The sequence below is a fragment of the Bos javanicus genome, chromosome 1 (assembly GCF_032452875.1).
Source record: "Bos javanicus breed banteng chromosome 1, ARS-OSU_banteng_1.0, whole genome shotgun sequence".
Classification (NCBI taxonomy): Eukaryota; Metazoa; Chordata; class Mammalia; order Artiodactyla; family Bovidae; genus Bos; species Bos javanicus.
The window spans coordinates 21,875,553-21,947,641 of record NC_083868.1 but is presented as its reverse complement, the minus strand read 5'-3'; positions in this window follow the sequence as shown (position 1 = coordinate 21,947,641).

Below are 72,089 nucleotides of genomic sequence, written 5' to 3'. Positions count from 1 at the left end.
CAAAAGTCCTCAATGAAATACTAGCAAGCAGAATCCAACAATACATTAAGAGGATCATGCTGCTGCTGCTGCTAAGTTGCTTCAGTCATGTCTGACTCTGTGCGACCCCAGAGACAGCAGCCCACCAGGCTCCTCCGTCCATGGGATTTGCCAGGCAAGAGTACTGGAGTGGGTTGCCATTGCCTTCTCTGACCATTCTTAGCTAATACCGTGAAAAAAATTCTCATTTTGAATAACAAATGCAATCAATGGTAATTCCATTCCAGCATTTCCAACCATGTATAAAACTTTCCCTCTTTTGCATTTAGTCTTCCCTCCTGCATGATCAAATGGGATTTATCCCCAAAATGCAAGGATTCTTCAATAAATGCAAATCAATGTGATATACCATATCAACAAATTAAAGAATAAAAACTATATGATAATCTCAATAGATGCAGGAAAAAGCTTTTGATGAATTCAACACCCACTTGCAATAAAAACTCTCCAGAAATTTGGGCATAGAGGGAACCTACCTCAACATAATAAAGACCATGTGCAACAAACCCACAGCAAACATCATTCTCAGGGGTGAAAAACTCAAAACATTTCCTCTAAGATCAGGAACAAGGCAAGGATGTTTACTCTCACCACATAGTTTTGGAAGTCCTAAACATAGCAGAGAAGAAAAAGAAATAAAAGAAATCCAAATTGGAAAAGAAGTAAAGTTGTCATGGTTTGCAGGTGACATACTATACATAGAAAATCCTAAAGATGATACCAGAAAACTACTAGAGCTCATCAACGTTGGTAAAGTAGCAGAATTTAAAATTAACACACAGAAATTGGATCCCTATACATTAACAACAAAAGATCAGAAGAAGAAATTAAGGAAACAATCCTATTTCCTAATGCAACAAAAAGAATAAAGTACCTAGGATTAAACCTACCTAAGGAGGCAAAAGACCTGTACTCAGAAAAACATAAGATACTAATTAAGAAAATCTTGGAGGGCTCAAACAGAACCTTGTACCCACCAGGGATGCAGGAGAAAGGAGCAGTGACTACACAATAGACTGACCCAGCCTTGCCTGTGAGTGTTCAGGAGTCTCTGGTGGAGGTGTGGGTCAGTGGTAGCCTGCTGCAGGGTCGAGGGCACTGAGTGTGGCAGTGCATGAAGGAGGTCCCATTGTCTTCATCACCTCCACTATAGTTTGGCCCCAGGTAAATAACAGGAAGGGAACACAGCCCCACCCATCAACAAAAAATTGGATTAAAGATTTACTAAGTATGGCCACACCCATCAGAACAAGACCCAATTTCCCCCTCAGTCAGTCTCTCCCATCAGGAAGCTTCTGTAAGCCTCTTATCCTTCTCCATCAGAGGGCAGACTGACAAAACCACAATCACAGAAAAATAACCAGTCTGATCACATGGACCACAACCTTGTCTAACTCAATGAAACTATGAGCCATGATGCCATGTAGGGCCACCCAAGACAGACGGGTCATGATGGAGAGTTCTAACAAAATATGGTCCATTGGAAAAGGGAATGGCAAACCACTTCAGAATTCTTGCCTTGAGAACACCATGAACAGTATGAAAAAGCAAAAAGACAGGACACTGAAAGATGAACCACAGATCTGTAGGTGCCCAATATGCTACTGGAGATAAGTGGAGAAATAACTCCAGAAAGAATGAAGAGACAGAGTCAAAGCAAAACAACATCCAGTTATGGATGTGACTGGTGATGGAAGTAAAGTCCGATGCTGTAGAGCAATAAAGCATAGGAACCTGGAATGTTAGGTCCGTGAATTAAGGCAAATTGGAAGTGGTCAAACAGGAAAAAGCAAGAGTGAACATTGACATTTTAGAAATCAGTGAATTAAAATGTACTGAAATGGGTGAATTTAACTCAGATGACCATTACATCTACTATTGTGGGCAAGAATCCCTTAGAAGAAATAGAGTATTCATCATAGTCAACAAGAGTCTGAAATGCAATACTTGGATGCAATCTCAAAAATGACAGAATGATCTCTGTTCCTTTCTAAGGCAAATCATTCAATATCACAGTAATACAAGTCTATGCCTCGACCAGTAACGCTGAAGAAGCTGAAGTTGAATGGTTCTATGAAGACCTACAAGATCTTCTAAAACTAACACCCAAAAAAGAAGTTGTTTTCATTAGAGGGGACTGGAATGCAAAAGTAGGAAGTCAAGAAATACCTGGAGTAACAGACAATTTGGCCTTGGAGTAAAGAATCAGTTCAGTTTAGTTCAGTTGCTCAGTCGTGTCCGACTCTTTGTGACCCCATGAATCACAGCACACCAGGCCTCCCTGTCCATCACCAACTCCCGGAGTTCACTCAGACTCATGTCCATCAAGTCAGTGATGCCATCCAGCCATCTCATCCTCTGTCATCCCCTTCTCCTCCTGCCCCCAATCCCTCCCAGCATCAGAGTCTTTTCCAATGAGTCAACTCTTCACATGAGGTGGCCAAAGTACTGGAGTTTTAGCTTTAGCATCATTCCTTCCAAAGAAATCCCAGGGCCAATCTCCTTCAGAATGGACTCGTTGGATCTCTTTGCAGTCCAAGGGACTCTCAAGAGTCTTCTCCAACACCACAGGTCAAAAGCTTCAATTCTTCGGCACTCAGCTTTCTTCACTGTCCAACTCTCACATCCATACATGACCACTGGAAAAATCATAGCCTTGACTAGACAGGTCTTTTGTTGGCAAAGTAATGTCTCTGCTTTTCAATATGCTATCTAGGTTGGTCATAACTTTCCTTCCAAGGAGTAAGCGTCTTTTAATTTCATGGCTACAGTCACCATCTGCAGTGATTTTGGATCCCCCCAAAATAAAGTCTGACACTGTTTCCCCATCTATTTCCCATGAAGTGATGGGACCAGATGCCATGATCTTCGTTTTCTGAATGTTGAGCTTTAAGCCAATTTTTTCACTCTCCTCTTTCACTTTCATCAAGAGGCTTTTTAGTTCCTCTTCACTTTCTGCCATAAGGGTGGTGTCATCTGCATATCTGAGGTTATTGATATTTCTTGCGGCAATCTTGATTCCAGCTTGTGCTTCTTCCAGCCCAGAGTTTCTCATGATGTACTCTGCATATAAGTTAAATAAGCAGGGTGACAATATACAGCTTTGACGTACTCATTTTCCTATTTGGAACCAGTCTGTTGTTCCATGTCCAGTTCTAACTGTTGCTTCCTGACCTGCATATAGAAAATTAGAGATACCAAGGGAACATTTCATGCAAAGTTGGGCTCAATAAAGGACAGAAATGGTATAGACCTAACAGAAGCAGATGATATTAAGAAGAGGTGGCAAGAATATACAGAAGAACTGTACAAAGAAGATCTTCATGACCCAGATAATCACAATGGTGTGATCACTTACCTAGAGCCAGACATCTTGGAATGTGAAGTCAAGTGGGCCTCAGAAAGCATCACTACGAGCAAAGCTAGTGGAGGTGATGGAATTCCAGTTGAGCTATTTCAAATCCTAGAAGATGATGCTGTGAAAGTGCTACACTCAATATGCCAGCAAATTTGGAAAACTCAGCAGTGGCCACAGGACTGGAAAAGGGCAGTTTTCATTCCAATCCCAAAGAAAGGTAATGCCAAAAAATGCTCAAACTACCACACAATTGTACTCATCTCACACACTAGTAAAGTAATGCTCAAAATTCTCCAAGCCAGGCTTCGACAGTATGTGAACCGTGAACTTCCAGAGGTTCAAGCTGGATTTAGAAAAGGCAGAGGAACCAGAGATCAAATTGGAACATCTGCTGGATCATCCAAAAAGCAGAGAGTTATGTAAAAACATCTACTTCTGTTTCATTGACTATGCCAAAGCCTTTGACTGTGTTGATCAGAACAAACTGTGGAAAATTCTGAAAGAAATGAGAATACCAGACCACCTTACCTGTTTCCTTAGAAATCTGTATGTGGGTCAAGAGGCAGTAGTTAGAACTGGACATGGAACAACAGACTGGTTCCAAATTGGCAAAGGAGTACTCAAGGCTGTATATTGTCACCCTGCTTATTTAACTTATACGCAGAGTAAGAGTACATCATGCAAAACGCCAGGCTGGATGAAGCATAAGCTGGAATCAAGATTGCCAGAAGTATCAATAACCTCAGATACGCAGATGACACCATCCTTAGAGCAGAAAGTGAAGAAGAACTAAAGAGCTTCTTGACAAAAGTAAAAGAGGAGAGTGAAAAAGTTGGCTGAAACCAACATTCAGAAAACTAAGATCATGGCATCTGGTCTTATCACTTCATGCCATATAGAGGGGAACAATGGAATCAGTGAAAGATTTTAGTTTTTTGGGCTCCAAAATCACTGTAGATGGTGACTGCAACCATGAATTGAAAGACACTTGCTCTTGGAAGAAAAGCAACCTACACAGCATATTAAAAAGCAGAGACATTACTTTGCCAACAAAGGTCTGTCTAGTCAAGGCTATGGTTTTTCCAGTAGTCATGTATGGATGTGAGAGCTGGACTATAAAGAAAGCTGAACACCAAAGAATTTATGCATTTGAACTGTGGTGTTGGGGAAGTCTCTTGAGAGTCCCTTGGACAGCAAGGAGATCCAACCAGTCCATCCTAAAGGAAATCAGTCTTGAATATTCATTGGAAGGACTGAAGCTGAAGCTGAAATTCCAATACTTTGGCCACCTTATTTGGAGAACTGACTCACTAGAAAAGACCCTGATGCTGGGAAAGATTGAAGGCAGGAAGAAAAGGGGACAACAGAGGATTAGATGGTTGGATGGCATCTCCCACTCAATGGACATGAGTTTGAGCAGGCTCCGGGAGTTGGTGATGAACAGGGAAGCCTGGCATGCTTCAGTCCATGGGGTCCCAGTCAGACACCACAGAGCAACTGAACTGAACTGAACTGATATCAAATACTGGGTTGGTCAAAAAGTTTTTTTTGGTTTTCTGTAAGCTGTTATGGGAAAACCCAAACAAATTTTTTGACCAATCCAATAGCTAGAAGACACACACACACAGACACACACACACACACACACACACACACACACACATCCATCTCTTTAAAAAATATGCAACCATAAAAATGAATCTCTAAATTATAGGGACGGGAAAGGAAGGAGATACAGGTTTTGCGTAACCCATCCAACCTCAAGAAAATGTTGAAAAATGAAGTTAAATTCAATAATTTTTTTTATGTAGATACTTTCCTTTTTCATAATTCATGTTTCATCATGAAATTCTGCTCTTTGGAGTCTTTTCCTGAAAAAAATCACATTAGTACAGAATTGTATGAAAACTACTAGTCTAAAATAAAGTAGTTACTAACACTTCTAACAGATATAAGTCTACATGAAAGGTTGACAAGATTAAGTTTTTGCTGGGATTCTAGTTTTTAAAAAATGAGAATAATCTTACATATCTTCAACTCCGATGAAGTCTCACCTTGAAAAACTAAGGAGCGAAGAAAATGATTGAGCAGACAGGCTTCCACAAGTGGGAGGCTTTCCGAGCCAAATTTCAGTGACAGCCAAAAAGTCTAGGCCATTTCCAAAAAACTAACTCACAAATTAATGGTGATTTATTACTCGGGGACCTGACATTAATTAAAGCAAATTTAGCAGTATCCTTAACACTTCAAGTTGATGTTATTGCACTTGGCTGGAAAGAGAATACAAATTACTCAAGCAAGGGCTGCCAATCATGTCCTTCTAAAATGCCTTTCTACTCCCGTCGAGAGGTTTCTGGAACCCCCAAATTAAATTATGTTGGAAGGACCCTAGCTTAGCAGTCCTCTTCATCTTGGCCATCTGTACTCCTCCTAAAAGCATGAAAATGCATGACTTAGCTATATAAAATATTCCACAAAAAAAATGCATCATGAAGAGAAGTGGCCAGAAAAAGGATTTGAGGGTAGAAGTATATTTGGATTGTATAGCTCAACTTATAAGAATACCATAGACTTGAATTGAACACTTACTGAATAGTAATTATAGATACAAGCTTTTAACAGGGAATATTTCAATTAAGTTATTAGAGGAAAATGATGATCTGATAAATACAGTAGATTTATTTCATTTGTTTTTGTGACAAACATCCATCCGAATTCACAGTTCTTGGATGCCTAAAGAATCCACAGGGCAAAACTAGCAATAGGAAAAATATTAAGTTCCTTTTATACATTTTCTAATTATCATCCATATTGACCTTCACCTTCTGCCTACCTTCAAAATGGGATGCCTACAGCTTAAGAACTTAGTGCATCTGTCACATTGTACAATTATGCTTTACAGAGTTTGGTGCTGAAAAGGACCAAAATCTTCAGCTTTGCAGCATATTCTTTTCTTTTTTTCTAAACTTTCTAAATTATTTGTTCAGAGAATAGCATCTTCAACTAGTAGTCACATCAGATGCCATCACTAAAAACACTCAGTCTCAGCTTGGGAAACCCCGCTACCACACCCACTGGCAGTACGTGCCACTTTAATTCAACATAGTCCCCAGGCCCATGTTAGTGAGAGTTAAGATGCACTGAACACTCACTATGTGGTCCTGCTGGGGATCAATTCATTGTATTGGTGTTCACAATAACCTTGTAAGGTAGGTACTACTATTATCCCAAAATTTACAAGTAACTAAATCAAGGCACAGAAAACTTCCATAACCAATCACACTAGTACAAAGGAGTGAAGCGGAGATGTAAGCCCAGGTGGACTAATTGTCTATTGCTGCATAAGAAATTATCCTAAAGCACAGCAACTTCAAACACTGATCTCACAGTTTCCATGAGGCATGCCTCCCTGTGGCTTAGAGTCCTTTGGCTCTGGGATTCTCACACAGAGGAAATTATAGGAAATGCTCAACATTTTACTGAAGGTAGATCACTTGTTGTTGGTAGCATTCTATTCCTCACTTGGGGCCTGGTCTGAAAGCCTCAGTGCCTTGCAGGCTGTGGCCAGGACGCTGCCCTGTGGGCTTTTCCAGAGGGTGACTCAGAATAGCAGCTAGCCTCCAGGATGACCAAGCAAGGGAGCCCCAGAAAGAATTTGAGCAAAACGGAAGTCAGTGTCTTTCACAACCTAATCTTGGAAGTGACAAAAGGATACAGATGAAAATCAACAGAGGGAAGAGTCCCATAAGGCAGGGCTGGGGGGCACCAAGGTGCAGAGCTTCTGGGTGTCCCCTCCATGGGGAGTGGTGGTCACAGTGTCTATTTCTCTTAGTGATGAGGTGTGACAAGGTGCATGAAGTACTGCCATCTACGGAGGTTCACCCAAGCGTTCATGTCCTGAGTTTTATTGTGAGTTTAACACAGTGATATGATTGACCTTCCATATGGCTAACCTTAGCCTCCCGCCCCCTCCAGAGTCTGAAGAGATGCCATACTACCTAAGGCCCTCCCTTCACCATAAATCACATTGTTAACCGAAATTATCTGGCGTGGCCCAAGGCCTTCAGGTAAGCAAACATACTCATATGAAACAGACATTCCAAGGGCTTGGAGCTTACTTCCCAGAAATGAGGACAAAGGTCAAGCCTCCATTTGGGTAAGGTTAACCCTTTACTCTGGAGAAAGCAATGGCACCCCACTCCAGTACTCTTGCCTGGAAAACCCCACGGACGGAGGAGCCTGGTGGGCTGCAGTCCATGGGGTCGCTACGAGTTGGACACAACTGAGCAACTTCACTTTCACTTTTCACTTTGAAGCATTGGAGAAGGAAATGGCAACCCACTCCAGTGTTCTTGCCTGGAGAATCCCAGGGACGGGGAGCTTGGTGGGCTGCCGTCTATGGGGTCGCACAGAGTCGGACACGACTGAAGCGACTTAGCAGCAGCAGCAGCAACCCGTTACTATGCGTCAGCCAGGATTGTTTTTGTTCCAGGGATGTACTTGGAAAACTTCAAATACTCCATCAGTGTCTCCAATTCACCACTGATGCCTTTCCTCCTGTTGGCATCTGTGTTAGAGAATCTAGGGCCTGACCTGTCTTTCATTCCAACACAGCGTGCAGACTTGGCTCAGTTTTGTGCTTGCTTCTGCTTTGCATGGTGTTGCACTAGTTACACTCTTGATTAAAAACCCCCAGCTCTTCCCGACATCACCCATTTTTAATTCGCTCCCTTGTTTCATGAACTATAAGATGCCCCCTTGAAACTTAGATGCACTGCTCTCTCCTGAGCATGTTTTTGGTCAGTATATTATTATCACTATTTATTTTATTTTATTTGGCCATACTGCGAGGCATGCAGGACTCTTTGTTCCCTGACCAGGAACTGAACCTGGGCCCTCTGCAGTGGAAGCTCAGAGTCTTAACCACTGGACTGCCAAGGAAGTCCCTGGCAAACACTTTAAGTTGTAGAGGTCAGACCAGTAGTTCTATGTTAGAAGCAGTACCTGATCACACTTTGATTGAATGGGTTTATTTAATGGGAAAGGCAAGTATTGAGCGCCTACTATGCACCAGGAACAATGATAGGTGCTTTGCATACAATATGTCTTTCCTTTGCCATTCATAGTAACGGAGCGTCACCATCTCATTCCTGATCTCAGAGAATAGTATGTGTAACATCCTGCAAAAAAATAATTTCCAGTGATTTTATTAATCAGAAAAGAGATCCTCACAAAACATCTAAAGGTGATAAAATCTAGCAAATTTCATTCATGTCTCTTGCTGGTTTGATCAGATCTGTTTAATTTCTTTGGGAGACCAGAGTAAGACAGCACTTATTTTTGAAGTTTGAATATTAGGGCTAAACTTCACTTATTTATTATTCACATACCTTGAAATAATTTTTAATTGCAAGTTTAAATGAATTGTAGAGTGTTTAAGAGGCAGTTAAAATAAATAGCAGTATTTAATGGCAGTTTGGGCCATATCTTCTACTACTTGTTTTCATTGCATATATTCTAATTGGTTTATTCTTATTTTCCATTAACTTTTATTAGCAAGGGATAGTCCAATGAGCATAATATAGCATGTCTACCTTTAGTGCTTTCTGTCTCCAAAATATCTATTTCATCCACTCCAGCATCCATATGTCCATGCAAAATTGTTAATGTTTTTCAGAGCTGTTCCAGACACTCTTCAAAGCAAACGTATTTAGTATATTATTTCATATTCCTTGAACAGACAGCAACATAGTTTTTGACAGCTTATTTTCAACAGCTAAGCATGAAGTCATTGTAAGACAGTCTAAAGGCATTTAGTCTGGTGTTAATGATCTGTTTTGACTCTTTCTTGTCTACATGTCTGATATTTCTATTTCAACTTCTGCTGCTGAAGATAAGATGACATTTGATAGTTGGGTTCATCCCATGAAAAGTTTAATTTGATTACAGAAAGGCCTGATTTGCTAGATTAAAAGGTCAAGTATTATAAAATTCATTTGGGGGCAGAGATTTGAGCAGTACAGTACAAAGTTCAGACAGTCAGATGGGAGCAAGGCATGGTATAAACAGGCAAAGTTAAAAACCAGTGACTATTCTCACTGGAGAAGGAGAGATCCATTCAGATATAAACAAAGTGCTAAACCTAATACTTATAATTCTTTATTGTGAGGAAGGTTTTTTGGCTTTTTGAGAGTTTTGCATCAGGATTATTTGCAAAATGTAAACGGTGGATTTAAAGAGCTAGGTTAAACTGGTTTTGTTTTTAAAATAGCACAAGATTCTGAGAACTATTAAAATGATAGTACGCCTAAGACAGCATAGGCAAGAACTCCACAACTCTGCCCCTGCCCACCAACACACAAAATCCGCTCGATTTTTATTGAGACTAAAAATCTTAAGACCTGGAACAATGGCAGTGAATTCCAGAAAGCTGCGTTTGCCCCCAGCCAAGATGCACAAGATGACCCACACAGGACCCGAGGCTTCTAAACAACTTTAGAAAGACAAAGCTCCTGAATAATGAGGCTTTGCCAACGGCACAGGGGTCGAATTGACCATCTGATTTGAAAACAACTTGCATCAGCCAAGTGACCGCCTCAGACCAAGGAACAAAGAACTGCAGAGGTGCCGCTGGTTAAAAAGTTTAGGGCTGCGGAAGCGTTAATAACAGTGCGGGAGGGAGAGAGCGATCCGGAGCCAGGCAGAGGGAGTCTGATGCGCTCTCAGAATTTGGCTTCCTTCCAAGGATCAAATGTTGATCAAAGGATAAAAGGGGATCAAACATGACTCAAAGATTCCTGGCTGGAGCTGCTGAAAAAGGGGCCGCTTCATTAGACAATATGGTGCAAGGAATGTGAGGAGCAGCTGGCATTTCAGTTCCATTTTTTAAACAATCCTCTACTTTATCATCCGTATTAAGCTCGCGCCGGCGTCAATACCTGCACACATGAATTTTCACTAGGCAATGAGACAGCGTCGGAGATCATGCTTCAGAAACTCGATCTTCTCCCCACCCCAACTTAAATGAAAAAATCTAATTACAAAAACTCATTGGGTGAAGGGAACATACAATATGCCTGGTCCTCCGGAATCCATTGGCTGCCGTGCCTTGCAAACTCTGACTTGAAAAATTAATACAAATTGATTTGGACAGAAGTGCTGTTGCATGGATTGAAAACTGGCTCAGATACTGTAAACAAAGGATAATGACAAATGGGAGGGCAATCAAGGAGCAGCAGCTGAGTTTTCTATAAGAGAGTGTCCAGGGGGCCTCTGTGAGTTAGGATTTGAGTTCATTTTTGGTCACTATGGGTATTATCCACAAAGGAATGAAAAGCATATGAACGAAATCACATCAGACTTGGATAGGAAGGAGGGTAAACATTAATAAAAGGGGAATTGCATCAGGTCAAAGGAATAGGGGAAAGATAGAAGGAGCAAATCGACTAAACATTATTAGAAAGATGAGAAAATGACATCCCTCCCAAACTCAAAAGATTTGGAGTACACATGGAGATAAATTAAAATGATTCAGTTTACCTGATATTTTATCATCTCCTAAGTTTTATGATGATACTCTAATATTTATTTGAACAGAATAATGATAAATTTCAGGGTAGTAAATATTCTTAAATTTGAAGAGCTTCAGAAAAATCGCCAGCCCTCATGCTTTCAGGACTCACATCTTTGGGTCCAGGTTAATTTGCGTGCTGATTTATCATATTAAAACTCAGAGAGAGTGAAAGCTTAGAACCACATGCATCAGGCCTGCCAATACTGGAGACTTGGGTTCAATCCCTGGGTTGGGAAGATCCCCTGGACAAAGGAAATGGCAACCCTTTCCAGTATTCTTGCCTGGAAAATCCCAATCCATGGGGTCACAGAAGAGTCAGATACAACTGGCAACTAAATAACAAACCATAAATATAAAAAATATATAATGCAAATATGGTTTGTATTATTTGCACCTGAAGCTTACTTATAACAAATCTTTACCTTTTAATATGAAGAATAAAAAATACCTGCCAGTATGAAATGAGTCAATTGATTACATATTAATCGTATATCTACTGGGTGTTTAAGTTCTTTACTAAACAGTTGCTTTTTATTCCAAAGCAAAATTGGAAGAACAAGAGGCACATTTCTTTATCTCAACAAGTTTTGCTCACAAGTAGATTTTTAGAATTTCAATGCTATGAAGGACCTCAGGGCTTGTTGATACTGACTCACTTCATTTCGGACGATCACTGGACCTCAGGGAAATAAGACTCCCTCACCCATGGTGATGTGGCCTTGCAGAGGACATGTGGGAGTGGCTGCCCAGATATCTCCACGTAACTGTGCAGCCATGAGACCCCGTGGAATCTTTCACTTTCCATGTGCTCCCATCATACCTGAGATCTCACTTCACTACCATCCTTCCAGCCAGGCTCAACAGAAGCACAGAGCACTTTTCCGAGGCATCCATTTTGGCACCCTGACCACGCCTGCTGACTGCGCCGGAGGGCTGACAGTAGCATCGGTCATGACTCTTTGTGCCAGGCTGAACACCCCTCTAAGCCAGAGCCTTTCAGAACCTTGGGGCCACTTAATCCCACAAAGCTTTTCATTCCTGCCATCCTTGGCATCCACCCAAAATGCATGCTCCAGCGGCCCTCTGCCCTCTCACATCCTAATCCTCACCCTTCGCTTTGTTCCTCTCCCATGAGTCATCTTCCCATTCCCACTCAGTTGTCCTGTCAAACTCCTCCCCCGCACTCATATCGCGCCCTGTGCCTGTCCTGACTTTCCTTACAGCTTTCATCGGGTAAATACCCACTCTTTCAAGACTCATCTCAATCATTATTCCCTTCTTGGCAGAGGAGAATCCCCACCTGCCTCCTCTGAGCTGCCTTGCCCCACAGAATTGACAAATCCCTCCATGTTTGCTTCCTAAGGGGAGCGTAACAGAAGCCAAGATAGAGGAACTTGTCAATTCTGGGGGGTAAGGCAGCTATTATGGCTCTGTAAATGGTTAAAGAATTTCTTTCTTTGCATGTCTGCCTCTCCTGGAATACAGTCTCTCTGAGGGCTTAGACCTTGTTTTGTAGCCCCTACTGTATCCTCAGGACCTGGAACAGTGTCTCTAAGCACATTGTTGGCTCTTATTAATTATTTGTTGACTAGATGAGTATCTTAACTGGACCATTAGTTTCTTGCAGGCAGAAATAGTCTTCTTTCCTCATCACCCCATAGTTCCTAGCAGATATGGCTGGAGAATCAAATTAAGTTCTTCCTGTAGTGCCATATGAAACCCATTTTTTACTATAAATAAATTTCCCTTCTCATTCACTTTACCCAGCTATCTCTCAATCTACCTAATGTGTCTTAACCCTTAAGATGAGACTTCTATTTTTTGTCCTCATCCACATAGCCCCTATTACCTAAAACCAATCAGCATACTTCTGGGTTCCCATTTCAGCTATATCTTTCCTCACACACAAAAGTATTGAGAGTAGTTAATATCCCTGATAGTAATCAACCTACAGTCCCCGTCTCCACTGAAATGTCTCTTAATGGTGTCAAATGTACTGGACAATTCTTAAGCTTATTTCCACTATTTCCAATTCTTAGCTCATGTGGTTCTCAACTTTTCTGTAATATCTGACATTTGGAACATGAAGCATTTTCCTCCCTCACCTGCTTCTTTTGTATCTACTTCTCTACTCTAACGACTTCCCTGGTGGTTCAGACGGTAAAGCGTCTGCCTACAATGCAGGAGACCTGGGTTCAGTCTCTGGGTCGGGAAGATCCCCTGGAGAAGGAAACGGCAACCCACTCCAGTATTCTTGCCTGGAAAATCCCATGGACGGAGAAGCCTGGTAGGCTGTAGTCCATGGGGTCACAAAGAGTCGGACACGACTGAGCAACTTCACTTTCCTCCTTTCCTCTGCTGTAAACTTTTGGAAACTCTGTCTTCTATCTTAGTCTTTATCTTGCGTTTACCCCCAGGCCTCTGAGTGTATTCTCTGGTTGGAGAATGATGAATTCCAAGTCCATTTTTCTTCTAAGGTACAATCTCAATCTCATTTCTCGATCTGTCTCTGGAGAGCTCCTTTTAGGTAACCTAAGCCATTTAAAAATAAACCTTCACAAAGTTGAACTCATTATGTATCCTCTAACTCTTCTGTGACATTCTCTGGCTTAGTCTAAAGTACCCTGCAATGATCCCATGTCCAAAAGAAACATGGAGAGTATTTCTAGACAAGCTCCACTTGCCCCCACCCAAGTATCTTATTTCTGTCATTCCACACCCAGTTTCCCTCATTTTGCTTCCAATATTACTTTAACATCCATCCCTCTTGTCTATCCCTATGACCACTATCAGATTATATTCTCTAATCACATTTCTCCTATTTAAAAAAGATAAAAGTGATTCATGTATGAGTATTTGCAATATGTCTTCCTCTTCTTTGCAAGAATTACTTAAGAACCATCTGCTATACCTTTACTGATAATGGGTCAAAATAGTTGAGAGATGGAAATAACCAGAAACAGAACTAGGGGAGAGAAAAGGTAATGGGAAGAGAGAATACATCCAGGAAGGTAAGAAGAGGAGTGAAAAAAAATCCTGGAGTCCATACCTGAATTGAGGATGGAAGAAAGCTTTGGGTATAGTTCTAGGGTTTGAGGGATATATAAAGATGAATGAGAAAAAAAAAAAAGAGATTTTTGCAACACTATTATTGAACTTTTAATAAAATCTTATGTTGCATGTGACTATTCTTGCCTCCAAAAATTGTGTTTATTTGACTATGACATCACAAAGAGACTAGGCTGTATGAAGACCAAGGTTATGGTCTATACATGGATTATTGCAATAGCCATCTACATAATGTCCTAGATACCCCATTCAAACCTCCACCTAGACATCAGAGTGACATTTTAAAGATTGAAATTTGATTATGACAATACCTTGTTTAAAATTTTTCAGTGATTTATCCAAATTATAACAAAAAATTCAATGTCCTAATTTAGGCATGATTGTCCTTGATATTATGACTTTTGCACAAACATTCAACCAAAGCTTTAGGTATTCCCCAGAATTTAAACCATCCTGAATAGCATTTCCCTGAAGACATATCACCTTGATTATTTTTTTTTCTTCTAGCTCAAAACTTCCGCTTTTCTTCTTCATATCACCAGTTTCCATGTGTCTTCAAATTCTGTACAAGTACCTGCTCCTAAAATGCTCTCCCCAGCACACAAGTCTGAATAAGACAATTGTCCTCATCATCCCCATAACCATGACTCTTCCATTTCATGACCATTACCCCCTCCTCTTCCTTGGGAAAGCCAACATTATCAGTTTAATATTTACCTGCAAGATTTTTTTCAGAACACATATAAACACTGTATGCAATGTGAACATAAAATATGTATGTATATACCTCGCCAGACTCCTCTGTCCATGGAATTCTCCAGGCAAAAATACTGGAGTTGGTAGCCATTCCCTTCTTCAGAGGATCTTCCTGAACCAGGGATCGAACCCAAGTCTACAGAATTTCAGGCAGATTCCTTACCATCTGAGCCACCAGGGAAGCCCCACAAAATTGAACTAGGTATATTATAAGTTGATCAGCAAGAATATAAGTAGGACAATAACCAGGATTTTTTTTTAGCAAAACAATTAATGAAGAAAACCTATATAACAGTTAGTAAAATACAGTATCTTAAAATATAAACTCAGTATTGTTGACATAATAAGGTTTCCGACAGACCAGTGGATCTGTGTACAGTCCATGAATTGTACAGGGAATTAGAAATACTCTGAAGTCAGTACTTAAAATTGTTGAACAAGAATGAGGTATTAAATAAAGGGATCAGACAAGCTAGCAAATTCTTGAGAAAGAAAACTAAAAATAAAATAAATCTCAAATGGAGTAAACTCTAGAAAGTAAAATGTTAAAATCATAAGCACACTTAAGGGGCTTCCCAGGTGGCACTAGTGGTAAAGAACTCACCTTCCAATGCAGGAGACATAAAGGATGCAGGTTTGATCCCTGAGTCAGGAAGATCCCCTAGAGGAGGAAATGGCAACCCATTCCAGAATTCTTCTTGGAGAATCCCATGGAAGAGAAGCCTGGTGAGCTATGTTCCATAGGGTCCCAGAGAGTTGGACAACTGAAGCAACTTAGCACAGCACAAACACACTTAGGATTATAGAAAATTATTTTTATTATTGGAGAGTTAAAAAAAAATTTCTTTTCTTTGTATAACCTTAAGATTAGATAATCTAAAGGAAAAGACTAAAGAGTTCGCTTATAAAACAGTATTTTTTCATGGTAGCTGTTTCTTTTAAATGTTGTGGAATATAGCTTTTTTGCTTTGCTTCTGATCTTTTCTCAGTAAAACAACATGAGAGCTGTTGCTTCAATCATACAATTGAAGGAAATTTTATAGGCCATCAACATTGTCCCCTGATTTTAAGCTTATGTATCTACTGAACATCCCAAGATATTGGGATTTATCTTGTTCATAGAATTTTTTCACCTCGAAAATTTGTGATTGTTGGCCACTTTTTTCACACTGTTTTATCCAAGTCCTCATGTATATCAAGTTTGTTCAAATCCATCTCTCTGGGATTTTATGAAATGACTGATTCTCTTTCTCCATATGGCACATCATTGTTGAATTTCAGAATTTAACACCCTTAATTTTATGTTTGCTCTTTCTCCTTAAGATTAAGTAATTCTGGTTCCTATGATTTTCCTCTAATGATCTGTTGAATATACTAAAATGCCCTCTAGGTCCTTTATTACTCACTGTCTCTTGTGTGGTCAGGGAACAGAACAGGAGGGGCAGTCTGAGATGGGAATCTAAAAATCAGAAGTTGAAATAGTCATTGAAGTTTAAGGCTTGAGAGTGAAAACCAAGAGCCAGAATCTCAGCACCCAGCCATGGAGGTCAAAGTAACTCAAAGAACCACAGAAGGCACCCACACCCAACCAGCAGACAAGTGCACCCAATCACCATCTAAAGAGGGAAGATCAATTTAGGAGAGAAGGTAAAGTCAAAGGTCATGACAGAAGGATCAACATCTCTGTTGATGGTAAGAACTCAAAGAAGACTTACGTCTCAGGCACTTAGTGAGGAGAACTTACTAGTGAAAAGAGGAATAATATGAGGATATGTGTGTGGCCAGCCTGAGCAGCCAATGGAGCCAATATTCTGTCTTTCCCTGGTCATTTATACTAACAACTCACAGCCAGAAAGCTCTGAAATTTTTCCAAGTTCTCCCTCCCTCTTAAATGATAGACGAGAACATGAGGTTAACTTCAGTGTAATGAATTATAAAGAACTGCCCCAATATTTTATTTGTCTAGAACAGGGGGTCAGCATTTTTTTTTTCTATAAAGGGCCAGAAAGTATATATTTTAGGTTTGCAGGCCCTATAATCCCTGTCATAGCTATTAAACTCAGCTGTTGTAGCACAAAAGCAGTTAACAGATAACAAACAAAAAAATGAACACACATATGCTCCCCAAATTTTTATTTACAAAAAGAGGCAACAAATTTTGCTACCTTTTGGTCTAGAATCTCGTTGTATTAGATATTGCTATTTAAAGTTATTAGATCACAAACTACAGTTTGGAAATATTTTTTTATACACAACTTTTTATTATAAAGATATTTTAGAAAAGGTTTGATCTAGGATGTTTCAATAGGGCTTACCTAATATTAAGTACAAGAGAATTTGATTTTGTGCTTTATAAACTACTTTGCCATTTAAAAATTAGAGACTTATGTGTCTTTTCTTCTTTTTTTTCATTATCATCATGGCTTATGCTACTATAACTTATTATGAGATCTCCAAAGGCCAACCTGTATAGGTTCAATACTTAGAATTTTGTTTAATGAAAAATATGATGAAAAGCAATATGTAGATGGGAAATATTTCAACATAAGATGGTACTTAAGTACAATTTTCATTATAATGTGAAATCTAACTACACTGTTAGGAATTCCAAGATGAAGCACAAAAAGCACAGAGGTTAAAAAAAAAGACATATTTAGCAGTGAATTTGCTTATTGTAGTAATCATTTCACATTATATACACATATGTATAATCATTATATTGTACACTTAAAACTAACATAGTGTTATACATAAATTATAGCTCAATAATTTAAAAAATCTACTAATGTGCCTTTCAACTTCAAATCTGTGATTTGATGCTAATGCTGATATGAATATCAACAGGAAGGGTGAGTTCATGAGCATCTTTCCCCGCTGAGACAAGGAAGATCAGTAAAATACATTTTTAAAAAGTGATATTGGAAAGTGTCTTTTGCTGGTCATCTGTTTCATCTTGCACTGTGGCCAAAATAAGAAGCATTACACCCCTATTTCTTTTGCATGGTTTCCAGTAAGAAATCACTCTCCAATTCCATAATGTCATTCAGGATGCTAAGTAAACCTGTAGAGACACGTTCTGCAGAGGAGTTCAAGAGGCCAAGTGATCAATTATTTGCCAAAGGAGCAGAATATTGCTTACTTGCCTGTAGTCCTTTAAAGAAAACAAGAAAAATTAACAGGGGAAGAACAGTGAAGAAATTGAAGAGGTCCCAGGGTGTATCAAGGATCTACAAAACAATTTAATTTTCTCAGTCAAGATGCTACAAATGGTAATGAATAAATCATGTGTCCATTTCTTAATATGCCCTATCAGTTTCTTGTTTTGAGGGAAAACAAGGACTCTGAAGCTAGAGTGTTTTTCTTTATCCAGTAGTAAAACTGTTCAGCATTTTTACTTATTATTAATCCTTTGTTAATCTCATCCATATTTTGAGAGTTCAAATGGCAAATCAATTCAAATTGTTCACAATTTAGTGCAATGAATATTTGCTGAGCACCTACTGTGTGCCTGGTAATGGTCTAGGTGATTGAGATACAACAGTGAACAAATCAAAGGTCTCATGGATCTCATGGAGCTTATAGTCTAATGGTGAAAGATAAACCATAAAAGTAACAAATAATAAGGCCATATTTAGGAGATAAGAAGATAAGTGATGGTGAAGTCTAAAGGCTGGGGCAAGATATAGGGAATTAAAATATTTGGTAAAGGTCAGAGTAGGTCTCTTTGAAAAGGTGAAATAGTGAATAATGACTTGAAAGGGGTAATAAGCTGGTCAAGAGCAAAGTTCTGGGCAAAGCTCAGGCAAAGTTCAAAGTCTGTTATAACTATAGCAAAAGCTCTAAAGTGGAAGTATCAGGGTGAGGCTGAAAGAAGGTCAGGCCCAGCCCTTTGGTAGGAGTTCAAGGATTATAGGATTAAAAGATTGGAGCTAGGGCACAATTTGTCACTGTTGTTTAATTGATAAGTAGTGTCCAACTCTTTTGAGACTCCATGGACTATTGCCTGACAGGCTCCTCTGTCCATGAGATTTTCCAGGAAAGAATACTGGTGTGGGTTTCCATTTCCTTCTCCAGGGAACCTTCCTGACCCAGGGATTGAACCCATGTCTGGCAGGTGAATTCTTTATCACTGAGCCACCTGGGAAGCCCTGGGGGACAATTTAGGGTACTCTAATATCTTTTAGTGGAATGAAGAGTCATTGAAGGTTTTGAACAGAAAAAAGACATGGTCTGATATATGTTTTAACAGGATCAGTCACTCTGGCTTTTAAGAAGAGACTGAAGGAAAATAAGGGTAGAAGGATGAAGACCAATTAGGAGCCTATTAGCATAATCCTGGCAAGTAATAACAGTTCTTCTGAATGAGGAGAAATAGATTATCAATGGAAACAAAAGAATTCACTGTTGCCCATTGGTGTATTTGAGAGCCCAATTATAAGATCGATGTCCTTATTAACTGCACCTCCTAGCTCATTAAAATATAATGGGTTTTTTTGTGTGTTTGTTTGTTTCCTGATATTCTTAAAGAATTGAAGGCAGACTGGAAAAGTACATGTTCTGATTCAGATTGAGAAAAGAAAAAAAAAAAGAGAGATTTTTAAGAATCTTGAAAATATAATAAGCAAGGTAAGAATAGTATGCCAGTAAGGTCTGGCTGAACATGTATGATCCAAACATCAGAAGTTAGATCATCTTAATAGTATAGGATTTGGGACAAGGGAGAAGGACAGAAACTATGACAAAGATGTATGAAAATTTAGCTTTATCTAAAAATGTATGAAAACCACAATCAAAACATAAGCATACAGTGTATCATCTTAGTCAGCTCAGGCTCCTCTAACAAGATACCATAACCAGATGTAACTTACAGACAGACACTTATTTTCATAGTTCTGGAAGCTGGGAAAAGTCACACTCAAGTGCTGGTAGATCTGGTGTTTGGTATCCTCCTGTGGTAGAGAGAAGTGATCCTCACCTTATGTTGTTGTTCAGTCACCCAGTCATGTCCAACTCTTTGCAACCCCATGGACTGCAGCATTCCAGGCCTCTATGTCCCTCATCATCTCCCAGGTTTGCCAGAGTTCATGTCCACTGCATCGGTGATGCCATCCAGACATCTCAACTTCTGATGCCCTCTTCTCCTTCAGCCCTCAATATCTCCCAGCATCAGGAACTTTTCCAATGAGTCAGTTTTTCGCATCCTTGTCTTATAAGGGCATTAGTCTCAGGGGGACCCTGGTCTCATAGTATCATCTAAACCCCATTAGCTCCAAAGGCCCCACCTCCTACTACCATCATTCTGAAGATTAGTTCTTCAACATATGAATTCAGGAGGGACACAAACATTCAGTCCATAGCAAGTACCCTAGGAAAAAAGGTGATACAATCATGAGTATAGGTACAGGAGTTGATCTTAAGCAGGAAAATAACTTCTCTGGAACAGCTGTCTGTAAATTTGGTCATGTGTATGTGTGTGTGTTAATCACTCAGTCGTGTCTGATTCTTTGGGATCCCATGGGCAGTAGCCCACCAGGCCCTTCTGTCCATGGAATTCCCCAGGCAAGAATACTGGAGTGGGTTGCTGTTCCCTTCTCCAGGGAATCTTCCCAAACCAGGGATTGAACCAGGGTCTCGTGCATTCCAGGCAGATTCTTTACCATCTGAGCCGCCAGAGAAGCTCAGATTTGGTGGTAGGAAGTTGCAGTTATAATTTCTCTCTGAACAAATTGGCAAGATTATCAGCCAGTCATGAACACAGCAGAACAAAAGACTTGAGGAGAGAGTGGAAAAAGCTCACTAGGGAAATATAGGAGGTATTGAAGGCCTCATTGAGTTTGGGCATCAACATGTGTGGTTGTAAGATCATCTTTAATGATACTCAACTGTCTGGGTTAGATGTAGGGAAATAGAACCCTTGGACTGAGTATTTGCCAAAAGAATGAATAGAAAGGCAAGGGGAGTATGGTGTAAAAAAAAAAATCAGTGAAAGAATGGTTGAAATGAAGTCTAAATATGAAAGCAAGATAGAAAAAGTAAAAGAAAAGAAGATGGAAACAATAGAGAAAGGTCGAAGAACCACAGGCTGCCAGCTTCACATAGTCAGAGAGGGATGGTAAGAATAACTGAGTGAGAAAGTTCATGGGAGGAGGCTTGTGGTCAGCGTAGGGCATTCAGATTTAAGGTTTTAGAAGTGGTCCAGGTCCAGCCAGTGGTCCAGATGACAACATTAGGTGTATTGGATTCTGAGAGGTGTAGATTCTGAGAGGTGTAGATTGGATTCTGAGAGATGAAGTAATCAAGGAATAAAGCAGTTAATAGTGCCAGGTAGACAGTATAAAAAATGAGTTAGATGCTAAATCAGCAAAGGCATTGAGGGTGAGTGCCCAGAAGATGAGTCTATGACAGTAATCATTGAAGTTGGAAGATGGTATTACCTGATGGAATAATCTCAAAGTAGTGGGAATTTTCACATAAGGCTAGTGCAATGATGTTCTGGAAGCAGCTTGGGGATAGAGGAAGAAGCTTGACATCAATGGGATGGGGTGGGGGGGAAATTAGCCCCAACCTGAAAATCCATGTTCTTATGGAGGAGTTGGGTGTCTGTCAAATCAAAGAGGTTAATCAAGAATTTGAAGAGGAAAAGAGGGATTTTTCTTTACCCTAGGCACTGTGAAAGAGAGTTTATACATTTATATTTTAGAATAGGGAAAAAAAGTAAGCCAGAAATAGGAAAAACAGGAATGGGAAGAGAAGCAATGAAAGGATGAAAGAGATGGTATACAGGATGAAAGGTTTTCAAAAACACATCTTAGTTCCTGGTAGTCTGCTACCCGGTCTCTTGAGACCGAGAATGGCTGGGGTAGAGGTCCTGAGGCTTGGCAGCTAATCTGTAGGTACTAAAGGTTTCTCACATTTCTTATTAAAATGTACCATTCCTTCAGCCCCTGGTCTATGACTACAAATTATCAAAATGCTCCATTGGCTCAAATGCCCATATTTCTGACTTCAACTTGGTGAAAACACTTTTGTTCCCAATTATTTGCAGCTTTGTTTGTTATTCTTGGCATGATATTCACTCCGAAGACAGTATGCTGAGCTTTATCCGGACATACTCCATTGATATTTGTCTGTGAGCTAATCTATGACCAAGAAGTTTACTGAAGTAGAATAAATGGCCTCCATTCTTCTACTACCATCTCTATCAACAATAACCTATAAATGTTTATTATCACTGAAGTAAAATGCCCCCTATGGAGTTGATTTCAATTCTGGATATCATAAGACTAAATTTTTAAAAATTCTTTCAAAATGTGTGAAGTCATTCCAGACATGAAATATATTTATTTTTTAAAGTAGCAGAGAAAACATAAATTAACAGAAGGTTTTTTTTTTTTTTTCCAGAGGTTCTGACTTTTCCCTTAGCTTTATTGAGATATAATTGACATAACATTGTGTGAGGAATGTATATAACATGCTGACTTGATACACTTGAATCATATATTACCCTCTTCCCAGGTGGCGGTAGTGGTAAAGAACTCCCCTGCCAATGCAGGAGACATAAGAGACCAGGGTTCAATCACAGGGTTGGGAAGATCCCCTGGAGGAGGGCGTGGCAACTGCAGTATTCTTGCCTGGAGAATCCCAGGGACAGAGGAGCCTGGCAGTTTACAGTCCATAGGGTCGCACAGAGTTGGACATGACTGAAGTGAGTTCGCATGCATGCATCATATATTACAAAATGATTACCACCATGGAATTATCTAACACCTCCATTACCTCATAGAATTGCAATATCTTTTTTTGTGGTGAGAATATGATTTACTTTCTCAGCAACTTTCAAGTATACAATACAGTGTTGTTAACTATAGTTATTATGCATTAGAGCCCCAGAATTTATTCCTTTTCCAACTACAAGTTTTCACCCTTTAACCAACACCTCTTCATTCCCCCACCACCCAGGCCCTTGTAACCACCATTCTACTTACTGGGGGGGGAAAAAAAAAAAAACACATTTATAATACTCAAAGCCGTTAACATTTAGGAATATCCAGAAGTTTGAAGATACATATAAGCACTTTCCCCCCAAAGTAGTTTAGTCCAGTATCTATTACAGTATCCATGGCAAAAAGATTTATTTCTAATTTCTTATCCATCAAAGCCCAGTATTAGACTGAAAAAATTATGTGAAAAAAAAAAAATAAAAAATATATACATCCAAATCTCAACAGTTTATAATTAAATTCAGTAGACAAAAAATTTACTCTGTCAATTTACTACAAAATTTTCTAAACATTTGTGCTCAGTGTTTGTACTTATTGCAATTCAGTAGTAGTTCAGGGACAGACAGTTGTGAACCACACTTTGAGTAGCACTGGCTTAGAGGTCTTCATCAGCATATATTTCTAGAAATTCATTCCTAATTCTTATAGACATCTTTGTTTTGCAGCAGGAATAATAAAACAAAAATGCAGATAAAAAATCAATGCTTCCCTCTTAAAAGTAGAAATCTTGTTTATATATATTTTGCTTTCATGCTATATTAACTTCTGTCAGATATTTTTTCTGGATCTCCAGGAAAAGAAAGTACCAGTAATGACAGAATGAAAAAAAAAAAAAAAGGATTTCTAGGAGTTACACTGTATACTGATAGTCACATGTAATATTTACACCCTTTTTTCTATCTATTCATTCTAAGCAAGCTAGTGGTCAGCATCCTGATAGTCAGTTGGCAACATTTCCTTTGGAGCAAGAGTGTTCTTTTTGCCCAGTTTCAGATGATAGACCATTAATTCTCTAAGGAATGCCAAAAACTAGTATAGATTTCAAGACTAAGCCAATAGTGTTGACAGTAAGTGTAAGATTATTACAGTGACTTATTCTGAAATTTGAGATAATCTGATTGTCTTATGACAATTAAGAGAGGCTGAAAGGACTTAATATCAGATCTCACTGTGGAGACCATGGATGAACCCTGATATTTTAACATTCTAGGTTGTGCTTCTTCATTGAGGTCACTGTCACCTCCTTTCATTCCTAGTCATTGTAATGTCACGCAGCTTGCTTGCTCTAGACCCTTTCCCACACGCCTTCTCTCACTTGGCAGCTGCCTCTCCATGTATAGAGAGGTGATGTTTTGGAATCCTTCCCTTTTCTCTCATCCTCTGAATCAATTATCATCTTCTTAATTAAAGCACCTCTTTCATTAGCTTGTGATGAACTGTGTAGAGGAGTATAAGGCACTGTATATGAAAAGTCCCATTGATGACAATCTTATTAACATAGGCAAGATTCTTCCAGTATTAGTCTCCCCCCTTCTGTCTCTATCACTCTGTCCCTAACGTCCTAGCCCTCTAGCTCTCTCTGTTTTTATCTTTTTAGGATTCATTCTTACATGGAACTGGGGAATGGCTGTAGTTCAAAACTTTTCCATATTTACAGTCAACTTGAACTAGGGAAGGAGAAGGCAATGGCACCCCATTCCAGTACACTTGCCTGGAAAATCTCATGGATGGAGGAGCCTGGAAGGCTGCAGTCCATGGGGTCGCTGAGGGTCGGACACGACTGAGCAACTTCACTTTCACTTTTCACTTTCATGCACTGGAGAAGGAAATGGCAACCCACTCCAGTGTTCTTACCTGGAGAATCCCAGGGATGGGGAAGCCTGGTGGGCTGCCATCTATGGGGTTGCATAGAGTCAGACACGACTGAAGTGACTTAGCACTTAGCACTGAACTAGGGAAATGAGGCACAGAAAATAATGAAAAATTCAGTTGCTGATATTTTTGTATACTAGACTTCATGCAACTAGAATATAATGAGATGATTAAGCTGGAATTTTTTTCCATTTTGCTGCTGCTAAGTCCCTTCAGTCGTGTCCAACTCTGTGCGACCCCATAGACGGAAGCCCACCAGGCTCCCCTGTCCCTGGGGTTCTCTAGGCAAGAACACTAGAGTGGGCCGCCATTTCCTTCTCCAATGCGTGAAAGGGAAAAGTGAAAGTGAAGTCACTCAGTCGTGTCCGACTGTTAGCGACCCCATGAACTGCAGCCTACCAGGCTCCGCCGTCCATGGGATTTTCCAGGCAAGAGTACTGGAGTGGGATGCCATTGCCTTCTCCATTTTTTTTTTTTTTTCCATCTTACTTCTTACCTTATGCTACATAGTTTTTATTTTCTAACAACAAAGAAAAAAATCAAAGTTGAAAAAGATGTATCATGTGTGGTGAAGAAAACACTCTTAGAAATAGTAATACTCCAATAGGAATAGTCATAGATAATGTTGCATTTGTTCATTTTAAAATATTTATTGAGCACTAACTATGTTCTAAGATGGGGATACAGTAGTAGTTAATAAAACAGATAAACATATTCTAGAGAACTGGTACAGAGGATTCTATTAAATAATTCAGCAAAATATGTATAGTTTAATAATATAACTTCAGGCCCAACATATTAAAAACAGAATGATTTTGCAAAATGTCATTAACATTACTTGACTACTCAGTAAATTGGAGTATTTCAGCTTGAAATATAAGAAAGTTATGGCATTTTAGAGTATGCTAGCCAGCTGGTTATTGGAGGAAAGAGTATAATTTGACAATTCTGTACTTAATATTTTTAGGAATATATATTCTCTTTAATTCTCTCAATGTGCTTCTAGGCCTCTAGGACTGCAAATCATAATAAGAACATGTCAGAATTTGAGCATGGTATAATCATAATCATTTTTAGACTAAATTTTTATGAATTTAAAGACGTGTTCCTTAAAGCAAGTATTTATTAAGGAAGGCTTCTTTGTAAGTAAAATGCAACCACAAATTAAGATACAGTGGTTTTAATCATATACGAGGTTATTTCATAATGCCTATTAGATAATCACTACACCATATATCATCAACAGAAGTGCAAGAACATTATGCAAGTGAGCACATTTCTTCTGATCAGATATGTATGTGAAGCAGGCATTTTTTTTTTTTAAACCAAGGATTGTGTTCTCTGGCCACCTGGGGAAATAAGCAGCCAGGAAAATCTGGCTTGGGCTGGAAGAAGACTAATGCACTAATATTTATTTATGAAAGCATCATATATTCTGCTCTTCCAGGAATTATTACCATAAAGTTTTCACTGCAGAAGAGTACATGAGGTGAAAATAGAAACTGGATTGTTTTCATATCAGGAATTGCCACAACTAATCATTACATAAAGGTCAAAAACATTTTCTCTAATTTTAAAGCAAAATTAAAACAAATTTCTTAGAATTTCACTCATTTTTGAGTGAAGATAGAGGCCTTTTAGCAGACAATATATTACATAAGCAGATTTCTTACTATGCCAAGAGACTGTTTAAGGAAGGTTTTTGAAGATTAAGCAAGACTCTAGATAGACATTAAGCTAATAGTCTTTCCTAGAAGGGACAGGGCTTGGATAGTTTAATTTAACACATTTCATCTTCCAAATATTTTTGATATGCAGATCCTTGGTGAGCTCATAGTTATCTGCAATAGAAGGCGTACACTTTCTTTTAAGCTATAGAATAAAATGGCCCATCAAATTAATTAATAAGGGTTTAATCTAGCAGATAGAATGTTAATTAACAGGTCAAGCAGGGACACAAAATCTCCACACAAGTTATTTTTAAGAATCTTTGCAAATGTGTGTGTATGATGGTAAATACATAGAACACTTTGAAGTAACAGAGGAACATTGGAAAGAACCATGGTTGGCTCCCTTGAGAGAGGAGAAACGATAGCTGAGGAGCAAAAGATGCAGAAAACAGATTTTTTTTTAATGTACTTTTTAAAATATGAGTTCTGTGCCATAGCATATATTATCTCTTAATAAAAATGTTTTTAATTAATTTTTTTGGCAAGTACTGAAGCTCCCATTTTTCTTACTTCCAACCACATAGGGCTCATGTTTGTTCATTCACATTGGGGTTCTGTCTCCGTGTTTTTCAGATCACAAATCCACCCTAAAATCAAGGGACCTACGTTAAGTTGAAATAAAACTGTTTGTTTCAATCATGTTAAAAAATTTTCTTGCACAAGATGCACTAAAGGAAAGGAGAAGGTAAAAGAAGGGCAGGAAAGGGGAAAAAAGGATTTGAGAAGAAAGGATGAGAGAAGAGAATATGGGGAAGATAAGCATTCTGTGTGTATGTATGTGTGTTTCTTAGTCGCTCAGTCACGTTTGACTCTATGCGACCCCATGGACTGTAGCCCTCCAGGCTCCTCTGTCCATAGAATTCTCCTGCAAGAATACTGGAGTGGGTAGCCATTCCATTCTCCAGGAGATCTTCCCAACCCAGGGATCAAGCTCAGGTCTCCCACATTGCAGGCAGATTCTTTATCGTCTGAACTATCAGGGGAGCCAGATAAACATTAAATCACTGTCCTATTATATGAAATTACTCTGATCTGAAATATTTTCTTCCTATCCTTCTCCCACAAAGTCTGAACCTAGTTCAGGTCATTGTTGTTTCTCAGCTGGTTGATGACCACAGACATTTTTCTGTCTTCTCTGACTCCAGTGTTACTCAAACCTATCCTTCACCCTCTTGTTCCATTTTAAAACCCTTCAGAACCTCTCACCACCTACAGACTTCAGTTCTCTGCCTGCCTCTCCACCCTTAACTGCCATTTCTTCCTGCTTTGTGCTTGAAACTCTAGCAGCATTCCACCACTGATTTTTTTCTTTGACAGTATATGCTATTTCTCACTCATCATGCTATTGCTCTTGTTCACAATACTTAAAAAATGCTATGGCCTTCCCTTCCATTAATGACATAATTATTATTTTCTGAATAAAGAAGATGTGACACATATATACAATGGACTATTACTCAGCCATAAAAAGGAACTAAATTGTGCCATTTGTAGAGACATGGATGGAACTTGAAACTGTCATACAGAGTGAAGTGAATCAGAAAAAGAAGTTTTGTATATTAACATATATATGTGGAATCTAGAAAAGCAGATGAACCTATTTGAAAAGCACAGAAATAAGGACAGCATTTTATTATATAATTAGCTGTTTGTGTAAGTGGTTTCCTCTCTCAGCTTCACTATGCCTTGTTTACAATGATATGATCAGGGACCACTATCTGACCTGGCATGTAGAAGATGCTCAGTAGATACTGGCTGACTTGGAAAAAGAGAATGCTCTTGACTGAACTCTCTGTGATCCTAAGAAAGGCATTTCACCTGCTGCTTCCCTATTTGTTAAATGAGAGAGTACCACTATACCTAAAGAATTTCTCTCTCCTGAGATTATCCACTAGTTATGCTTTGCATTGTGCTAGAACCCAAAGGTGCTAGAATCTGTAACATAATATAATCATCGACTTCCTCTGGGTCAGGAAGATCCCCTAGGGAAGAGCATTGCAACCCACTCCAGTATTCTTGCCTGGAGAATTCCATGGACAGAGGAGTCTGGTGGGCTACAGTTGATGAGGTCACAAAGAGTCGGACATGGCTGAGTGACTAACACTTTTACTTTTTCACATTTTTATTATGAAAAATTTCAAACATACTCAAGTTCAGTTCAGTTCAGATGCTCAGTCGTGTCCGACTGTTTGTTACCCCATGAATAGCAGCACGCCAGGCCTCCCTGTACATCACCAAGACCCAGAGTTCACTCAAACTCATATCCATTGAGTCAGTGATGCCATCCAACCATCTCATCCTCTGTCGTCCCCTTCTCATCCTGCCCCCAATCCCTCCCAGCATCAGGGTCTTTTCCAATGAGTCAACTATTCTCATGAGGTGGACAAAGTATTGAAGTTTCAGCTTCAGCATCAGTCCTTCCAATGAACACCCAGGACTGATCTCCTTCAGAATGGACTGGTTGGATCTCCTTGCAGTCCAAGGGACTCTCAAGAGTCTTCTCCAACACCACAGTTCAAAAGCATCAATTCTTCAGTGCTCAGCTTTTGTTGGCAAAGTAATATATCTGCTTTTTAATATGCTATCTAGGTTGGTCATAACTTTTCTTCCAAGGAGTAAGCGTCTTTTAATTTCATGGCTACAATCACCATCTGCAGTGATTTTGGAGCCCAGAAAAATAAAGTCTGACACTCTTTCCACTGTTTCCCCATCTATTTCCCATGAAGTGTTGGAACCAGATGCCATGATCTTCATTTTCTGAATGTTGAGCTTTAAGCCAACTTTTTCACTCTCCTCTTTCACTTTCATCAAGAGGCTTTTTAGTTCCTCTTCAGTTTCTGCCATAAGGGTGGTGTCATCTTCATATCTGAGGTTTGATATAAAATTGATATTTCTGAAATTGATATTTCTCTCGGCAATCTTTATTCCAGCTTGTGCTTCTTCCAGCCCAGGGTTTCTCATGATGTACTCTGCATAGAAGTTAAATAAGCAGGGTGACAATACACAGCCTTAACATACTCCTTTTCCTATTTGGAACCAGTCTGTTGTTCCATGTCCAGTTCTAACTGTTGCTTTCTGACCTGCATACAGGTTTTTGAAGAGGCAGGTCAGATGGTCTGGTATTCCCATCTCTTTCAGAATTTTCCACAGTTTATTGTGATCCACACAGTCAAAGGCTTTGGCATAGTCAATAAAGCAGAAATAGATGTTTTTCTGGAACTCTCTTGCTTTTTCCATGATCCAGCGGATGTTGGCAATTTGATCTCTGGTTCCTCTGCCTTTTCTAAAATCAGCTTGAACATCTGGAAGTTCACACTTCACGTATTGCTGAAGCCTAGCTTGGAGAATTTTGAGCATTACTTTACTAGTGTGTGAGATGAGTGCCATTGTGCGGTAGTTTGAGCATTCTTTGGCATTGCCTTTCTTTGTGATTGGAATGAAAACTGATCTTTTCCAGTCCTATGGCCACTGCTGAGTTTTCCAAATTTCCATCCCCATGGAAAAGAAATGCAAAGAAGCAAAATGGTTGTCTGGGGAGCCTTTACAAATAGCTGTGAAAAGAAGAGAAGTGAAATGCAAAGGAGAAAAGGAAAAATATAAGCATCTGAATGCAGAATTCCAAAGAATAGCAAGGAGAGATAAGAAAGCGTTCCTCAGTGATCAATGCAAAGAAATAGAGGAAAACAACAGAATGGAAAGACTAGAGATCTCTTCAAGAAAATTAGAGATACCAAGGGAACATTTCATGCAAAGATGGGCTCGATAAAGGACAGAAATGGTATGGACCTAACAGAAGCAGAAGATATTAAGAAGAAGTGGCAAGAATACACAGAAGAACTGTACAAAAAGATCTTCACGACCCAGATAATCACGATGGAGTGATCACTCACCTAGAGCCAGATATCCTGGAATGTGAAGTCAAGTGGGCCTTAGAAAGCATCACTCCAAACAAAGCTAGTGGAGGTGATGGAATTCCAGTTGAGCTATTTCAAGTCATGAAAGATGATGCTGTGAAAGTGCTGCACTCAATATGCCAGAAAATTTGGAAACATACTCAAAATAAAGTGAATAATTCAAAGAATCATAAGTGTCAACATCTTGCTGATTTTATTTCATGTGTCCTCCTAGTTATACATGTTTAAAGCAAATTTCAATCTCAATGGTAATATTTTTCCTATAAACATTTTGTTATGCTTATCTAATACACAACAGAGCAGCCATAGCAATTATGACAACGAGTGGCATGTATCTGTGATACTATAATCCATCTTAACATTTTTTTAATAATTACATGAGGCAGTAAAATCCCAAAATCATTTTCAATATGTTTGAATAATTGGGGCATCATTCTACTCTGTGAACATTTCTCCTGACAGTAACTGGCCAGTGTTCAGTGAAGATTTACAGTCTGCATTCTTTCAAAGGGTCAAGGACTGGGTGTTCAGGTCAGGCCTGAAGGGTATTAAAAGAACTCAGGGGTGGAAGTTTCAAACATCCTAGCTATGCCACTCAAACTAATGCTGATAATCTTCCTATTCTCATATGCACTAAATTCCTATCTGCTGCTACTGCTGCTGCTAAGTTGCTTCAGTCATGTCCGACTCTGTGCGACCCCATACATGGCAGGCCACCAGGCTCCTCCGTCCATGGGGTTTTCCAGGCAAGAGTACTGAAGTGGGTTGCCATTGCCTTCTCCAAATTCCTATCTACATTTGTATAAAAAATATCATTCTTTTTACTTAAATTATCAAGGATAACCCCAGAGCAATAAAATTGTTCTGTTTCAAAACTATCATGCTTACCATGATTGTCACAATAATCCTTTTCTAAATATATGTAAATTGTTTCAAATGGCTCAGAACACTGAGTCAATATTAGTTCAATTTGGTAACTTATAAAAAAAAAGGAAAGTTAAAGTCAATAAATCTAATAATGGACAACGTAATCCCCAGGACTAGCCTTAAGACACAGTAGTTTCACTTTCAGAGTTACCTGTGACTCATGGGATGTATATTTATAACTGTTATAATTAGTTAGTTAGCGTTAGTTGCTCAGTCCTGTCTGATTCTTTGCGACCCCATGGACTGAAGCCTGCCAGGCTCCTCGGTCCATGGAATTCTCCAGGTAAGAATTCTGGAGTAGGTAGCCATTCCTTTCTCTGGGGGATTGTCCCACCCGTGGGATAAAACTCAGTTCTCCTGTATTGCAGGCAGATTCTTTACCAGACCTCTGAGCCACCTGGGAATCTCATATTTATAACTATCTTGATTAATATTAGCTAAAACCGTAGCTCAAATTGTAAAGAATCTGCCTGCAATGTGAGAGACCTCTGGGTTTGGAAGATCCCCTGGAGAAGGCCACAGCAACCCACTCCAGTATTCGTGGCTGGAGAATTCCATGGACAGAGGAGCCTGGTGGTTTATAGTCCATGGGGTCCCAAAGAGTCGGACATGACTGAGTGACTAACACTTTCAACATTAGCTAAAACCACTGAACAGGTGAAGCTCTGCTGAGGCTCAAGAAACTATTTTCCTTATAGACAGGTAAAATAATGGATGATAGTAATGGAAATTACAAAAAAAAATAGTGGGTTTGTTTATATAGTTGACCCTTGAATGACATGGATATGAATTAGCTGGCTCACTTATATACAGATTTTTTTCAGTAAACATGTTGGAAATTTTTCTGGAGATTTGCAACAAGTTGAAAATATTCACAGATGAACCACATAGCCTAGAAATGTCAGAAAATTCAGAAAACGGTAGATATGTCATGAATGCATAAAATATATGTAGATATGCATATAACATACAAAATACAGGTTAATTGACTGTTTATATGGTTGGAAAGGCTTCTGATCAGTAGTGAGCTATTTGTAAATTTTTTTAATTGATTTTAATTGGTGGCTAATTTGCCTTTTCCCACAGAGTCCAAAAGTCTGTTCTTTACTTCTATGTCTCTTTTGCTGTCTTGCATATAGGGCCATCACTACCATCTCTCTAAATTCCATATATATGCATTGATTACTATATTGATGTTTTCTTTTCTGATTTACTTCACTCTGTATAATAGGTTCCAGTTTCATCCACCTCATTAGAACTGATTCAAATGTATTCTTTTTAATGGCTGAGTAATATTCCATTGTGTATATGTACCACAGATTTCTTATCTATTCATCTGCTGATGGACATCTGGTTCCATGTCCTGGCTATTGTAAACAGTGCTGTGATGAACACTGGGGTACATGTGTCTTTCAATTCTGGTTTCCTTGGTGTGTATGCCCAGCAGTGGGATTGCTGGGTCATTTAGCAGTTCTATTTCCAACTTTTTAAGGAATCTCCACACTGTTCTCCATAGTGGCTGTACTAGTTTGCATTCCCACCAACAGTGTAAGAGGGTTCCTTCTTCTCCAGACCCTCTTCAGCATTTATTGTTTGTAGACTTTTGGATAGCAGCCATTCTGACGGGCATAAGATGGTACTTCATTGTGGTTTTGATTTGCATTTCTCTGATAATGAGTGATGTAGAGCATCTTTTCATATGTTTGTTAGCCATCTGTATGTCTTCGTTGGAGAAATGTCTGTTTAGTTCTTTGGCCCATTTTTTGATTGATCATTTATCTTTCTGGAATTGAGCTGCAGGAGTTGCTTGTATATTTTTGAGATTAATTCTTTGTTGGTTGCTTCCTTTGCTATTATTTTCTCCCATTCTGAAGGCTGTCTTTTCACCTTGCTTATAGTTTCCTTCGTTGTACAAAAGCATTTAAGTTTAATTAGGACCCATTTGTTTATTTTTTGCTTTTATTTCCATTACTCTGGGAGGTGAGTCATAGAGGATCCTGCTATGATTTATGTCAGAGAGTGTTTTGCCTATATTTTCCTTTAGGAGTTTTATAGTTTCTGGTCTTACGTTTAGATCTTTAATCCATTTTGAGTTTATTTTTGTGTATGGTGTTAGAAAGTGTTCTAGTTTCATTCTTTTACAAGTGGTTGACCAGTTTTCCCAGCACCACTTGTTAAAAAGATTGTCTTCTCTCCATTATATATTCTTGCCTCCTTTGCCAAAGATAAGGTATGCATAGATTCATGGATTTATCTCTGGGCTTTCTACTTTGTTCCATTGATCTGTTTCTGTTGACCAGTTTTCCCAGCACCACTTGTTAAAGAGATTGTCTTTTCTCCATTGTATATTCTTGCCTCCTTTGCCAAAGATAAGGTGTGCATAGATTCATGGATTTATCTCTGGGCTTTCTACTTTGTTCCATTAATCTCTTTCTGTCTTTGTGCCAGTACCATACTGTCTTGGTGACTGTTGCTTTGTAGTATAGCCTGAAGTCAGTTGATTGATTCCTCCAGTTCCATTCTTCTTTCTCAAGATTGCTTTGGCTATTCGAGGTTTTTTTGTATTTCCATACAAATTGTGAAATTATTTGTTCTAGTACTCTGAAAAATACTGTTGGTAGCTTGATAGGGGTTGCATTGAATCTATAGATTGCTTTGGGTAGTATACTCATTTTCACTATATTGATTCTTCCAATCCATGAACATGGTATATTTCTCCATCTATTTCTATCATCTTTGATTTCTTTCATCAGTGTTTTATAGTTTTCTATATATAGGCCTTTTGTTTCTTTAGGTAGATTTATTCCTAAGTATTTTATTCTTGTTGTTGCAATGGTGAATGGAATTCTTTCCTTAATTTCTCTTTTTGTTTTCTCATTGTTAGTGTATAGGAATTCAAGGGACTTCTGTGTGTTAATTTTATATCCTGCAACTTTACTATATTCATTAATTAGCTCTAGTCATTTTCTGGTGGAGTCTTTAGGGTTTTCTATGGAGAGGATCATGCCATCTGCAAACAGTGAGAGTTTTACTTCTTCTTTTCCAATCTGTATTCCTTTCATTTCTTTTTCTTCTCTGATTGTTGTGGTTAAAACTTCCAAAACTGTGTTGAATAATAGTGGTGAGAGTGGGCATCCTTGTCTTGTTCCTGATTTTAGGGGAAATACTTTCAATTTTTCATCATTTAGGATAATGTTTGCTGTGGGTTTATCATATATGGCTTTTATTGTGTTGAGGTATGTTCCTTCTATGCCTGCTTTCTGGAGGGTTTTTATCATAAATGGATGTTGAATTTTGTCAAAGGCTTTCTCTGATTCTATTGAGATAATCATATGGTTTTTAATCTTTCAATTTGTTAATGTGGTGTATCACATGGATTAATTTGTGAATATTGAAGAATCCTTGCACCCCTGGGATAAAGCCCATTTGGTCATGATGTATGATCTTTTTAATATGTTGTTGGATTCTGTTTGCTAGAATTTTGTTAAGGATTTTTGCATCTATGTTCATCAGTGATATTGGCCTGTAGTTTTCTTTTTTTGTGGCATCTTTGGTTTTGGTATTAGGGTGATGGTGGTCTCATAGAATGAGTTTGGAAGTTTACCTTCCTCTGCAATTTTCTGGAAGAGTTTGAGTAGGATAGGTGTTAGCTCTTCTCTAAATTTTCGGTAGAATTCAAGTGCAAAGCCATCTGGTCCTGGGCTTTTGTTTTTTGGAAGATTTATGATTACAATTTTGATTTCTGTGCTTGTGATGGGTCTGTTAAGATTTTCTCTTTCTTCCTGGTTCAGTTTTGGAAAGTTTTTGTCCAAAGAATTTGTCCATTTCTTCCAAGTTGTCCATTTTATTGGCATATAGTTGATAGTATGGCATATAGTTGATAATACCACTGATAGTAGTCTCTTATGATCCTTTGTATGTTTTCTGTTGTGATTTCTCTATTTTCATGTCTAATTTTGTTGATTTGATTCTTCTTTCCCCCTCCCCCCTCTTTTTTTCTTTTTTTTGATGACTCTGGCTAATGGTTTGTCTATTTTATTTATCTTCTCAAAGAACCAGTTTTTAGCTTTGTTGATTTTGGCTATGGCCTCCTTTATTTCTTTTGCATTTATTTCTGTCCTAATTTTTACTATTTCTTAACTTCTACTAACCCTAGTGTGCTTTGTTTCTTCTTTTTCTAGTTGCTTTATGTGTAGAGTTAGGTTATTTATTTTATTTATCTCCTGTTTCTTGAGGTAGGCTTGTATTGCTATGACTCTTCCCCTTAGCATTGCTTTTACTGAATCCCATAGGTTTGGGGTTGTTGTGTTTTCCTTTTCATTCGTTTCTATGCATATTTTGATTTCTTTTTTGATTTCTTCTGTGATTTGTTGGTTATTCTGAAATGTGTTGATTGGTCTCCATATGTTTGTATTTTCAATAATTTTTTTTCCTGTAGTTGACATCTAATCTTACCACATTGTGATCAGAAAAGATGCTTGAAATGGTTTCAATTTTTTTGAATTTACCAAGGCTAGATTTATGGCTGGAGAAGGCAATGGCACCCCACTCCAGTACTCTTGCCTGGAAAATCCCAATCCCATTGACAGAGGAGCCTGGTAGGCTGCAGTCCACGGGGTTGCTAAGAGTCGGACACGACTGAGCGACTTCACTTTCACTTTTCACTTTCATGCATTGGAGAAGGAAATGGTAACCCACTCCAGTGTTCTTGCCTGGAGAATCCCAGGGACAGGGGAGCCTGGTGGACTGCCATCTATGGGGTCGCACAGAGTCAAACACGACTGACGTGACTTAGTAGTAGTAGATTTATGGCCAAGGATGTGATCTATCCTGGAGAAGGTTCTGTGTGCACTCGAGAAAAAGGTGAAATTAATTGTTTTAGGATGAAATGTCCTATAGATATCAATTAGGTCTAACTGGTCCATTGTATCATGTAAAGTTTGTGTTTCCTTGCTAATTTTCTGTTTAGCTGGTCTATCCATAGGTGTAAGTGGGGTATTAAAGTCTCCCACTATTATTGTGTTACTGTTAATTTCTCTTTTCATACTTGTTAGAATTTGCCTTACATACTGTGGTGCTTCTATGTTGGGTGCATATATATTTATAATTGTTATATCTTCTTGATTGATCCTTTGATCATTATGTAGTGTCCTTCTTTGTCTCTTTTCACAGCCTTTACTTTGATGTCTATTTTATCTGATATGAGTATTGCTACTCCTGCTCTCTTTTGATCTCCATTTGAGTGAAATATCTTTCTCCAGCCCTTCACTTTCAGTATGTGTCCCTAGGTTTGAGGTGGGTCTCTTATAGACAGCATATATAGGGATCTTGTTTTTGTATCCATTCAGCCAGTCTTTGTCTTTTGGTTGGGGCATTCAACCCATTTACATTTAATGTAATCATTGATAAGTATGATCCTGTTGCCATTTACTTTGTTGTTTTGGGTTCAAGTTTATAGATCTTTTCTGTGTTTCCTGTCTAGAAAAGATCCTTTAGCATTTATTGAAGAGCTGGTTTGGTGGTGCTGAATTCTCTCAGCTTTGCTTGTCTGTAAAGCTTTTGATTTCTCCTTCATATTTGAATGAGATCCTTGCTGGGTACAGTAATCTGCATTGTAGGTTTTTCTCTTTCATCACTTTAAGTATGTCCCACCATTCCCTTCTGGCTTGAAGAGTTTCTATTGAAATATCAGCTCTTATCCTTATGGGGATCCTCTTGTTTGTTATTTGTTGTTTTTTCCTTGCTGCTTTTAATATTTGTTCTTTGTGTTTGATCTTCATTAATTTGATTAATATATGTCTTGGGGTGTTTCACCTTGGGTTTATCCTGTTTGGGACTCTCTGGGTTTCTTAGATTTGGGTGGCTATTTCCTTCCCTATTTTAGGGAAATTTTCAACTATTATCTCCTCAAGTATTTTCTCATGGCCTTTCTTTTTGTCTTCTTCTTCTGGAACTCCTGTGATTCCAATGTTGGGGCATTTCACATTGTCCCAGAGGTCCCTGAGGTTGTCCTCATTTCTTTTGATTCCTTTTTCCTCTCTGTTTCATTTATTTCCACCATTCTATCTTCCACCTCACTTATCCTATTTTCTGCCTCAGTTATTCTACTGTTGGTTCCCTCCAGAGTGCTTTTGATCTCAGTTATTGCATTACTCACTATTGATTGACTTTTTTTAATTTCTTCTAGGTCCTTGTTAAACTTTTCTTGCATCTTCTCAATCCTTGTCTCCAGATTATCTGTAACTCCATTTTGTTTTCAAGATTTTGGATCATTTTTACTATCATTATTCTGAATTATTTTTCAGGTAGACCCCTATCTCTTCCTCTTTTATTTGGTTTGGTGGGCATTTATCCTGTTCCTTTACCTGCTGAATATTTCTCTGCCTTTTCATCTCGTTTATATTGCTGTGTTTGGGGTAGCCTTTCTGTATGCTGGAGGTTTGTGGTTCCTCTTTATTGTGGAGGTTCCTCCCTGTGGGTGGGGTTGGACAAGTGGCTTGTCAATGTTTCCTGGTTAGGGAAGTTTGCATTGGTGTTCTGGTCGGTGGAGCTGGATCTCTTCTCTCTAGAGTGCAATGAAATGTCCAGCAGTGAGTTTTAAGGTGTCTGTGGATTTGGTGTGACTTTTGGCTGCCTGTATTTTTGTGCTCAGGGTTATGTTCCTGTGTTGTTGGAGAATTAGCTTGGTATTTCTTGCTGTGAAACTTGTTGGCTCTTGGGTGGAGCTTGGTTTCAGTGTAGGTAATGGAGGCTTTTAGATGAGCTTTTGCCAATGAATATTCCCTGAAGTCAGGAGTTTTCTGGTGTTCTTAAGTTTTGGATTTAAGCCTCGTGCCTCTGGCTTTCAGTTTTATTCTTACAGTAGCTTCAAGACTTCTCCATCCATACAGCACTGATGATAAAACATCTAGGTTAATGGTGAAAAGATTCTCAACAGTGGGGGACACCCAGAGAGGTTCACAGAGTTACATGGAGAAGAGAAGTGGGAGGAGGGAGATAGAGGTGACCAGGAGGAGAAGAGGGGGAATCAAAAGGAGAGAGAGCAATCTAACCAGTAATAGTTCCCCATTTGCTCTCCACATTCTGGAATACTCAGAGAGGTTCATGAAGTTCCATAGAGCAGAGAAGAGGGAGGAACGAGATAGAGGTAACCAGGAGAAGAAGAGGGGGAGTCAAAAGAAGAGAGACCAATCTAGCCTGTGATTCGTTCCCTAAGTATTCTCCACAGCCCAGAACACCCAAAGAGATTCACAGAGTTAAGTAGAGCAGGGGGAGGGGGAGATAGAGGTGACCTAGGGGAAAAAAAGGAGAGTCAAAAGGGGAGAGAACAATCAAGCCAGTAATCACACTCCCAAGTAAAAATGGGTACTGAAGATTGGATTCTTAAAAGTACAGAATTTATAACAAATACCAAAAAGCAAAGATTAAAAGTCTAGAGTAGAGGTTAGACTCTCAAAAATACAATATTATAAAAACAAAACAAAAAAAGTTATAAAAAATATATGTGAAATTTGCTTTAAATATAGGGTCTTTATTTTTGCAAGGTAATAGGTTTTAAAAATGAAATTTAAAGAAGTAATAAAGAACTTAAAATTTTTAAAAAATTAAAAAATGATAATAGTAAAATATATCTAGGAGTTTCTCTGGAGATGTTAAGGGCAGTGTGGGGTCAATTCCATTTTAGATAGTTCCTTGTTCCAGCTTATACTTCTTCTCAAGCTCTACAGGTCCCTTCCAATGTAGCCAGTGCTAACTACAGGGTTTTTATCTCTTGCACCTGTCACTTCCAAAGCGGTTCCCTCTTCTTTGTTTATTTTGGCTTCTTCTGTTTGCAAGTCTCTTCAGCATCTAACTTCTGCTCTGACACAAGGGGGCAAAGGAGGTCATTTATTTAGGCTCACTTATTCAGTTGTGCTGTAGGAAGGGAGAAACACTGCAAACAAATATCGCTGGTGTGTGTGGGGAGTGCTCATGGTGTCTGGGCCACACTGGGTTTGCCCCTGCTCATGGCATGTGTGCTTTCCCAGTCTACATTGCTCAGGTTCCAGGTGGCTCTTCAGGGGAACTGTCTAAAGCAGACCCTGGGTTGCTTGTACTTCCCAGGTCTAAGCCGCTCAGGTTCAGGTTCTTGGGTACTCCACAAAGGCACAGACTCTGTTGGGCCTGCGTTTTGTGCCCTTCCCGAGTATGAGAAGTTCAGGCGACCAGGTGCTTGGTGAGCACACTCTGCCCAGGTGCAGTGCCGTCTTATCACCTCCGCCATCCCAGCTGCTCAATTTGCTGTGTGTGCAGCGGGCGCACCTTCTCAGGTGTGCCGTGTGTCTCCTCTGGGGAGCTGGTCTCTGGCTGTGATCCTCCTGGCTCATGTCAACCGTCCAGGATCCCAGGAAGACTTGGTTAGCAACTGGGAGCCTGTTCGCAGTTTGGTAGAGGATGCCCTCTCTGGGGCCGAGGTTGCCTCTCGCCTTCCAGCTCTATCTGTCGCCCGCCTGTCTCCCTGCCTCCGGCAGGGGATGGGCTGGTCCACTTCAGGCTAGCTCTCCTCGGTATTCGCTCAGTCCTTTGTTCTGTGAGCTGACCGGCAGTGCCTAAAGTTAGAGCTTTTCGCGGGAAAGCTCTCTGTCTTTCCTCTTCTTTTTTTTTTTTTCTCTCTCTGGCTATCCCACAGTTTGGGATGTTATCTCATGTTAGCTTCCTCAGATTGCCTTCAGGGCTTTCAGGCCCGGTCCTTACCCTAAGCAATGCAGCCCGCGGCTCCCTGTTCAGCCCCCGCTGGCTGGTGGCAGACGCGAGTATCTGGGCTACTTCTCCACTGGGAGTTGCAGTTAGGTGCGTAGTCTGTGGGTTTTATTTATTTATTTTTTCCTCCTGCTTATGTTGCCCTCTGAGCTTCCAAAACTCCCCACAGAACTGCCGGTGAGAGGGTTTCCTGGTGTTTGGAAACTTCTCTTTTATGACTCCCTCCCCAGGATGGGTCTCCGTCCCTAACTCTTTTGTCTCTCTCTCTCTCTCTCTCTTTTTTTTATATTTTGCCCTACCTCCTTTCGAAGACAACAGGATGCCTTTCTGGGTGCCTGGTGTCCTCTGCCAGCGTTCAGAAGTTGTTTTGTGGTATTTGCTCAGTGTTTGAATGCTCTTTTGGTGAATTTGTGGGGGGAGAAAGTGGTCTCCCCGTCCTATTCCTCTGCCATCTTAGGACTGCCCTCTGTAGTTAAGTTTTAAGGGAGTCAAAAGTTATGGGCAGATTTTCAACTGTGTGGAGAGTTGGGGGATGAGGGGTTGGTGCCGCTAATTCCTGTGTTGTTCGGGGATTGACTGTATATAGGAAAGACTGTATTTAGGGAAGCCTGGCATGCTGCAGTCCATGGGGTTGCAGAGTCGGACATGACTGAGCAACTGAACAACAATGAAAGACTGGATACATGTAGGAAGAAAATGTATGTTAATAGTCCAGCTAAATTTATCAGCCATCAAAAAAATTTGTATACAGTTTTCCAGTGTTTCAAATCTGCTAATTTGTTCTGGTTACTCAGATTCTCTTTAGAAAATCTTTTTTTTTAATGTGATAATGATGACAATTCAGTTCCTTTCAGTCGCTCAGTTGTGTCTGACTCTTTGTGGCCCCACGGACTGCAGCACGCCAGGGCTCCTTGTCCATCACCAACTCCTGGAGTTTACTCAAATTTGTGTCTGTTGAGTAGATGATGCCACCAATTAACCCTTGTTAAAAAAGCAGAAGCTAAAATAATATCATTGTACTATGCGAATAGCCCCTAAAGAAAATAAGAACTAATTTGTCTTTGTTTTGTTTTACTTTGAATATGTCAATATCATTAACCATGTAAGTATTCTGCTTGGCTTGTCATCAATAGATGCTAATCATTTTTCACTTTAGTGATAACATTTTATATGTATATATAAATGTATATGCAAGTTTCCATGAGAATAGAGGCAATAATTAAATTTTTTAAGCTGCTTACACTTTAGAAGAATTATTAATGAACTATGCCTGTGGTGAGAACTTTGACTGTTTATACATAATTTTCAAATTTGTTATTTTTGAAAGTCTAGCTTTGAGAGATTCAATCGGTTGAGTTAAGCCACAAGGCTTTGCAAGTTTATATATAATGAGAAAGACAATGTGAAAGAATGACCACTGGATTAGGGAAATCTTTTATAACTATTACTACTGCTACTGTAAAGCTTGCTCTTTTGGTTGTAGTTTGTATTTCTAAATGATGATTTAACTCATTTCATTTGGTTTCACAATTATCTCCAAGCTAGGAACAGGATATTTTTACCCATTGTTCTCCAAAGTTCAGAGGAATTACAAAATAATGTAACTTTTCTGGGCTACTGTCAATGTTACACACCTTGATCAGACTTGTGGTTCCTTGAACATGTACACAGGCAAAGTTCTATCCGGCTATACATTTACAATTTATGCCAGTTATACCTTAATAATAATATTTTAAAAGAATATGGTCAAAGTGATGAATTGGGGGAACCAAAGTGGTTTTCAATGCAAACACATAGAGGAAAACAATAGAATGGGAAAGAGTTGAGATCTCTTCAAGAAAACTGGAGATAACAAGGGAACATTTCATGCAAAGATGGGCTCAATAAAGGGCAGAAGTGGCAAAGACATAACAGAAGCAGAAGAGATTAAGAAGAGGTGGCAGGAATACACAGAAAAACTATACAAAAAAGGTTTTAATGACCTAGATGACCACAATGATGTGGTCACTCACCAAGAGCCAGACATCCTGGAGTGTAAAATCAAGTGGGCCTTGGGAAGTATCACTATGAACAAAGCCAGTGGAGGTGAAGGAATTCCAGTTAAGCTATTTCAAATCCTAAAAGATGATGCTGTGAAAGTGCTGCACTCAATATGCCAGCAAATTTGGAAAATGTAGCAGTGGCCACAGGACTGGAAAAGGTCAGTTGCCATTCCAATCACAAAGAAAGGCAATGCCAAAGAATGTTTAAACTATGTTACAATTTCACTCATTTCACATGCTAACAAGGTAATGCTCAGAATCCTTCAAGCTAACCTTAAAAAGTACGTGAACTGAGAACTTCCAGATGTACAAGTTTTGAATTTAGAAAAGGCAGAAGAACAAGAGATCATATTGCCAGCATCCACTGTATCATAGAAAAAGCAAAGAAATTCCCCCCCCAAAATCATCTATTTCTCCTTCATAGACTAAGATAAAGCCTTTGACTTTGTGGATCACAACAAACTATGGAAAATTCTTAAAGAGATGGCAATATCAGACCACCTTATCTGTCTCCTAAGAAACCTGTATGCATGTTTGGAATGCTGGGCTGGATGAAGCAAAAGATGAAATCAAGATTGCTGGGAGAAATATCAACAACCTCAGATATGCAAATGATACCACTCTAATGGCAGAAAGTAAAGAGGAACTAAAGTCTCTTGATGAGGGTGAAAGCTGCTACTGCTGCTAAGTCGCTTCAGTCGTGTCCGACTCTGTGCGACCCCATAGACGGCAGCCCACCAGGCTTCCTGTCTCTGGGATTCTCCAGGCAAGAACACTGGAGTGGGTTGCCATTTCCTTCTCCAATGCATGAAAGTGAAAAGTGAAAGTGAGGAGAGTGGAAAAGTTGACTTAAAACTCAACATTCAGAACACTAAGATCATGGCATCCAGTCCCATCACTTCATGGCAAATAGGTGGGGAAAAAGTGAAAGCAGTGACATTTTATTTTCTTGGGCTCCAAAATCACTGCAGACAGTGACTGCAGCCATGAAAATAAAAGACACCTGCTCCTTAGAAGGAAAGTTATGACACCTAGACAGTGTATTAAAAAGCAGAGAACTCACTTTGCCAACAAAGGTCCATCTGGTCAAAGCTATGGTTTTTCCAGTAGTTAAGTATGGATGTGACACGTGGACCATAAATAAGACTGAGCACCAAAGAACGGATGCTTTTAAACTGTGGTGCTGGAGAAGATTCTTGAGTATCCCTTGGACTGCAAGGACATCAAATAAGTTAATCCTAAACGAAATCAACCCTGAATATTCATTGGAAGGACTTATGCTAAAGCTGAAGCTCCAATACTTTGGCCGCCTGATGGGAGGAGCTGACTCATTGGAAAAGACCCTGATGCTAGGGAAAAATTGAAGGCAGAGAAGGGGGCAGCAGAGGATGAGATGGTTAGATAGCATCATTGACTCAATGGACTTGAATTTTAACAAACTCCAGGAGATATTGAATGACAGAGGAGCATGGCGTGCTGCAGTCTATGGGTTAGCAAAAAATTGGACATAACTTAATGACTGAACAAAAGTTGGGTCACTGTATAATGAGATATCCACAGCTTTATGGTAGTGAGCTAAAGTAAAGAGTGTTGATGGACATTCAACATTGATTTGTCCTTATAAGGCAGAGGATATTGAAAACTCAAGTCAATTCTCTAGTGACAATACATGCACCCAGTATTTACTACAGCAGGCTTCCCCGGTGGCTCAATGGTAAAGAATCTGCTTGCCAATGCAGGAGATGAGAGTTCAATCCCTGGGTCAGGAAGATCCCCTGGAGAAAGAAATGGCAACTGACTCCAGTATTCTTGCCTAGGAAATCCCATGGAGAGAGCACCTTGACTGGCTACAGTCCATGGGGTTAAGAATTGGACATGACTTAGCAACCAAACAACCACAATTTACCACAGCTCTCTATCTTGCAAAACAGTACTTGAGTAATGTAAGCATAGAGAAAGATTTCAGACAGATCACAGAAATACTGGCTTTGAGTGACATAGGTTATGATGAATAGTTTATGATGTATATTAGAAGTGTATTCCAGCCGCACATATGGTATAGAAGAGTTGCATAAAAACATGCTTCCTATGGGCCAGTGCTTACAGATCTCAAAGACCTTTGGTACAGGAACTAATATATTTTGACCTGAGTTAGTAATGCTCGAATACCAAAAGGTACAAATCTTTAAAAATTACATCTCATTATTGCATTGCTTAGAGAGTATTAGTATTGTATTAAAACACAAAATGCCTCTCTCTCCCAAGAGAATGAAGGAAGAAGAAGCTTGCTTTGGAATTCTACAAGTAACCTTAATCCAAATGATTTCTACACCTCTTGACTAGACAGTAAAAATTCATCTCATGGTAATATACATGTAGAATTACTTTTTGAGTCTTCATTGATATTTCATTAGGAATTTCTCATAGGCCAAATATAATGTCTAGAAGTTATTGGGCTTCCTGAGCTTTTTTATTAATAATTCCAGATACCAACAATCAGAGGACAAGAATAAAATTATGGTCTTTTTTATGGCCTACACATACTGTCAGTTTAATGTTGGTTAGTGTGATTTAGAATAATTTTAATGAAATAAATCAGGCTTCCTCGCTGTTCTTTTGCTTATAACAACAAAAAGAAATGAAAGACATTTGTATTAGTTATTCCTTTATAGAACAGATGAGATATTAGAATCCATAGAAATAGTTTTGTGCTAGAGAGAGAAAGCAGGGCAGGATGACAGTCACTTATGAGGCAACAAGCCACTGCCAGGGTCACAGTCACCTGTGACTTGGTTTCAGTTTCCTCTATGTGTGTTTATGTGTGTGTGTGTGTGTGTGTGCACATGCAAACACTATAGTTTTGCCTCATTATGACCTTATCAGATATCCTCTTTTGAGTCTCACTGAATTTTTACTGAAACATCCACACATTTCAAGGATATAGCAACTAAAAGAGGATTAGATGACAACCCTGAGTTGAATTAAATATGAGTTGCATACAGTGTTGGCATCCGAATCGACTCTCTCGGGCATTTATCTTTTATGTATTATTGTGATTGTAACCTCTCTGCTTAGTTTTTCATTTTTACATATGCTTATGGGAAGTTTAGCAAGAACCAGACCATTGCTTCTAACTTAGAACCTCATATTATTAGAAATATTATTTTCTCCAAGGCAGAGAAAATATTATTAGAGTATTTGAAATATTATTTTCTCCAAGGCAAAGAAAATCTTTATGGCACAAACTCAAAAGCTGCATTTCCTTGGCTTTTGTCTTAAAGTAGAACTGACAGCCATGAGTTAAGGAAATAATTACGGGAAAGGATGCAGAAGCATATAAACCAAGGGAGAAGAGACATGTAATACCTATGAATTACAACTTTGTATGGTCAGCATTTTTATTTGTAGAGATAATCTGACTATGTATTATCTGTGTATAAATAAATATGGTCACAGTACATGTAAAATATTTATAAATTACTTGTCAGATGCAAGCACTTATTTATATTTGATGTTTATTGCTCTTATCACTGTTCAATCGAGGCACTTTAAGGAAATTAAAAACACAAGTTAGTTTTAGCTATATCTGTAATAAATTTAGCTTCATAAAAGTAATTAATCCTACATCTGAAGTATAATTTTGGTAGATTGACTTCCTTTCTAAATAATGAATAAAAGTAAGCAATAAAATATTGTTTACAAGCATACAAGTTAAGATGGTGGATTACAATTGAATCATGTAATTTCTTTCCCATAAAATTTAGCAAAATGAGTGGGGGGGGGAAATGGCTAATAAAAGCCAATCAGAAATGTTCACCAATAGTCACTAAACAAGAACAATGGAAAACATAATGCATTTTAATAAACTAATCCAAAGAAAGAAACAAATGTTTCTGGAGAGGAAGGAAGAAGTGAACAAAAAACATGCTCTCAACAATGCCATCAGTCTCAGAAAGAGCTTGTCAATGTTCCCTAATATGGTATGAATGGTATAAAGAAAATTCAATTGTTGTCTTTTTCTTCTGCTTGAACACTAGGGGAAGGTCTCCAGGGGAAAGATGGGTGAAGTCTGAAAAAATGAACAATGAAATACCTCTGATAGAAGTAAAGGCTCCAGGGTTTCACAGGGAAATTCTACTTGACAGGGTGTCCCACTGGGTAAAGTGATCCTGGACTAAGGCAAAGGGCAGAGGGCAGAGGAGAGAGCACAGTCCTGAGTTCTAAGAAGGATGGCATACCACTTTATCTGAGCTGTCTGCCATGCATGAAACTTCCATTCCTCCCAGCTCTCTGGCTACAGAAATTCGGCTAAAACATAAAATACTCACCCTGTAGACTCTAGCTTGGAGGTGAGAACAAATGGATCCAAAAAAATTCAGTGTCGTGTCAGCCACTTTAATTTTTAAAGGAAAGTAAAAATGTGAACCCAACCATTCGCATAGAAGCAAGATGAAAGATTTCATCTTAAAGGAAAATAAGGATACCTTGCTTAAAACCAGAAGAAAATTCTTACCTGTTGTTGTTCTCTGTAAAATAACTCAGTAAGGACACAAATTCAGTAGGTTAGGCACTTACAGACAAGTCTTCTCTTCAGCTCTAAGAACTGCTGTCTCACTAAAGGAGCTAAGTATACACATGGACCAACTCAGCTCCAGTCCTCCTCACATTTCTATGCTGAAACCCCACCCACCTCTGGATTCTAATGTCTTAATATAGTATCTCAGATCCTAACAACCATATCCACCCAGAGGTCATGATCCCCTACCCTCAATATTGGTCTTGCATCTCCACAGGGCTGCTCATCATTCAGCCTCTGCATTTTCTCTAATCTATCATCTCCTCTTGATCCAACCCCCTTCCCGATCCAGTGAAGGTTCCATGAACTATGATTCTCATTAGCTCCCTAGTGGCTCAGTGGTAAAGAATCTGCAGTGCGGGAAACCTAGGTTTGATCCTTGTGTGGAGAAGATCCCCTGGAGAAAGAAATGGCAACCCACTCCAGTACTCTTGCCTGGAAAATCCCATGGATAGAGGAGCCTGGTGGACCACAGTCCGTGGGGTCGCAAAAGACTCAAGACACAACTTAGTAACTAAAATAACAAAAAATATTATCTTCTGCATTAGAACATTCTCCTACTATTATTTCTAGAGGTGAATCTTCCTTAGAGTTTTATATCTGCCTTCTTTTATCCTCTCCACATGTTTTGGTTTCCTTTCGTCACTGTCAGAAAGGACTATGGATTTGAAACAACATAAATTTATCCTTTTACAACTCTGAGGGGGTTCAAAGTTCAAAATGAGCTTCATTGGCTGAAGTCAAGTGGTCAGTAGGGCTGGTTTCTTCTGGGTTTTCCAAGAGGAGAATCAGTTTCCTCTCCTTTTCCAGTTTCTATGGGCCACCTGTGTTTCTTGTGGCCCCTCACTCTATATACAAAGAGTAGCACTTCAGTTTCTGCTCACTTCACACTGCCCCCTCCTCTGACTTTGGCTCCTCCAGAGTCTCCCTTAAAATGAGCATTTCATTGCAGTGAAGAGAACATTAGATCTGCCCACATAACCCAGAAGGATCTTAATCTTAAATGTTCTTCAATCACATCTACAAAGTCCTTTTTGCCTATAAACTAATAGTCCCAGGTTCCAGGAATTAAGAAGCAGACAAATTGGGGGTGAGAAGGCGCATTATTCAACGTACTGTACTATACATTGTTTTTGAGGTTTTAATTCCAAAATCTTTAGCTCTAACTCACCTACTAAGGATTCTATGGTTAGAACTTTTCTGCAAAGCAACAGACCTACCTATCCAATTCTTCTGTATGAATATCCCACCTACACCTCAAACTCTAAAATATTCAATCACCTATCTTTTTACATTTGATCTTAATTAAATTATTTTCTCCTTTTTTGTATATTTAAGCTTTTCCTTCAATCTGCATCAATTTCATTAGAACGTAGCCAGGGTTAAGGATCTCTCATCTCCCAATTTTGCCTGCTTCCTTGAATAAGTCTTTCTGATGTCCTCTGACTAGGTTAAATGTCTCTATTTCATACTTTAATAGCACTTTAAGCCACTCCATCTATATACTTAACATGGTATAATTTTACACAGTTATAATTTTACATAAATTTATTGGTGTAAGTATTTTATTCATCTGTTTCTTCCACTAGATGGTAAGCTCCATGCAGGAATAAAGCACAAATGCTTTTATTCATTGTTGTTGTTGTTGTTGCTAAGTCTTGTCCAACTCTTCATGACCCCATGACCTGTAGCCTGCCAGGCTCCTCTGTCCATGGGAAATGCTTTTATGCAATACTGTATTTCACTAACTTTACACAGACCCAGGGGCATAGAAAATGTTCAGTAAATATTTATTAAATGAATGAATGAATAAGTACCTGCACTCTGCTGGGAACTGTGCCAGGTGTTTGAGGAAAAATAATAAGCCATACAAACACAAGCAAGTCCTACTAGTTTTCAAACCTCTTTCAAAAATTGTTTGGGGTTGATAATTTTAATTATCAGAGAGGTTATTGTAACTTTAGTCTCTAAGAAATTAGTGCATAAACAAGATTAGTACTTTTTTTTTTCTGCTCAGTTTTATTGTTCAAGAATGCAAATATGAAGTTTCTCTTCCAAGGACATGTAAATGTGGCTTTAGATTGAGTAAGACAGTCTTGGTTCCTGGACAAACACTTCTATATTTTGAGGAGAAGAGGGCGTCAAAAAACAATGCCTTTACAGTAAATGTTGTGTTTTATGGAATCCTTAACTTTTATTCTTCAAGGTTTCCCAGAGCTGAAGTTGTCATTAGTGATAGTCCAGCCATTTTTTGATAATCACCTGACTTGTGATAGGGAGCCAGGAAGAAAAAAGTCATCTTCATGATCAGTCCACCTTCTGGCAACCCACAGATGTGGCACAAGGTCCTGTAATTTAATTATGAAGTAACACAAATAGGAAGAAAGGCTTCTGCCCCAACCTGAATGTCTTCAATTCAAATAATTTTCATGATCATTCAAAACTAGAAAGCTCCAGAACACAGTCACCATCTTTAACAAGAACACTTGCTGATAACTTTGATTTCCTGTCTCCATTTATCCTTGTGAATAATTTAAAAATATAAGCTGAAAAATTCATTTATCATATTTTTCTTGAAAACTAGTAAGCAATAGTTAAATTAGCTTAGCAGTGAAGATGGGAAAGAGAACACAGACATCAAAAACTTACAGAGAAAGTTAGAAAAGACACATTTCTGAAGTCAGATTCCTTGTTATAAAAATGTCTTACATTACACACAAGGGTTGTTTCTAATAATAAATCTGTCAGTGGCAGACATTGGCAAGTCTACTTTCTACAATAATTTGTAAAACCCTTATTTGCCTATTTTATACATGACAATTCCTTGAGTAAAAATGAGTCTAATCTATAGATCTACAGATCTATAGTATGTTTGTGTTTTGAAGTGCTTCCTCCTCATCATCTGTAATGTTTTAGGTCCAGTACATTATCTTGATCAGTTGGTGGCAAGTATTAATAACATATAATCATTACATTCAAAAATATATATGTGCTCTGAATGGGGCCTTGTCAACAATTGAGAGAACATTTAGCAGCCGATAGAACCTAGATAGCTATGGGACCTTCCTGTCTACAAGGGGTACTAATCTTCAGCTTTCAAAATTGTATACTTTGGGACCTCTTAATGGTTTCACTACCACTTAGTATCTGAAGAACATAGTCAGGATTTGCTCTTTGGAAATGTGGCATGGCTGAACTTCGACTGTAATGTATAGTTCACTGCCTTCTTCCTGTCAGCTAGGCTAATTAAGAATTCAACCAACGGCTATTCTATCCTTGTTACAAGTCTAGCCAAGCTGTCTCCATTCTCTCTTCAGGCAGTAAGATATCACTCTAAGGCCTGCCGCAGACTCCCATTGATAAATCCTGTTCTTTGAATTGGAGAAACTTACAAGGCACGGGGGCACCTTTTGTTTTCAATTTCTAACTCAAATGAACATGTGAAGATGTTTGACTAAAGATAATCAGGTTATACCTTTTCTTTCTGGTTTTTCAAATTAGAGTTAATAAATGATGTCTTTACTTGATTAAATCTTAAAACCAATTAATAGAAAATAGTTCCTGTGAAATTAGTCTTGTTCCATAATTTGAAAGAAACTTGTACCTGTGATAGCACAATTCAATATTTATGAAGATTTTTTTTCCATGACGAAAGAGATACCTGTTAATGGGTTTCTAAAAATAAGGGGATTCAGTAATTATCACTTAAAAAACTCATTATCTGTTTCAGAATTTTACCAGTCAAGCTCTTTATCATTTCTAATTCAGAATTAGAGGAGGAGGGACAGAAACTGTGGTCACTTTTCATAAAAATGGCCTACTACTTCATGTGAGTTTCCTTCCCAAAGGTATGCTAGAGTAAGAATGGAGGTTGTTTTTGCTTTTGCAAAACAAAAAAGCTTTCATTTAAATTACCTAAGCCAGGACCAAATTTTCTTCAACGCTATTTTAGTCCGTTCCCCTGCTGTCACCTCACTGTTTTACAAGGAATGATAAATGTGATAATGAGTAATGACATCTATTCATGGAAAATGTGAAAGGTCTGAAGTTACAGTACTTTTCATTAGGAAAATGTGTCTCTAGCAGCGGCAGGCACCTTGACTTAATCAGCCCAGCTCCAATTCTCTAAAAGAAAGAAATTTTCCTTAAATTTTATACAGTCCCCACTTCTTCCTCCCTCTCCCCAGCACTTCCGTCCTGTTAGCTACACAGGCTTTTTCATGGTAGTTTAAGTGTAAAGAAATGTTTCAACTCTTATTTTATCCATTAAAATGCAAATGATGTAGGGCTTTCTGATTGTTTAATCCCCTGGGAGCTTTTGGATATGCAACATTGACTACATGTTTTCAAAGTGAATTCTTCTATATCCTTCATCTTCTCCCTTCCAAAATGCGAAACACAATGAATGATTAGTGTGGAGCCAGGAAAGCAAGATGTACATAGAGATTAAAAATGACCTTGCTTTCTTGGTCTCCATTTGAGACAAGCTGTATGATGCACGGAGGCCATTTTACAAACTTGAGGTGGCACATGTTATTGCTATAGCTCTTCTCTATCAGGATTTCAAAGGTATTTATCTCTAAACTGACACTGGGAGTATACTTGATCTCCAGCTAAGAAACTAGTCCCTGTGTAATTAATGTAAGAAAAATGATCCACCATTAAAGCCTGTTGGTTTTAGAAATATAAAATATAGTTTTATGAAAAAGAAGTCATATTTTACGGCAAGACAAAAATATAAACATAAAAAAAATTTCTCTGCCCTTTGGCTTCCTCTCTCCCCCTGTTTGCATGTGTATCTGTGCCGTGCATCAACCAACCTTCCCATCAGCAGACACACCTGCTCAGCCATAAGGAGCAGCATTCTCCTAGCATCGAGGCAATTCCTTAAAGATAACATTCCTTCTTGATCTTGTAAGGGGCCGTGATGATACTTAGATCTGATTTGTGTAAACCGTCAGTAAAACGTCATTTAATGTACAGCCTTCAGTCTCAAAACTCATATAACTCTACCTTGACTTCTAAAGGGGGAAACAGTTCTCAGAGATTTCTGAGCTGCTATTCCTGGGTTATAATCTTAAATCTGACTCAAAACCAATTTTTCCATTTTTTTCTTAGACTGATTAATTTCTTTGTTGACAATGTTTTGTTTGAGGTTCACTTGGGGAAAAAAAAAAAAGAGCAGTTAAACATTTGAATGCCAAGCCTTTACTCACAAATATCTACATGATGCCAATATTATACCCAAAATATTAAAACTATATAATACTAATAATATCGAAATAAAACTTAAAACTGTCCCCAAAGGAGTGGAATTAATTTATTTATAGCACAAAGATAGTTTAAAACATTTTTAAGATATGTGTGTATATATATATATATATATATATATATATATATATATATATATATAATTTTTTTCCCTTAGTGAGTTCTTAAATTTTAGTGAGTAATATCAACATGCTTTTTTAAGGGGACTTACCTTTATTCAAATATCCCTTTCTGCAAACTCACAGCAGAACAGTATGATATTCAACATCAGTATCTTCCCTTTCTCCTCTCTCTTCTGGGAATACTTACAACCCAGGTCACAATTTGTCATCTAGACTTACCTCATTTCATGCTTCATCAAAATGTATCTATTTTGTATCTCATATCTTCAAATGTCCAGTCAGTAAAATAAACTAATTTACTTCTAATATTAATATTTGCATAGGTGAACATATTAATCCTTATATGGAGGGCAGTGGTTAAAAACCACAAATTCATTGTCATGGTAAGAATGTCAGGGAGGCTAGTGTGGAAAGTATTGATATCTAGTACCTTAACAAGTTATTTTTCTGCTTCTTGAATTGCCTGATGTAATTCACTTTCCACTCTCCCAGAAAGAAAGATTCACTTTGAAATGTAGATATTCAAAAATCATATTTCCAAACCAACGGCCATAGCCAAACCAATAGGCATATTATCATTCATGATTTTTTTGTGTGAAAATCATATCAAACATGGGTTCTTGGATTTGCATAAACTATTTCCTATTCTCTGACCTTGTTTTCACTTTAAGTATTAACTTTCAAAAATAAGATAAAGTTCCACCTAAATTACTTTGAGCATAAAATTCATGTTTTGCTCCCCAAAAGTACCACTTCAGCATAACCATTAGCAATAAGCTCCTCTCTTCTGATCTCTGGACCTGATTACAAAAAAAACTTATACTCTTCAAATCCATGTGTGTGTGCATGCTAAGTCGCCTCAGTCGTGTCTGACTCTTTGTGACTCTATGGACTGTAGCCCACCAGGCTCCTCTGTCCATGGGATTCTCCAGTCAAGAATACTGGAATGGGTTGCTGTGCCCTCCTCCAGGGGATCTTCCTGACCCAGGGATAGAACACAGATCTCTAAGGTCTCAGGTCTCCTGCATTGGCAGGTGGGTTCTTTATCCCTAGCACCACCTGGGAAGGCCTCAGACCCATGAAACTCTCTTATAATCATTGTATTCCCAGTCAATAGATATTAACCTCAGTGTTTACATAAATAAGTTTAATAAATCTGTGGCCACTTGAAGAACCTATTATGTAAAGACCTCCACAAGTCTCTGTTTCTAAAAATTACACTTCAAAGGTTTTGGTTCAATCAGCTTCAAAACATTACTTTTAACTTCAAAATTCTTCCCTTTTTTTTTGCAGGGAGAAAATGGTAAGATAGTTTCTTTCTATTTCTGTGAGTCAAAAGATTTATTTGGCCACCTGACAAAGGTAACAGAATGCTGCTTCTTATTTGAAAATAAGGAGGAATTTTGCAAAAGCATTGGAAATTTTAATTCCTAATCTATAAAACTTTTAATTCAAATGAAATAACTGATTAAATAATACAAATTTAATTGATCCTAGAGTTTTAAAAGCACTGTTTTTATAATATGTTAATTACTTTAAACCAGTTCACATAATAAGGCACTCAAAGGCTTTAAGCAAAAACTAAATGGAGCATATATGTAAAAGTAGCAACTGGCCTTGAATATAAATGTGGTCTTAAAGAAAATTATGTTATATGCTACAAATAAAAAACATTAAATATTTACATAAAGTTAAATAATCTATTTTCTACTTATTTTCTTCCTTGTATAATTTATCAATTCAGATATTTTAGTAGCCAATTTAGCCCTATGCCTATGTCATTCCATCATGAAAAGGAGTCTTCATGAAACAAACAGGTAAAACAAGCTTCTGCTCGTCACATGCAAACAAGAGCTTTCTTAATACACGGGAATTCTCTAGAAACACATTATGCCTTTCCTGTTAATAGATCCAAAGATGAAAGGATGAAGAGGAAACTGATGTTTCCTAAAGACGAGTCTTTATATATTCTACTCCTAAAATAGGGTACAGTTTTCTATCAGAAGAGATTTGCAGAGGATTCATAATGAGAGACACACAGAAAGCCAAGCACTTAATTTTTTTTTTTTACTTGCCAAAATTTCAAAAGCCTTTCTAACACTTAACCAGTACCATAGGAATGATGTATTTACCAGCACTGTACATTTGGGACCTGCAAAACTAAATGAATTTATGATGTATTAACATTTTCCCTTTGCTAAGGCTTTAAGGTTAATAAACACACAGTAGGTGTGTTGCCTGAACTTGCAGCCCTATTACTCTCCTGTCTATATTTAGTTAGACTTTGAATTAGGAGCCAAGTAGGTTTTAGAATTTTTCACACTATATTGTGTGTATTTGATTTCCACAAAACAGATATGAATGTACTGATGGCTGGGATGGTATCTTTCAGTTTTGGGGGACTATTCAACAGCATTCGGAGAAGGCAACGGCAACCCACTCCAGTACTCTTGCCTGGAAAATCCTATGGATGGAGGAGCCTGGTAGGCTGCAGTCCATGGGGTCGCTAAGTTTGACACGACTGAGCGACTTCACTTTCACTTTTCGCTTTCACGCACTGGAGAAGGAAATGGCATAGAAGAACATAGTGCTCCCGGCACGGGCATCATGGCGATTCATCGAGACTAAATCAGGAAACCAAGCCATTAACTGGTTCTGTGACCCTGGACCACTCATCTCACCTTTTAAGATTCCTGGTGCTTCTTACATGAAATGAGATGATTACACTCTTTCTAAGAAACTTTCCAGATATAAAATTCTATGATGTTTAATTAAGGAAGTAAGTACAGGAAGGGATACTATGAACGTGTGGGAAGGAGCTTCTTGTTCAAATTCGGGAGTGAAACACAAATTCAAAGAGTAAACTGACAAATCCTTGGCAAAGTTGTTCAAGCCTTTGAAAACCAGAGGAAGCATTCTGGAAAAGCAGGATGAAAGCAGAAGAAATCTACTCGCCAAAGATGGAATGATATGGATGCACATTTGTGATTTAGATGCTTTTCTTTACTGAATGCATTCTCCAACCATGAGCAGTCTGGGTGGCAAAAAACGTGACAACTCAAATATTAAGACAAACTTAACGGAGCAGCTGAAAATTAGGAAAATCCCTCAAAATAGGAAAACAGCAGAGAGGTGATCCTAATCTCTGCCTAGATCCGGCTTACATTTTATAACGTAGCCTGTTTGACATTGAGAACAAGTGAACTTTGTGTGTTCAGTCACTTCAGTCGTGTCCAACTCTGAGACCCCGTGGACTGTAGCCCACCAGGCTCCTCTGTCCATGGGATTTCTGAGTCAAGAATACTGGATTATGTTGCAGTTTCCTTCTCCAGGGAATTTTCCTGACCCAGGGATAGAAGTGGGGAAGCCCCTTAAGTGAACTTTGATTGCATACAAAAACTTCACACGTTTTCTTCCTCCTCCTATGTTTTTGATGCCACAATTTCTCTCTTTTCATATTGTGCATTCATTCACAAATTGTTATAGCTATAGTTACTATTAATATTTTCATCCTTTAACCTTGATGCTAGAATTAAGTGTTTAACATTTTACTGTATTATACTGTTAGAGTATTCTGAAGTTGTCTGTTAGCTTACCTTTACTGGTGAGTTGTATATCTTCATGTTACTTATATTAGGGGATCCGTGGCTAAGGTGTTCCTAGTGGGCCATGGGTGAGCTTCTTGATGGAGTTCATGATGCAGTTAGTAGGATTCATGTCTTTAAAAAAAGGAAAATTCATTTGGCTGAGCCAGGTCTTAGCTGCAGCACATGGAAACTTTAGTTGGGGCATGTGGGATCTAGTTCGCTGATCAGGGATCAAGCTGGGCCTCCTGCACTGGGAGCTTGGAGTCTTAGTCACTGAACCACCAGAGAAGTCCCAGATTCATGTCTTTTAATACCCTAGAAGGGTTTTGTCTGTTCTGCTTTCAGCCTCCCCCTTCCCACCCCCACGCCCCCTCAGTCATGCAGCTCATAATTCAGGGATCTGGATGAGGAGAGAGAGAAATGAGCTCCTTTGGCAGCATTTCACATAGCTGGGAAAGCCGAAGGCTCTCTCACATGCTTCAGCTATGCCCTGTGGGAGAAACTTGGCTAAGATGGGCCAAGATCTCTCTTGGCTTGAGCCCTGTCGCCTTGGGGGAAAGGGGCTGTGAGTAAAGTCAAGCCATTCTTCTTATTCAGTCCAATGTGTCCAGACTTGTAATTTTTCGCTCCAGCAATGAGGTGGAGCTTCTCTTCTAGAAAGCTGGACTTCTACAAAGGCTCTCTTGTCTGTGGGTGATTGTCTAACAGTGTTTCCCAGAGGCTCCTGGACCACAGAGGAAGGGCTAAAGCCATTTCAAAAGTCTCTGCAGGATCCGCAACCAGGACCAAGGTCTACCTGTCTATTGCCCAATACCTGGGTGGGTCAGTCTCTGCCTCGGTCCCTTGGTATATGGTGCCAGATCCCAGAGGTTCCATAAAGGCACTCTTGTCAGTGGGTAGATGCCAGACTTTTGTTGTTGAATTAGGGGACAGAAATGAAGGCTATCTCATGCCTCCATGGTGCTGATGCCATTCCAAGTCCAGAGTTTTCACTGGTGGCTGGTGACACTGGGGCTTTCTCCCTGCAAAACCAGCTGATTTCCAAAATTCTAGACTCCCAGAAACATGGCAGGTGTATATTATCAATCACATTGTTTACACAGTCTAGGAAAACTGGTATAGCAGAGTTCAGTGCCCAAGGCACATAAAATAGCCTTATTATTTAGGAACACGAGGGAAATCTCAGCCAAGATTTTACATGATAGCCTTAACTAGGAAGCCCTTCCAAGAGCAACATCAGACCTGCTATATTACCTTTTTCCATAGTCACCCTGACACTGCTCCTAAACCCCAGCTGTGTCACTTTCTTCCATAGCTGCAGTTACATCTTGTTTGCATTCCCCCTACAACCATCAAACTCATAGAAATAGCCTCATCACATCCTCTGCAGAGAAAGTAGGCACCAGTCCACCAGCTCTATCTCCTTAAATGTCTGAGTTTCACCTCCACAAGTCTCTCCTTTAAAGCTTTTAAAATAAATAATCCCAGCCTCTTCTTTGTTTACTTATACCTAGGCATGGTCTCTGCTTCCTGCAATTGCTATTTTCATAACTTCTATTATTGGTAGTTTCATTTTTTCTGTTGAGTTCATTGACAACTTTCTACATAGCTTAAAATCTTTATATGAAATTATATATGATCAGATATCTACTGCAGCTCTAAGCCCGACAAGAACAGAGACCATCTTCCTTTGGTAGAGGTGATTGACAAAGCTAGAATCACCAAGATTTGTTGATTCACTTACTCATTAATTTTCATTTTTCATACCAAGTTTGTGCTGAGGCAGCTGTGGCAACAGTAGCAAGAACAGAAGTAGCCACAGGTTTAGGGGCCTCTGATGACACCTACACTGGGCGAACTTGAAACCAGATTTCAGGATCAACTGAAAGGCTGATGCTGAGGCTGAAGCTCCAGTACTTTGGCCACCTGATGCAAAGAAGCAACTCACTGGAAAAGACCCTGATGATGGGAAAGACTGAGGGCAAGGGAAGGATGACAGAGGATGAGAAGATTTGATGACATCACTGACTTAGCGGATATGATTTTGAGAAAACTCCAGGAGATAGTGAAGGACAGGGAAGGCTGGCATGCTGCAGTGCATGGGATATCAGAGAGTGGACATGATAACATCTGAACAATGAATGTACCAAAAAAGTCACTGTAGCCATATAACATTTGATATTCCATTGTTCAGTTCAGTTCAGTCACTCAGACGTGTCCGACTCTTTGCAACCCCATGAACCACAGCACGCCAGGCCTCCCTGTCCATCACCAATTCCCAGACTTTACCCAAACTCATGTCCATTGAGTCAGTGATGCCACCTAACCATCTCATCCTCTGTTGTCCCCTTCTCCTCCTGCCTTCAATCTTTCCCAGCATCAGGGTCTTTTCCATTGAGTCAGTTCTTCACATCAGGTGGCCAAAGTATTGGAGTTTCAGCTTCAACATCAGTCCCTCCAATGAACACCCAGGACTGATCTCCTTTAGGATGGACTCGGTGGATCTCCTTGCAGTCCAAGGGACTCTCAAGAGTCTTCTCCAACACCACAGTTCAAAAACATCAATTCTTCAGCGCTCAGCTTTCTTTATAGTCCAACACTCACAACCATACATGACTCTTGGAACAACTATAACCTTGACTAGATGGACCTTTGTTGACAAAGCAATGTCTCTGCTTTTGAATATGCTATCTAGGTTGGTCATAACTTCCCTTCCAAGGAGTAAGCATCTTTTAATTTCATGGCTACAATCACCATCTGCAGTGATTTTGGAGCCCCGAAAAATAAAGTCAACCACTGTTTCCACTGTTTCCCCATCTATTTCCCATTAAGTGATGGGACTGGATGCCATGATCATAGTTTTCTGAGTGTTGAGCTTTAAGCCAACTTTTTCACTCTCCTCTTTCACTTTCATCAAGAGGCTTTTTAGTTGTTCTTTGCTTTCTGCCATAAGGATGGTGTCATCTGCCAGCCTGAGGTTATTGATATTTCTCCCGGCAATCTTGATTCCAGCCTGTGCTTCTTCCAGCCCAGCGTTTCTCATGATGTACTCTGCATATAAGTTAAATAAGCAGGGTGACAATATACAGCCTCAATGTACTTTTTTTCCTATTTGGAATCAGTCTGTTGTTCCATGTCCAGTTCTAACTGTTGCTTCCTGACCTGCATACAGGTTTCTCAAGAGGCAGGTCAGGTGGTCTGGTATTTCCATCTCTTTCAGAATTTTCCACAGTTTATTGTAATCCACACAGTCAAAGGTTTTGGCATAGTCAATAAAGCAGAAATAGATGTTTTTCTGGAACTCTCTTGCTTTTTTGATGATCTAGTGGATGTTGGCACTTTGATCTCTCATTCCTCTGCCTTTTCTCAAACCAACTTGAACATCTGGAAGTTCATTGCACTTACTTTTATAAGACAGAAAAAAATGCTTTTGAGATTTTCAGTCACTTTTTTTTCAAATCCAGATGAAATTATATTCATAATGATCAATAACTTAGGAAAGCTGATGTATGCTGTGTGCTCAGTCATGGATATTTCCAGCAAGAATACTGGAGCAAATTGCCATTTCCTACTCTAGGGGATCTTCCCAACCCAGGGATAGAACATGCATCTGTTGCGTCTCCTGCATTAGCAGGCAGATTATTTACCACTGTGCCACATAGGAAGCCCTTGTACTACACCTGATCTTAGCCCAAAAGCCAAAATCTAATAGAATTTACTTTTAGATGGTTATACTTGATGGGATAGAGCCTTGAACTAATTGCACAAAAAGGACTGTACCTGTAATCAGCTAGCTTGATTCACTAGAACACAGTTAGAAAACAGTTAACCAACCACTTTGATTTTCAGAATAACAATGATGTTGGCCTTTAAGACTTATTTAACATAGTTGAACTTTTATGGATAACCTGAAATTGTACAACCATAAAATTTTATAGAGAATGAGGATCAATAGAGAAGGATTTGTTATACTACCATCACTGAACATAGGAATTTTATTTCAATGCTGAAAAGATGTTTCTCTCAACCACAGCTTACATATATGGCCACTTCAGTGGTGTACTTCTATAACATTTTCCTGAATTCCCATAAATAAGAGTTCTTACAGTTATTCTCTTTAGGTAATTGCAGCTTCCAGAATAACCTCAGGTCATTGAAACGTCCTGGATCTGCAAGAAACCCATTATTAGCCAGATTCCATCATGAAAATCCATTTTGCTACTGCTGTGAAGATGTGACTTTATGACCTTGGAGGAAAAAAGTGCAAAGAGCTATCCAGTGGCTCTTCATGGTGAAAGAAATGTTGTAAGGGTACATTTTCTAAACCACACTTGTTAAGAATTGGCTTCACCTCTTGGTTCTCTTCACCCTCCTCCACCTCATGAAAGTCTTCTAGGGAGTCACATGTATGTTGGGTGATATATACATGATATATACATATTCACAAAGTGAATAGCCTTTGTTCTTAAAAAATATGAACTTCCACTGTTCTTCATTGACCATTGTCTCCATCAAGGCCCAGTAAGGGAAGGAAAACTATACCAGTCATTGAACAGACAGAATTTAAATATTAGGAATTTTCAACTAGGTATAACGTTGTGAACTAAGTAACTGAAGGGCTTCTCAGGTGGAGCTAGTGGTATAAAGAACCCACCTGCCAATGCAGGAGACAGATGTGTTCAATCCGTGGGTCAGGAAGATACCCTGGAGAAGGAAAAGGTAACCTACTCTGGTATTCTTGCCTGGAACCCCATGGACAGAGGAGCCTGGTGAGCTATGGTCCAAAGGGTTGGGCACAACTGAAGTGACTTAGCACGCACACAAGTAACTGAAAAAGAAAAAGAAAACACTATTGAAGAATTGATGCTTTTGAATTGTGGTGTTGAGAGTCCCTTGGACTGCAAGGAGATCAAGTCAGTCAATCCTAAAGGAGATCAATCTTGAATATTCATTGGAAGGATTGATGCTGAAACTGGAGCTCCAATACTTTGGTCACCTGATGCAAAAGGCCAACTCATTAGAAAAGACCCTGATGCTGGGAAAGATCGAAGGCAGGAGGAGAAGGGGACAACAGAGGATGAGATGGTTGGATGGCATCACCGACTCAATGGACATGAGTTTGAGCAAGCTCCAGGAGATGATGAAGGACAGGGAAGTCTGGCATGCTGCAGTCCATGGAGTAGCAAAGAGTTGGACATGACTGAGCAATTGAACAACAATTGTACCATAGAAGCAGCAACTACAGGGATCAGATACCATCCCTGTGACTGAAAGAACAAAAAGGAAAGGTTGGACTTAAAATTTAGAAATTTAGGTGGGGAAGAGTGGTTCTGAATTGGTGAAACTCAGATTTTTGAAGAGAGAATGGGTTTAGCTACTCAATTGGTACTAGTGTTTCTGAGCTTAGAGAAGAGACCCCTAAGTGCTGGGTCCCCAACCCCTGAGGATGTGACGCTGTTGGTTGATGCTGGTACTGTAAGAGTAACCCGGAGAGGCTTGCTCCATGAGTGTTGAAAAAAGTGCAAACTGAACCCAACTGCTGCTACCCAGGGAAATGAAAAAGCATTGTCAAGATGATACTCAGGGAACTGCAAGTAGATAGGAAGCCAACAAGAAGTACACAGAAGGGCAGTGTCCCCGTTTTCTTCTCCAACTTTACAGTCTCTTTCTTCTGTCCTCTTGCAGTCAGCTGGTAAGTAGAAGTGAGGTTTGCAGAATCCCAGCTTCAGCATCACAAAGCAAGTAGAGAAAGGTGTTTGGAGCTGAGAGACAATTAGTAAGTGACACAACCATCCACAGAACATTCTTCTTAAATAACTGAAAATTGACTCATGATTACAATCACACTGTGGTTAACAATGTAACTACTTATAAAGGTTGGTAGCTTAGTAGGAAACCATATAACTCAACATAACTTCACAGTTTTAACAGTAGAGAGAGAAATAATGCAAACTCCAACCCATGTTTCTTATGTGATAGAAGAAGATGAACTACGCATCTGCATATCTCTTTCTGATGCTTGTTTGAAGAACACTGATGCACTCTATGACTTCCAAGAGTAAAAATTGTAACATAAATTTGACACTTGCCAACCATTAAAAGGAAAAACTGAGAAGTTCCTGTTTTTTAAACCAGACCAAATAAAGCTAATGTCAAATGATGTTTGTTGAAAATACACTCACTCCCATCCCTCTCCTAAAACACAACATAAACTAAATAACAACTAGAATTTCTCGCTTCTTCCTGTGTCAAAAAAATCAAAACCTGGTTTTGATTAGTGTGTGAAAATATATGTTGTTATATCCTGTTGGTGAGACTTTTTTCACATTTCTGTGCAGGGGTGCCATTTGGCTGTTATGCATGATAATCCTCTAAAGCAATCATCTGCAGCTTTTTTGGCAGCAGGGACAGTTTTGGAGAAGACAGTTTTTCCATGGACAGGGGTGGGGTTGTTTGGGGATGATTCAAGCACATTACATTTATTGTGCACTTGATTTCTATTATTATTTGATCAGCTCCACCTCAGATCATCAGGCAGTAGATTCCAGAGGTTGGGGACTCCCTGCTATGAGTGAAGAAGTGAAGTGGCTCAGCCCTATCTGACTCTTTGCGACCCCATGGGCTGTAGCCTACCAGGCTCCTTCATCTATGAAATTTTCCAGGCAAGAATACTGGAGTAGTTTTCCATTTCCTTCTCCAGGGAATCTTCCCAACCCAGGGATCAAACCCAGGTCTCCCACATTGCAGGCAAATGCTTTACTGTCTGAGCCACCAGGGAAGCCTAAAATCTGCTTTATTCTTTTCAACAGAAAACTCATTTCTAAAACTTTACTCCAAGGAGATAATCACATGGGTATAAAATAGAGTCATCCAAAGATTTCTCTTATTAATGTCATTTAAAGAAAAATAGAACTGATGATAAACTTAAACATTCATCCATTGAAGAATGTTGCTCTTCAATTGCTAAATTGTGTCTAACTCTTTGTGACCCCATGGACTGCAGCACTCCAGGCTCCTCTACTCTTCACTATCTCCTGGAGTTTGCTCAAATTCATATCCATTAAGTCAGTGATGCTATTTAACCATCTCAGTCTCTGCTGCCCCTTCTCCTTTTGCCTTCAATCTTTCCCAGCAACATGTAATGAAATACTATGCAATCTACAAACATGATTATTGATATTGGTATATCTTTATTAACAAAGAAAGAACAAGTTATAAAACATTCATTCAACACCTGAGTACCTGGATTGGCCAATGAACCAAACATTGACAAGGTCTTTGCCCACAAAAAGCCCCCATTTGTGTATAACTATTTGAGTATACTTATTGGACACAAACATATATATATAAAGGAAATAAGTCCTGAATATTCATTGGAAGGACTGATGTTGAAGCTGAAACTCCAATACTTTGGTCACCTGATGTGAAGAACTGACTCAGTGGAAAAGACCCTGATGCTGGGAAAGATTGAAGGCAGGAGGAGAAGGGGACAACAGAGGATGAGATGGTCGGATGGCATCACCAACTCGATGGACATGAGTTGGAGTAAACTCCAGGAGTTGGTGATGGACAGGAAGCCTGGTGTGCTGCAGTCCATGCAGTCGCAAAGAGCTGGACACAACTGAGCAACTGAACTGATATATATATATACACACACACATACACAAATATCAGGCAAGATCTCCTTAAAAACATTGAGTCATTAGCAAAAAGAAAAAAACACATTTTTCTCTCAGTGGTGGGACTGTAGCTGATTTCTACTTCTGTCTTTGTCCTTTTTTTACTTAAAAATCCTACGCTTATTCAAAATCTAGGGCTCTAAATCTTAGCAGAGTTCTCAGTTGAATGTGATTTCTCTTTTGCTCAGAATGACTTTATCATTTGGTCTGTGTCATTCTTGGGGACCTTATATCCCATTCTGAATTGTAATTAGTTATGTACTTGTCCTTCCCCTTATATAAGATAAGAAGTATCTTGAGAACAATGACACCACCATGTGCAGCTTTCTTTCTCTCATAACATCGAAAACAGAGCTTGGCATTTAGTGTGTGCTCAATAAATATTGTGTTTCATTCCTAATTTCACTCGCCATCAAATTGCACTGGGCATTAATCAGAGTAATTGTTGCACTCATATAGTTTATAGGTAATCATGCGCTACTTATAGCCCATGCTGAGGAGCTGCCTTAGTGAGCAATGTTTCATAGGATACATCCTCAGTCCTCCAGACAGAGCTGACTGTTCTAAGGGTGGACAGTTGACCCAAGACAGCCAGTCCAAAGGCTGGCCACAGACATGACCTGGCATGAAAGTTTGACTACCAGCTATTCCCTGGAGAAAAAAAAAATCAAATGGTTTTAAACATAGGAAATGGTGCTCAGCTTTATTAATAATACTGCAAATGCACACTAAAATAAAGCAGAGACACGATTTCTTCATCCATTGGATTATTTACAGTAAGAAGATAATGTCCTATGTGGAAAAGAATAAAGAGAAATGGTCACTTCTAACATTGCATGGGTGGTAATGTAAATTTAGCTTTGCAGTTCAGTTCGGTTAGCTTTTGGGAAGGCAATTGGACAGCACCTATCAGCATTTACATTGTGCTAAGGCAATGGCACCCCACTCTAGTACTCTTGCCTGGCAAATCCCATGGACAGAGGAGCCTGGTAGGCTGCAGTCCATGGGGTCACGAAGAGTCGGACACGACTCAGTGGCTTCACTTTCACTTTTCACTTTCATGCATTGGAGAAGGAAATGGCAACCCACTCCAGTGTTCTTGCCTGGAGAATCCCAGGGACAGGACATCCTGGTGGGCTGCCGTCTCTGGGGTCGCACAGAGTCGGACATGACTAAAGCGACTTAGCAGCAGCAGCAGCAGCAGCATCTTTTGATGTAGTTATTCTGTTCCAGGAATATAATTTGCAGAGATATTTCCTTGTGCACAAGATGAGCAAAGGATGGTCTTTATAATCATAAACGAAACACTTAAAACTTTCCCTTCATTAGGAAAGAAGGGTTAAGTAAGCTATTTATATCCATAAAGTAAAAAAAGAAGCAGGAATTCAGTAAAGTTAATAAAATCAAATGCAGTATCCTTACCAAGACCCACAGTCCTGTGTAATCTGGCTTCTGTCTCTGAGAACTCATTTCCTCCCTCTTCTCTCATCTCTTGCTCTGTTTCAAAATCTAGGGCATTTGCATTTGCTTATTCTTCTACCTGTATTATTCTTTCTCCGACATTCTCTTCAAAAGCTCTGCTTGAATGGCATGATGTGGCATCCTGATTTCAACCTTCTCAATATTTTAACCCTCTTTATTTTTCTTCACAAAATGTACCAGCTCCTAACATTAAACACTGAAAGTGAAAGTCACTCACTAGGGTCTAATTCCTTGTGACTCCATGAGCTATAAAGTCCATGGAATTCTCCAGACCAGAATACTGGAGTGGGTAGCCATTCCCTTCTCCAGGGCATCTTCCCAACCCAGGGATCGAATCCAGGTCTTCTGCATTGCAGGCGGATTCTTTACCAGCTGAGCCACAAAGGAAGCCCAAGAATATTACAGTGGGTGGACTATCCCTTCTCCAGTGAATTTTCCCAACCCAGGAATCGAACTGGGGCCTCCTGAATTGCAGGCAGATTCTTTACCAACTGAGCTATCAGGTAAGCCCATTAAACACTGAGCTACATATTAATAATCCAGCTCCTTCACTAGAACCCAAATGTTGATGGGCAAATATTTTATCTATTCAGTTCAGTTCAGTTCAGTCACTCAGTCGTGTCCAACTCTTTGCGACCCCATGAATCACAGCACGCCAGGCCTCCCTGTCCGTCACCCGCTCCCAGAGTTCACTCAAACTCATGTCCATCAAGTCAATGATGCCATCCAGCCATCTCATCCTCTGTCGTCCCCTTCTCCTCCTGCCCGCAATCCCTCCCAGCATCAGAGTCTTTTCCAATGAGTCAACTCTTCGCATGAGGCGGCCAAAGTATTGAAGTTTCAGCTTCAGCATCAGTCCTTCCAATGAACACCCAGGACTGATCTCCTTTAGGATGGACTGGTTGGATGTCCTTGCAGTCCAAGGGACTCTCAAGAGTCTTCTCCAACACCACAGTTCAAAAGCATCAATTCTTTGGTGCTCAGCTTTCTTCACAGTCCAACTCTCACATCCATACATGACCACTGGAAAAACCATAACCTTGACTAGACGGACCTTTGTTGGCAAAGTAATGTCTCTGCTTTTGAGTATGCTATCTAGGTTGGTCATAACTTTCCTTCCAAGGAGTAAGCATCTTTTAATTTCATGGCTGCAGTCACCATCTGTAGTGATTTTGAAGCCCAGAAAAATAAAGTCTGACACTGTTTCCACTGTTTCCCCATCTATTTCCCATGAAGTGATGGGACCAGATGCCATGATCTTCGTTTTCTGAATGTTGAGCTTTAAGCCAACTTTTTCACTCTCCTCTTTCACTTTCATCAAGAGGCTTTTGAGTTCCTCTTCACTTTCTGCCATAAGGGTGGTGTCATATGCATATCTGAGGTGACTGATATTTCTCCCAGCAATCTTGATTCCAGCCTGTGCTTCTTCCAGCCCAGCGTTTCTCATGATGTACTCTGCATATAAGTTAAATAAGCAGAGTGACAATATACAGCCTTGACATACTCCTTTTCCTATTTGGAACCAGTCTGTTGTTCCATGTCCAGTTCTAACTGTTGCTCCTAACCTGCATATAGGTTTCTCAAATGAAAATCTACAAGACCTTTTAGAACTAACACCCCAAAAAGATGTCCTTTTCATTATAGGGGACTGGAATGCAAAAGTAGGAAGTCAAGAAACACCTAGAATAGGCAAATTTGGCCTTGGAGTACAGAATGAAGCAGGGCAAAGGCTAATAGAGTTTTGCCAAGAGAACACACTGATCATAGCAAACATCCTCTCCCAACAACACAAGACAAGACTCTACACATGGACATCACCAGATGGTCAACACCAAAATCAGATTAATTATATTCTTTGCAGCCAAAGATGGAGAAGCTCTCTACAGTCAGCAAAAACAAGACCGGGACTTGACTGTGGCTCAGATAGTGAACTCCTTATTGCCAAATTTAGACTTAAATTGAAAAAAATGGGGAAAACCACTAGACCATTCGTGTATGACCTAAATCAAATCCCCTATGATTATACAGTGGAAGTGAGAAATAGATTTAAGGGACTAGATCTGATAGACAGAGTGCCTGATGAACTATGGAATGAAGTTCGTGACATTGTACAGGAGACAGGGATCAAGACCATCCCCATGGAAAAGAAATGCAAAAAAGCAAAATTGCTGTCTGGGAAGGGCTTACAAATATTGTGAAAAGAAGAGAATTGAAAAGCAAAGGAGAACAGGAAAGATATACCCATTTGAATGCAGAGTTCCAAAGAATAGCAAGGAGAGATAAGAAAGCCTTCCTCAGTGATCAGTGCAGAGAAATAGAGGAAAACAATAGAATGGGAAAGACTAGAGATCTCTTCAAGAAAATTAGAGATGCCAAGGGAACATTTCATGCAAAGATGGGCTCGATGAAGGATAGAAATGGTGTGGACCTAACAGAAGCAGAAGATATTAAGAAGAGGTAGCAAGAATACACAGAAGAACTGTACAAAAAGATCTTCACAACCCATATAATCATGATGGTGTGATCACTGACCTAGAGCCAGACATCCTGGAATGTGAAGTCAAGTGGGCTTTAGGAAGCATCACTACGAACAAAGCTAATGGAGGTGATGGAATTCCAGTGGAGCTGTTTCAAATCCTGAAAGATGATGCTGTGAAAGTGCTACACTCAATATGCCAGCAAATTTGGAAAACTCAGCAGTGGCCACAGGACTGGAAAAGGGCAGTTTTCATTCCAATCCCAAAGAAAGGTAATGCCAAAGAATGCTCAAACTACTGCACAATTGCACTCATCTCACATGCTAGTAAAAAAATGCTCAAAATTCTCCAAGCCAGGCTTCAGCAATATGTGAACCGTGAACTTCCAGATGTTCAAGCTGGTTTTAGAAAAGGCAGAGGAACCAGAGATCAAATTGCCAACATCCGCTGGATCATCAAAAAAGCAAGAGATTTCCAGAAAAATGTCTATTTCTACTTTATTGACTATGCTAAACCCTTTGACCATGTTGATCACAATAAACTGTGGAAATTTTACCTATTGGTTACTATCAAATCACCAGTGTCTAGAAAGACATCTTGTAATGAATATGTATGTTAGATTAATCAATTAATTAAAAGGTATGTGCTAGAATTATACATTTTAACATGGAAAGATATCTAAGATATATTGATGCTGTCAAAAAATACAAATGGTATGGCCCCATTTATGTAAAGAATAAGTGTGTCTGTATATATATATATATATATATACACACATACATACATACATATATTTCCATACTTCCATATATAAACACACACACACGCATTTATATGTTTTTATATATATATATATACACACACACATACATACACATATGTATGTATGTATGTATATATGTTTCCGTGGTGGCTCAGCGGTAAAGTCTCCTGCCAATGCAGGAAATGCAGGTTCAGTCCCTGGGTTGGAAAGATCCCCTGGAGAAGGAAATGGCAACCCATTTCAGTATTCTTGCCTAGGAAATCCCAAGGACAGAGGAGCTACATTCCATGGGGTCACAAACAGTTGGACATGACTTAAACAACTGAACAACAGCTATATATGTGTGTATATACATATATATGTATATATATATGTATACATATATATATAAGCTTATACATGAATGTATTTGTGTATTTGATCCACAACTGCATGTAGATATTTAGATAAAGAACTGAAATTACACACATCAAATTGTTATCTATGTCAAGCAGAGTGTCAATGGGAAGCAAGGAAATGGAACTTTCACATTTTACTCATTATACTTCCATGTTAATTTAATATAATTTAATTAACATTTCTTTTCTTCTTCCTTTTTCTTTCTTTTGTTCGCTTATTTGTCATTTTTAATCCTGCAGTTAGGTGTAACCTAACTAAGTGAATGTAAGGCAAATTATACTTTTTAAAGGTACAAAGGAAAAAGAACAATACAAGAGAAAATGATACAAAAACAGTTGTGTTTTATGTTAAATTAAAATGCTTCCTCCTTCTGAATTTTTCTACTCAGTACATCAATGTATCGTGACAGATTACATTACGCACTGCATTTTATTTTCTTTAGAGCTTCTCCATATGATGAAAGAGAGGTTGTTTTGTGTGCTCAGTTGCTCAGTCATGTCCAACTCTTTAAGACCCCATGGACTGTGGCCCACCAGGCTCCTCTGTCCATGGGGATTCTCCAGGTAAGAATACTAAAGTGGGTTGCTGTGCTCTTCTTCAGGGCATCTTCCCTGTGGGAGAACCCAGGTCTCCCACACTGCAGGCAGATTCTTAACATCTGAGCCACCACATGATATTGGTCTCCTATCTCCTTATTCATTAAATTAAAACATCATTTGTTTTTATTAAGCATTTATAAAGTCATACCTAAAGTCCTTCTTTCATGGGATTTTATCATCTTTAAGGTTTCATGTGGAATGTAAATGAGACTGATTATTATAGCCAATATAATCTTCCAATTTTAAAAAATTGTGTTATGTTTATCTAGAAATGATCCCTGAATATGCTCACACAGTCCAACCTCCAGTGTTACATTACAGAAAATACCAGTTTACTAACAACTTCAAGATTGCCTTGGGGTTTTCCTGCTTCAGAGCATGAGGTTTATCAGCTGTGAATGAGGATTAAATCTGAGCATATATGATTACAAACACATACATGTCAAATCTTAGCTTTCACATTCAAAGTGCCTACAAATAAAGAACTGCTCTTTTAAGTGCAAACTGGAAAAAAAAAATAAGGTATCACATCTCATTTGTAGATTGTGTTCCTTCCTCTGAAAAAGACTGAAAGATGAGGTCACACTGTTCTATTAAAGCATATTCCCTTTTACACTGAGGCAAAGATATGATTTAAAAGTCTGCTCACCACTCTAACTCTGCCTTTTATGCTGTGAGCTACTGAAACATAAACACACCACTAATTCTTTGCAACTACTGGACTGTAAATCAAACACACCCCTTAGTAAATGACCCTTATTCCTCATCTCTGTTTCTTACTAAAGATTACTAGCTATTTGTGGCTACTGCAAGAAAACATTAGAAGGAAGAAAATTTTGAGGAAGATACTTTTGCCTATCATTCCCCGAAGGCAGCTTGCTTATTTTGAAGCTCTCTTTGTAAAGAAACAAATAACTAGTTGAAAGGTGAAAATTCTAGTCAAATAATTTTTATAGGGTTTATATTTTTATTCTTTTCATAGGATGCTAAGTGACTGTGTGTGAGATTTTTTTTTTTTTCCTGCTGAATTCACTAATTGTTTTGATGGTAGGTAATTAGAGACACACATTCACTAAGAAAGGAAATAACCAGACAAAATGAGAATTTGTTGTGATAATCCCTCTTATAAAAAAAATTAGCAATAACAATTTTAAAAATTAATTCAGCCCAACCATAATAGTAACAACTCCCATTTACTGAATATTTGCTGTTTACTGGTCACTTACCAGAATTTAGCACCTCTGGCCAGCTCACAGTTGAGAGCCTATTGGATTTAGCAATAAGCAAGTCACTGTTGTATTTGCCAAGATTAGTTTCTGAATCAGTTCCAGTGGAGATGAAAGACTAGTTTCAGCATATTAAGGAAGACTGGGCAAGAAGGAAATAGAGACAACTACCATGGAAACAAAATTGCTCATAAAAGGAAAAAGAGAAATATAGCCCAAAAAAGGTGGTCAGAAAGCTGGACTTTGATAATTTTCTTTTAGTTTTTTTTTTTTTTTAAGATAAAGACAAACTGGGCTGATGTACATGAAACCTGGTGCGGCAGTTTAAAGGTACAGAAGAGAGATGTAACAACCCGCTGAGCAAAGCAACTGAGGGTCAGAAAGAAGAGGAGGGTTTCTGGGGAAGATATGCCTGCTGTGTTCAGATTCTGTCAAACCCTACTGGACATCTATCCTTAGGCATTCCACGAACACCTCAAACTCAGCATTTGCATCCCATCCCCAAGCTTGTTCTGCTTCTTCTTCCTCTCTTAATAAATGGCAACATTATCCACCTACGTTCCCAAACCGAAAATCTGGACATGATGCTGAAGCATACCTTTTCTTTATCCTCTCATTCTATTGCCAAGTTCTGTTTATCTTTTAAAAATACGAATATTATATTTCTCCTGAGAATCTTACCCTGAGAAGTCCAGGTTAGATGCTCTATGATATGTCAGGATCCCATCAGAAAAACAGGAATTACAGCAGATATTATAGGAGAGGCAATTTAACACAAGAAATCGGTCACACAAAGAGAGAATGAAGGAGATGAAGCAACTAAGAAAATACCAACAGAAGGGCAACTACCACCTCTAGAAACTGAAGAATGAATCAGAGAGATGGCATTACTAGAACCAGGGGTATACTGATTAATGTTCAACATCGAGCTCTCTGGGAAACAACAAAACTTGTCTGTGAATTTATGTGGTGTAAATATCCCACCAGAGTAGATTTCAAGCTACTCATAAATATAGAGTTGGGAAGAGATGCACAGATTCAGCTCTGATGAGCTGCCGTACCGGAAACCAGAAGCTAGGTTGGAACAATAGAGGAGAAGTAGCTATTTCCTAAAATTCTGACTAAGTAGAACCTTGGCTTCTCCAGTTCTGCCACCCTCCATTCACTCTTCAGTGCCTCTATTTGGCCAGACCCAGCCATATCCAAGCTCAGCCTGAGAAATGCAGCCTGAAAGTTCAGATAGCCTCAGATACAGAGCAGAGCTGAGAAAGGCAAGAACAGATGAGTAAAAGACTCCTGGAGTGCATCTACCTTCATTAATACTGGCCTATAAACTTTCCAAGGACAGGAACCACTGCATAGTTCAGAGTGTGCATTCAATAAGCATCAAATATTCTAAAGAATAAGTGAATGGTTGATTGGCAAATATAATGGCAGCACTCAATAAGCAGAAATCTGTGCCTCTTCGTGTACATACATACATACAAAGTGAAGTCAAAGTGTGGTCGGTCAGTAGTATCCAGCTCTTTGTGATGCCAGGGACTGTAGCCTGCCAGGTTCATCAGTCCATGGAATTCTCCAGGCAAGAATACTGGAGTGGATTGCCATTCCCTCCTCCAGGGGATCTTCCCAACCCAGTGATCCAACCCAGTTTTTCTATATTGCAGGTGGATTCTTTACCCTCTGACCCACCAGGGAAGCCCTGTGTATATATGACTTGCTGTCAAATTCCCACATTTATTGATACAATGGAGCTCTAACTTGGCAAAGTAGCATATACAGGTGTTTTTAAAAAATCCCCACTAGTGCCTTAGCTCTTCAATCCCATCTCAGACAACTTTCTGGAAAACTGTAAGCTTTTGTTTGATCTAATGATTCTTGTCAATTAAAAATCTCCAAGTTATTTACAGATCTGCTATGCTAAGTCACTTCAGTCGTGTCCGACTCTGTGCGGTGCGACCCCATAGATGGCAACCCACCAGGCTCCCTGGTCCCTGAGATTCTCCAGGCAAGAACACTGGAGTTGGTTGCCATTTCCTTCTCCAGTGCATTAAAGTGAAAAGTGAAAGTGAAGTCGCTCAGTCGTGTCCGACTACTAGTGATCCCAT